The 60,508-nt window shown below is 42.1% G+C and overlaps 1 protein-coding gene across 3 annotated transcripts; it reads left to right on the top strand.

Moving 5' to 3' along the window:
- The first annotated feature begins 12,190 nt into the window (after nt 1-12,190).
- Nucleotides 12,191-58,554, top strand: LOC139003534 (guanylate-binding protein 1-like). Of its 3 annotated transcripts, XM_070405534.1 has the most exons (12): nt 12,191-12,773; nt 41,826-41,940; nt 45,876-46,084; nt 47,903-48,030; nt 48,944-49,053; nt 49,302-49,498; nt 50,674-50,916; nt 52,546-52,826; nt 53,866-54,078; nt 54,485-54,587; nt 54,827-55,020; nt 56,064-58,553. In XM_070405534.1, the coding sequence occupies exons 3-12, from the start codon at nt 45,895-45,897 to the stop codon at nt 56,175-56,177; spliced, it is 1,773 nt and encodes a 590-aa protein (XP_070261635.1). In that variant the 5' UTR covers nt 12,191-12,773; nt 41,826-41,940; nt 45,876-45,894; the 3' UTR covers nt 56,178-58,553. The 3 variants fall into 3 exon arrangements, with proteins under 3 accessions (XP_070261635.1, XP_070261636.1, XP_070261638.1); XM_070405535.1 differs by lacking the exon at nt 41,826-41,940; XM_070405537.1 differs by lacking the exons at nt 12,191-12,773; nt 41,826-41,940; nt 45,876-46,084 and adding an exon at nt 46,792-46,849 and having other exon boundaries at nt 56,064-58,554.
- The last annotated feature ends 1,954 nt before the right edge of the window (nt 58,555-60,508 follow it).

Raw genomic sequence — 60,508 nt, 5'->3', positions numbered from 1 at the left:
CACTGGATCCAGCCCCCAGACACATTGATGTCACCATAGGAATGCTCTGAATGCTGCACATCTGGATGGTGGGTAAAAGGATGAGGGCCAGTGATGAGTTCTGCTTCCTGATCAAATCTCCCCAACACACATGACCAACAACACAAATTGTAAACAGTTAACATGAGAATTGTGATATGAAATAATCCTACTTAGAAAAAGGAAGGATCAGCCAAAATCGGTTTGGCTCAGTGGGTAGAGAGTCAGCCTGCGGACTGAAAGGTCCCAGGTTCGATTCCGGTCAAGGGCATGTACCTGGGTTGCGGGCACATCCCCAGTAGGAGGTGTGCAGGAGGCAGCTGATCGATGTTTCTCTCTCGTTGATGTTTCTAACTCTCTATCTCTCTCCCTTCCTCTCTGTAAAAAATCAATAAAATATATTTAAAAATAAAAGAAAAGGAAGGATCAGAAGTGAGATGAAGAACAGCAAAAGAAGAGAAGAAGAAATCTTTAAGCTTTAGTCAGAAATAGGCATACCTTGGAATAAGTTTACACAAATTTTAAGAATAGGCTTCAGGGAAAGGCCTCTGCCGAACTTGAAAATTAAAAAGTAAGTGTTAAGTTATTGAAAAGATCAAAGTGATACCATTGTAATTAACTAGTTATTAATAATAGAAAAGGAGCAGAGGGAAGGCCAGATATTATAGGTATGTTCCCAGCAAAACATTCGGGGAAGGCTACTGAACAAAGGGAAAATGGACACATGTCCAGTGAAGTTAGGATGACATAGGAAAGGTATTTATCTGTCAGCCACACCTGGGAACAAAAGTCATTGGCCAGAATGGATGTGGTTGTTGCAAGGGTGCGAAGATTTGAGATACATAGCCCCCTAAACCAGCGGTTCTCAACCTGTGGGTCACGACCCCTTGGGGGTTGAACGACCCTTTCACAGGGGTCGCCTAAATACATCCTGCATATCAGTAGCAAAATTACAGTTATGAAGTAGCAACGAAAATAATTTTATTGTTGGGGTCTCCACAACATGAGGAACTATATTAAAGAGTCACGGCATTAGGAAGGTTGAGAACCACTGCCCTAAACAAAGGGGTTCTCTCTCTCTCATTCTCTCTTGGTTGCTCCTGGCACACTTGGCTCATGGCTTATGCTCGGCTTCCCGATATCTACTCACATGCCCCACGGCCATGTGAACCCACACACACAGTGGACTAATGGACTGCAGCTAGCCTGATGCTGTACTGGGCCCTGCTCCAACACGGTACAGAAACTCTGGACACTGGCATTGCTTCTAGCCTGATGTTGTACTGAAACCCCAGGTACACTTCTGACTGGACTAAGGGAAATGGGACTTCAGAAATACATGGATTTAATTCCCTGCACATAATAATCACTTGTTCTTTGCAAGTCTCAGAAAATTCCTTTTCTCTGTATATCTTAAGAACTCTACCTCCAGCAGTGCCCAGTGGGGAAGAGGAGCCCCCACTTGATCAGAAATCAAAAGATCTATACAAAAAATGTTTTCAGCAATTTTGGGGGGAAGGCAGTTCACAGCCATGCTTTTCATTGTGAGAATTGAGCCACTTTGTACATTTCTACATTCTTTTCACTAATTCCTCAGATGTGGCTATAGCCTGCCTCACTAGTGATCTCATCTCCTACTGCTTTTGTCTAGTGTTCACAGCATTTATTTATTATGGTAATTCTTCAGTGGTACAGAGGGCATAAGATGCAGGAACTCTTTAGAAATACAAAAAAAATAATAATAATAGAAGAGACTTTTCTTCTACTACAGAAAAAAGCTTAACAAAGCAGGAGGACTGACAAAACAGTGCCAGATGCCTTCCTTTTCATTCTGAAGTCTCAGGTTAAATGTTGCCAATTATGACTATACTAGAGGCCTGGTGCACAGGATTAATGCACTGGTGGGGGCATTGTCTGTGGGGATTGGCCACTGTGGGAGCGCTACTCATCCCAGTCAATGGAGCAGCACTCCCCCTGTGGGAGCACACTGACCACCAGGAGGCAGGTCCTGCATTGAGCATCTGCTTCCTGGTAGTCACTGCGTCACAGCGATCAGTCATTCCACCATTCGGTCTATTTGCATATTAGGCTTTTATTATATAGGACTAGAGGCCCGGTGCACAAAAATATGTGCACTCGGCGGGGGAGGGGGGTCCCTCAGCCCGGCCTGTGCCCTCTTGCAGTCTGGGACCCCTCGGGGGATGTGCACCTGCTGGCTTAGGCCCGCTCCCTGAGGGATTGACCCTAAGCTGGCAGTCAGACATTTCTCTGGCAGCGCGGGAGCCCTCGGGGGATGTCCACTTGCCAACGGGGAGCAGACCTAAGCTGCAGTCAGACATCCTTAGTGCTGCTGAGGAGGCAGGAGAGGCTCCCACCACCACGGCCGTATGGGCAGCCATCAGCCTGGCTTGTGGCTGAGCAGAGCTCCCCCTGTGTGAGCACACTGACCACCAGGGGGCAGCTCCTGCATTGAGCATCTGCCCCCTGGTGGTCAGTCTGTGTCATAGTGACCAGTCATTCCCAGTCATTCTGCTGTTAGGGTCAGTTTGCATATTACCCTTTTATTATATATGATAGAGGCCTGGTGCAAGGGTGGGAACCGGCTGGTTTTCCCTGAAGGGTGTCCCGGATCAGGGTAAGGGTCCCACTGGAGTGCCTGGCCAGCCTGGGTGAGGGGCTGATGGCTGTTTGCAGGCTGTCCACAGCCCCTTCAGGGTAAAGGTCCCCACTGGGATACCTGGCCAGTCTGGGTGAGGGACTGATGGCTCTTTCCAGGCTAGCCAAGCTTCCAATGGAGGCTGGCTGAAAGCAGGTATCTGGGATTTCTTTATCTTTTATAATTGAAACTTTGTTGCCTTGAGCAGAGCCCACAGCCAGCCCGGGCAGGTGGGAAGCTTTGCTTCCCCCATCACCGGGGCATCCAAGCCTCCTGCTTGCTCCAGCTCCATGGCTGCCAGCCACCATCTTTGGTTGGGTTAATTTGCATATTATTTGCTCTGATAGGCTGGTGGGCGTGTCTTGTGAGTGTAGCAAAGGTATGGTCAATTTGCATGTTTCTCTTTTATTAGATAAGTTTGGATATAACAAAGAGCAAGATCATGTAAACAATGTCTGCAGCCTGGGGATGTTCCTTTCAGTAAAACAAAGGGTCACTCATGGTGGATATAGGAGCTTCCATGGCAGGTTCTCTGGCCTTGAACTTATTATATCAGGGGCTAGATCCTCTCTGGAGTACAGAGAAGCAAGACAACACATGAAAGCCCTGGAACATGCACAGCTGGCATGAGCTATGGGGCCTACCATAAGTATGTCTTCTTCATACTAAGGTATTAGGAACAGATCAATTCTCCTAACCCATCACATAGTCTAAGCCCCCACTGACTTCATTATTTCAACTGACTCTTATGCCAATTAACAAGCTCTTTGTTATTAATTTAGAATATAATTCCCCCTGTACTAAATCACCAAGTGCAAGGTGTTATTCTAGATTTGGTCATTTCATATACCTATTCACGCACACACCCACTCTCCCCCAGAGGCTGCAACTAGAGTCAGCATGCAAACATACACAGCACAGTGTTTTTCTTGCATTATTTTAAATTTAACTACTTCCTGAATAAAATAATTTTCTCCAGCTCCATACTGCTATTCTCCTGAGCTTTGAATCCTTATTTGCTCTCCAGGATAAAACACTTTTATTGGACACTGCAACTTTATCAATTGCCCTTGCTTTCTGTCCACACCAAGCAGACTAGTAAAATTTCTTATTTCAAGCCTCCTTTCCTATCTGTTATACTTTAACCTAATAACTCAACTGTGAAAATTGGAACATTAATATATGAGACTTTACATATCATCATTGATTACCAAATACTTGCCTAAATAGATAGATGAACAATAAATGACAGTACACAATATGTAACAAAAAATGTTTCCAGATAAATAACTTTTGTGTTTTACTTTTTTTTTCATAAGCCATTTTTATTTTTATTTTGTTATCTTTAATTTCTTTATTGGTTAAGGTATTACAAATGTGTCCTCATCCCCCCATTAACCTCCAACCTTCCCCCCGCCCCCATGCTCTCATCCCCCTGTTGTCTGTTTCCAATTGGTTGGCTTATATGTATGCATACAAGTCCTTTGGTTGATCTCTTCCCTTAACCCCTACCCTCCCCCACTTTCCCTCCAGGAATTGACAGTCTGATCGCTGTTTCTTCACCTCTGAATCTGTCCCTGTTCATCAGTCTATGTTGTTCTCTATATTCCACAAATGAGTGAGATCATGTGGTATTTATCTTTCTCTGACTGGTTTATTTCACTTAGCATAATGCTGTCCAGTTCCATCCATACTGTTGCAAATGGTAAGAATTCCTTCCTTTTTACCACAGCATAGTATTCCATTGTGTAGATGTACCACAGGTTTTTAATCCACTCATCTGCTGATGGGCACTTAGGCTGTTTCCAGATCTTAGCTATGGTGAATTGTGCTGCTATGAACATAAGGGTGCATATATCCTTTCTGATTGGTGTTTCTGGTTTCTTGGGATATATTCCTAGAAATGGGATCACTGGGTCAAATGGGAGTTCCATTTTTAGGTTTTTGAGGAAACTCCATGCTGTTCTCCACAGTGGCTGCACCAGTCTGCATTCCCACCAGCAATGCAGAAGGGTTCCTTTTTCTCCACATCCTCTCCAACACCTGTTGTTTGCTGATTTGTTGATGATAGCCATTCTGACAGGTGTGAGATGATACCGCATTGTCGTTTTGATTTTCATTTCTCAGATGATTAGTGACTTTGAGCATGTTTTCATATGTCTTTTAGCCTTCTGTATGTCCTCTTTTGAAAAGTGTCTATTTAAGTCCTTTGACCATTTTTTGATTGGATTGTTTATCTTTCTTTAGTTAAGTTGTATGAGTTCCCTGTAAATGTTGGAGATTAAACTCTTATCAGTGATAACATTGGCAAATATGTTCTCCCATGCAGTGGGCTTTCTTGTTGTTTTATTGATGGTTTCCTTTGCTGTGCAAAAGGTTTTTATTTTGATGTAGCCCCATGTGTTTATTTTCACTTTAGTTTCCATTGTCCTAGGATCAGTATCATAGAAGAAATTCCTTCAGCATATGTTTGCAATTTCACTGCCTGAGGATTCCTCTAGTATTTTTATGGTTTCCCTTGTTAGGTTTAAGTCTTTTATCCATTTTCAGTTTATTTTTGTCTATGGTGTGAGTTGGTGGTCTAGTTTCATCTTTTTGCATGTATCCGTCTAATTTTCCCAACACCATTTATTGAAGAGACTGTCTTGACTCCATTGTATGCTCTTGCCTCCTTTGTCAAAGATTAATTGGGCATAGTGGTTTAGGTCGATTTTTGGGTTCTCTATTCTATTCCATTGATCTATTTGTCTGTTCTTGTGCCAGTACCACGCTGTTTTAAGAACAGTGGCTTTGTAATACAGCTTGATATCTGGTATTGAGATCCCACATACTTTCTTCTTCTTCCTCAAGATTGCTGCAGCTGTCGAGGTCTTTTTTTATTCCAGATGAATTTTTGGAACGTTCGTTCTAGATCTGTGAAATATGCTGTTGGTATTTTAATGGGAATTGAATTGAATCTATAGATTGCTTTGGGTAGTATGGACATTTTGATGATGTTGATTCTACCAATCCATGAACACGGTATGTTCTTCCATCTGTTTATGTCTTCCTCTGTCTCTTTTTTCAGTGTCCTGTAGTTTTTTGCATGTAAGTCTTTTACCTCCTTAGTTAAATTTATTCCTAGGTATCTTAAATTTTTTTGGTGTGATGGTAAATGGGATTGCTTTTTCAGTCTCACTTTCTGTAAGTTCACTATTGGTGTATAGAAATGCCACAGATTTCTTGGCATTATTTTTGTATCCTGCTACATTGCCGAATTCATTTATTAAGTCTAATGATTTTATGATGGAGTTTTTAGGGTTTTCTATGTACAGTATCATGTCATCTGCAAATAAGGACAGTTTTACTTCTTCTTTTCCAATTTGGATGCATTTTGTTTCGTCTTCTTCTCTGATCACAATGGCTACTACATCCAGTGCTTTGTTGAACAGGAGTGGTGAGAAGGGGCATCCCTGTCTTGTTCCTGTTCTTAAGGGAAATGGTTTTAGTATATGACCATTGAGTATGATGTTGGCTGTGGGTTTGTCATATATGGCTTTTATTATGTTGAGGTATGATCCTTCTATTCCTACCTTACTGAGAGTTTTTATCAAGGAAGGGTGTTGGATATTGTCAAATGCTTTTTCTGCATCAATTGATATGACTATAGGATTTTTATCTCTCAATTTGTTTATGTGATGTATCACGTTTATTGATTTCCAGATATTGCACCATTCTTGCATCCCCGGGATAAATCCTACTTGGTCACAGTGTATGATCTCTCTGATGTATAGCTGGATCTGATTTGCAAGAATTTTGTTGAGTATTTTGGCATCTATGTTCATGAGGGATATTGGCCTATAATTCTCTTTCATTGTGTTGCCTTTATCTGGTTTTGGTATTAAGATGATGCTGGCTTCATAGAATGAGCATGGAAGTGTTCCTTCCTCTTGAATTTTTTGGCATAGTCTGAGGAGGATAGGTTTTATTTCTTCTTTGAATGTTTGGTAAAACTCCCCTCTGAAGCTGTCTGGCCACGAGCTTTTTTTCCTGGGAGATTTTGATGACTGCTTCAATTTCTTCCATTGTTATTGGCCTATTGAGATTTTTAGAATCTTCCGGATTGAGTTTTGGAAGATTGTATTTTTCTAGGAATATGTCCATTTTCTCCAGGTTGTCTAGTTTGTTGGAGTAGAGTTGTTCATAGTATTTTTTAACAAGTCTTTGAATTTCTGTGAGTTCTGTTGTTATTTAGCCTCTTTTATTTCTGATTTTGTTTATTTGAGTCCTCTCTCTTTGCTTCTTGGTGAGCCTGACTAGAGGCTCATCTATCTTGTTTATCCTTTCAAAGAACCAGCTCTTGGTTTCACTGATCTTTTGTATTGTTTTTTTGGTCTCTATGTCATTTATTTTTCTATGATCTTTATTATCTCCTTCATTCTGCTCACTCTGGGCTTTTCTTATTGCTCTCTTTCTAATTCTTTGAGTTGTAGAGTTAGATGATTTACTATCATTTTTTCTTGTTTTTTGAGGTAGGCCTGCAGAACTATAAACTTCCCTCTCAGGACTGCTTTCATTGTGTCCCATAGATTTTGAATTGTTGTCCTTTTATTCTCATTAGTTTCCAGGGTGTTTTTAATTTCTTATTTGATCTCATTGGTAACCCAATCATTATTTAGTAGCATGCTATTCAGCTTCCAAGTGTTTGAGTTTTTTGGATTGTTTTTATTGTAGTTTATTTTGGATTGTTTTTATTGTAGTTTATTATGCCATTGTGGTCTGAGAAGATGCTTGGTATGATTTCAATCTTCTTGAATTTGGGGAGACTTTGCTTTTGACCTAGTATGTGGTCTATTTTAGAAAATTTTCCATGTGGACTTGAAAAGAACGTATATTCCATGGCTTTGGGGTGAAATGTTCTGAAGATGTCAATTAAGTCCATCTGATCTAGTGAGTCATTTAGGATTGCTGTTTCTTTGCTGATTTTTTTGTAGAGGATTTTTTTGTAGAGGATTTATCCAGTGATATCATTGGTGTGTTTAAGTCCCCTACTATGATTGTATTGTTGTCAATCTCTCCCTTGATATCTTCCAGGAGTATTTTATGTATTTGAGTGCTCCTGCATTTGGTGCATATTATGTTCATCAGGGTTATATTCTCTTGTTGTATAGATCCCTTTAGTATTATGAAGATGTCCCAGAGCCATCTCTTGTTATGGCCTTCACTTTGAGGTCTATTTTGTCAAATATAAATATTGCCACCCCAGCTTTTTTTTCATTTCCATTTGCCTGAAAGATATTTTTACATCCCTTCACTTTCAGTCTGTGTGAGTCCCTTGTTCTGAGGTGGGCTTCTTGTAGACAGCATATATATGGGTCATGTCTTTTTATCCATTCAGCCACTCGATGTCTTTTGATTGGAGCATTTAGTCTGTTTACGTTTAAAGTTATTATTGAAAGGTACTTGTTTGTAGTCATTTCTATTTTTGTGCCTGTGTTCTTTCTTACCTTTTTATTTCTTCTTTTTACAGCATTCCCTTTAGCATTTCTTGCATTGTTGGCTTGATAATGATAAACTCCCTTAGCCTTTTTTTGTCTGCAAAGCTCCTGATTTCCCCTTCAATTTTGACTGATAGTCTTGCTGGATAGAGTATTCTTGGATTCAGTCCTTTTCTTTGCAACACTTTGTATACCTCCTTCCATTCCCTTCTAGTTTGATGTGTTTCTGTTGAGAAATCATTTGATAATCTGATGGGGGATCCTTTGTAGGTAACTCTGTGTCTCTCTCTTGCAGCCTTTAAGATTCTCTCTTTGTCATGTACATTTGCCATCGTTATTATGACGTGTCTTGGTGTGGGTCTTTTGGGGTTCATTTTGCTTGGGACTCTGTGTACTTGTGTAACTTTTTTCTTCCCCATATCTGGGAAGTTTTCTGTCATTATTTCTTCAAATAGATTTTCTAATACTTGCTGCTCTCTGTGTCCTTCTGGCAGCCCTATTATGCATATGTTACTTTGTTTCATGTTGTCCCAAAGCTCCCTTGGGCTCTCCTCCTGCTTTTTAATTTTTTTCTCCAGTTGCTGTTCAGATTGAGCTTGTTTCTCTACCTTATCTTCTAACTCACTAATTCGGTCCTCTGCTTCTTCTAGTCTACTGTTGAAACCTTCCATGGTATTTTTGATTGTAGCTATATCACTTTTCATTTCTTCCTGATTCTTGCATAGGTTGTTGATTTTCTCATCCATCCGGTGAATGAATTGTACAACCATTACTCTGAATTCTTTTTCTGTCATGTTGCATGCTTCAATTTCATTAATTTCCTTTCTTGGCGACTCCTCATTTTCTTTCCTCTGCGGATTGTGTCGTCTCCCCATTCTGACTATCTCCAGAAGGTTCAAACGTCAAATTGCATGGGCCTGGGCCATGTGCAGTGGGAGCTTCACACCACCCTAGTGTCACTGAAGAGCTCTGACACTAAGATGTGTGGTTGTTGTGGGTTGGTGGGAACCAGGCTCACTCAGAGTCAGCGTTATCAGCTCTCAGTGTGGCCTTGTGCGCACACTTAGAATCAGGGACCCTGCCTGCACCATGCTGAAACAGAGACCCCCTGGAGTGTGTTGAAAATCAGAGCCCCCTAGTGTGTGCCAGGATTCAGAGTTCCCCAAGAATCCAGTAGCCTCGCATTGAGAATCAAGGTCCCTGTGTTCACATACACCAAGAATTGTATTCACTGGCTCTTACTGTGAATGCACTAAGGTGATAAGAATGTAGCCCGTGCTGTGGGGAACAAGTTCCCAGTGTTCGCATGCTTCCAGGCCAAGACTCCTGCAGCCTGTGCTGTGGGGAACAAGCTCCCAATGTTTGTGCGCTTCCAGGCAAAGGTTCCTGTAGCCCGTGCTGCCGGGAGCAAGCTCCCAGTGTTCGGGAGCAAGCTCCCAGTGTTCGCGTGCTTCCAGGCTAAGACTCCTGTAGCAGCACTGAGGCCCAGGTGAGGGGTGGGTCTATCAGTTACTATGAAGCTGTCCACAAGCCTGTGGGGAGGGGGATAGGCTCTGTTACTCACAGAGATCTGCCACCGAGATGTCTGGATTCTTGGTGTCCGTGGGTCTGTAGCTATGGTCACACGTCTCTGTCCCCAGTGACTGCAGGGTCCTGGTTTGCGTCTGAGACCAGACTGTGTGGTGCTGAGGCCAGGATCCTAGTCTCAAGCAGCTCTGTTTCTCAAGATGGCATGGTCTCTGTGCCCGCACTGGCCGCCCAGGAGTGTCTGCGCAGGGAGCAGGGCTCCGCCGTCTAAGACTGCCTGGTTTAGCAGCCCCTTAGAAGACCTGCAGAATCTAACTGTCCCTAGCTCATACACACACACCACACACGTCCACACACTCCTCTATCAATCTCTCGCGCTCTCACACCCTCTCCCTCCCTACTTTCCTGCCGGTCTCCATCTTCTCTCCAACTTTTGTGTTTTAAAAGATGAACTACTTTACTTAGTGTATTTGTTTTTCTATTATTTTAAAATACTTCACAATTATTTAAAAGGTTCATAATACACAGTCATTCTACCAGACATGTAGTAGAAAATAAAAAATAAATAAGATCAATGAATTAGAAATGCTGTTAATATCAGAGTACATAATGTTCAAGACTCTGATCTGTTTGTTGTTCACATAAATAGACCAATTTTATGCCTATCACAAATTGAATTATTCTCAAGATACATGTCCAAATCTATCTATAGACAATAGCTTTCTTCATCTGCAAAGGTGTTCAGAGTGTAGGCAGGAAATTTATGTTTTTGTGTTCTTGGTGAATTAAAGGTCTTATCAACAAAGAAATTCCTCTCCATAGCAATGTAAAAAAGAAAGAAATCTCTTTTATTACTGAGTAAACAATGCTGAGTATGTCCCTACAGCTAGACTGAAAGTGTCTAGAAAGTTAGATAAAATTTCACATTATTTACATATTGAAACAGGAATTTTTAGGGGTGAAAAAGACAGGTTTTAGGACATTTTAGAAATTAAGGGGACTATGGAAGAAACACAGGGCTGCAGAGCAGCAGAAGGTATATTTCCATAGAATGAGGGAGCTGGAAACAGCAAAAGGTCCATATTTACAAAATAAAGAGAAAGAAGCCCTTCATCCCAAAGGAGAAGAAGAAACCCCAAAGGGAATAGAAAAACAAGGAAGGGGGAATGGGGGGGAACCTCACAGGTCTTATCTGAGGTTGGACCTTTGAGCTCAGGAGTTACTATAGTAACCAGTCCAAGGGAATAGTGACCAATCAGAGGGGATATCAAGGCACAAAGATCTACAACCTTTATAAGCTGTAGGGAAAGGAACTCAGTGGGACTCTTCCCCATCCCCTCCTGGGAGTCTGTACTTGTTCTTTAATAAATGTCCACCGTGGCTATACCACCTTCTGTCTGTGGATTTATTATTCAACTCTGGGACATCCTGTCCAGTCCAAAATTTCTGCTTAAGCCCTAGCTGGTTTGGCTCAGTGGATAGAGTGTTGGCCTGCAGACTGAAGGGTCCCAGGTTTGATTCAGGTAAAGGGCACATCCCCTGTAGGGGGCGTGCAAGAGGCAGCTGATAGATGTTTCTCTCTCATCCATGTTTCTAACTCTCTATCCTCCCTTCCTCTCTGTAAAAAAATCAATAAAATGTCTTTTTTTAAGAATTCTGCTTCAATATCAAAGCAGATGAGATCCTTTTACACTGCACACCTTTTAGGAGGTAGATGATATGTTTTCTTAGGATCAAGAATATCCATAACATGCCTGTACAGCACAATTTCCTGTTACATCCTGAACTTTCTGTCACTTTCTTCACAGAGTTCACTCTTGCTCACTTGGAAACTGAGATAGCGGTTGTTTGGTTAGTTGCCTTCATCTGAAAGAAAAATCAAACTTCTTTCATCCCCTGAGAAGAAATGGTTACAGCCAGGATAGAACTGAGTGTAAGCTCCCGGGGGTCCGGGAGCCTGGACCTCTAGCTTGGTGGGAGCTCCCATTTCATGAAGAATGGAGCCCAGAGAGCGCTCCTGCCCAACGCTCAGGGACAAGCCCCGGGGCCGCCAGCTCCACATTGGGGCCACCCCCTCCCGCTTCAGCGCCAAGACCTGGGGAAGTGGGGGGAAGTGGCGGGGAGATGGAGGATTCCGCGGACTGAGTGGGAGCGGCGGGATCCCCGCCAGCAGGCGGCCATCGCGGGGCTGGAATCGCTGGGCGGGAGCATCTTCCCCGACCAGGGCGGGAGGAATACATGGAGGACGTCACTGTCATCTGGTGGAGCCCGAGCCGACCGCTGAAGACAAGCCCTCGCTAGGCAGTCGCCCTCGCAGCCATCGCCCCGCAGCCGGCTCTTCCTGGCTGCGAGGTCTCCGGGACCGGACCGGTGGCAGCAGCCCGAGAGGCTGGCGATCCGCCCGGAAGGCTGGGGCCGCGCCGGCTCTGGTGGCTGCTGCCGCCTCCGCTCCCCGGTGGCATTTTTTGCGCGTGCGACGGGCATGGCGGGTGGGAGAAGGCACTGTTTGCCAGGAGCGCTTGTGGGATTTCATGGAGAAGCAGAAGGGACTCCCCTCGTCCCAGCCGCAAAGGTTTGCGCTGCCACCCCCAAGGGTGTCCTCGCCTGGCACCTTGCCCGGTGGGAAAACTGGGTGAGTCCCCTGGCTTGTGTGGGCGCCGCCTCTTCTGCAGGCAGTGGGGGCTTTTATGGCACCAGCCCCGCGCGGCCCCGAGCGAAGTGGACATGGGTGGACGTGAAGGCTCCTGGTCTGATAGCACTTTCCGGGGTGGAGGTCCCGCAAACAAAGCGGCCTTGGGAAAGGGCTGCTGTCTCCCCGGACCTGCTCCTCGCTGGTTTCCACCCTCTGGGATCCTACGGAAGCATTCACTTTTGGTAGCAGCCAGGGAAAACGTGTGTGAAACCTGACTCCGGATTTTGGCCAAAAGATCAACGGAAGACCAGTCGCTATCTGGGCCACGCCATGGACGCGGGAGATGGCTAAAGTTAGAGTACGTGCTCCTGTAGGATCTGCCCTTACTTCGCTCATGAAGGACTTGTCCCTGTCAGCTGCCTCCTCTCAGGTGTCAGTTCTCCAGATTGACCCCAGGTCGCTGGTAAGTTGGAGTAAACTGTGGGCTGTTCTAGGAAGGCTAAAATGTAACCATCCAGTCGCTTCAAAGGAATTCGGTTTTGCTGACCATAAAATGCTCTTAGGATCTTTATGCTTGGACTGCTAATGAAAAACAAAAGCGCGGAATGCATGGTTACATAGTCAACTGTCCCCACGTTAAATTCTGCCAGGGCTTTGGAAAAGTGCCGTACACTTTTGGGGGGTAGTTGGCCTTAGCTGTATGCTGTCAGATAGGTCTCAACAGTCCCTACTTAAAAGTCCTTGTAAGTTGTAATAGCCTGTCAAAGTAGCAGGAGATAACGGGAATTTACTGTTGTGCTAAAAGGAAATAGAGACCCTAATATCTAAAAGTTCAATCTAGTTGTAGTTTTAATTGAGTTTTAAATGTTTTCTAAAGCAACCAGTGTCTCTTGTATGATTATTATATCATACAGAGTCATAGTTGCTTTAACATTGCTGTGAATGAGTGGTGTGAATCTTTTTTAGGAAAAATACTTACCTCATTTAAAAAAATCCTTTTGTTTTTTGTAGCATAATTTTTTTTTTTTTTTTAGCAGAGGGCAGAGACATAGAGACGAGTGTAAAGATTGCTCAAATACAGAACATTTTTAAGAAGGTATGGCCATAGAATTGTAGATTAGCTTTTTTCAGTCTGTTTTCTATTTACTTGGCTTTCTGCCAAGAATAATTTGATTGACTCATAGAACAACCAGTTCGACTGTTGGAGGCATTTCCCATCCAATCCCAGAGGCTCCTGTTATTTGTTTTTATGTAGGCAGAGCAGTGCTAAAAGCACTGCAGTGTATTCCAAAAATATATCATTATGTTGTCTGCAGTGCAACTAGGAGTGGACAGCAAGACAAGATAGAGTAAGATTAGACACAAAGAATTATTTGAGTCCTGTTTATATAGCAGTACACTTGAAGCAACATGAATTTGCCATGTTTTTGAACTGAAAGGTTAAAGTATAAACCCAGTTACTTGAACATTTTTTAATAAAGCAGGAACCATTCTGTTAAATGTGACTGTGTATTTTTATTGATGCACATTTACGTTTTGAATCAAGCTTTCAGAGCCTTATGTACCAGATAAATGTTAGTTTGCTTCATTCCACAACTAAACCTTGTACTCCATCCCCAAAACTTGAATAAAAAAATAATATGCTGAAAAAAAAAGAATGGAGCCCAGAGACTTGGAGACAGCTCTGGGTTGTAAAGCTGCCAATGGTATTATTTAGCCCCTGTAGAGTTTTATTGACATTCATTATTTTAGAGGTAAAACTCTTGCCCACTTGTTCCAAAGAAGCCCTCTATAAAGGAAATAGGAAATGGGCTTTTATCAGCTTATACATATAAACAATTCACCTTAATTTACCCTTACATTATACACAATTCACACAAAAATTCAACTGTGCCAGAATCACTTTTTGTTAGTGTTTAGCCAGTGACGTGGGCTGTGAAAGAATTCACAACTAAAAGAAGAGGCGCAGAGAGGAAATTTATTTTACTTTCCAGAAAGGGAAAGGCCTGGTGTATTGCTAATCAATACACGAGCAAGAAACAAAAGGTGGCTTTCCTTTTAAAGGGTAATGGCTGTTATTGGTAGGTGACAAGGAAGGGAGGAGAAGTGGAACAGACGTCAGGGGGGTTGTAGTTTGTTTATTTTTAACTTTTTTTTAGAGAGAGACAGAGAGGAACATCAATGTGAGAGAGACACATCGATTGGTTGCCTCCTGCATGAGCCCTGACCAGGCCCAGGCCGGGGAAGAGCCTTTAATCTAGGTACATGCCTTGGACCAGAATCAAACCCGGGGCTCTTCAGTCAGCAAGCCAATGCTCTATTCACTAAGCCAAAGCAGACAAGGCTAGTTTGTTTGTTTTTCAAGAGACAGTCCAGGCAGATGTCCTAGGGAAGTGTCTTATCAGTATTTTTCCTAAGCCTATAAAACATGCTTAGAGCAAAAATTATGAAGAGTTCAAAAGAGGCTTGCTTGAAGGAGAGGAGGAAAGGGAACTTTCTTCTAACTAGAGACGCCTTGGTGAGAATTATCCCTGAGTTCTGAAAACAACAGGAAGGAGGGGTATGCAAGAATGTAGCTTTGAGAGTAACTTATCTTGTCCTGCAGTTTGAACAGAGGGGCTGTTTGCATCAGAGGAACTAATAATCTTGGAGTTTAATTGCCAGGTACTTCTCATAGCTTAGAGAAAGTTACAGCAAAATAAGAAGAGGCATTTTTCTTACCCTTACACTTTTGATTCCCTGACATAAACAATATACGTTACTGGTCAGGAGAATAAGCAGCTGATTATCCTAGCATTAATCCTATTTCAAAGTAGCCCTGCCCTACTTTCACTTTTAATCTTACATATATTAACCCTAAGTAATGTTTCAAAGTGCCCTGTAGTCATCTCAAGGCTCACCTGGGGAAGGATCCACTTCCCACAGTCACTAATGTGGTTGTTCACAAGGTTCATTTCATTATGGGCAGTTGGAAGGAAGGTCTGAATTCTCTGAAGACCATCCTGTAACTTGCTTCATCCATGTAAGCAAGCCAAGAAAAGTGTGGGAGGGGGGAAGGGTGAGAGAGAGAGAAGGAAAGGAGAGGGAGAGGGAGAGGAGGAAAGGGAAAGGAAGTTGGGGGAAGAGAAAAAAAGAGAGAGCAAGAGAGTGTGTTATCAAGATGGAAATCATTTGCATAACTAGAACACTACCTAGTCATAGAAGTAATGTATCATAATGTTGATGTTTAGTAGAAGCAGTTCACTAGCTGTTCACACTCAAGGCAGCTGCTCAAGGGTATGAATAATCGGAGACAGGGATCATTGAAAACCAGTGTCAGAAATTGCCTACTACAGCTTTGTTGTGGGAGAATGAAGGAGTTGAAATCTGGAACGTGCTATGACTAAGCTTCTGGGAGTATTTGTAAAATCTTCTTCCTTAACTTATGTCATGGCACAGGGACATGTGTACTTTTTAAAAATTATCTATTGTGATATTATAATTTGGTTCTTTTTCATTGTGTATGTAAAACTTTGATTAACTTTTTTAAAACAAAAATCACTAAGACTAGATAAGACCTAAGAGGCTAAGTGTGAACATAGTTGGCAAGTTAGGAGTCTAGCATAGAATTCCAGGTGAATGGCCCTAACCGATTTGGCTCAGCGGATAGAGCATCAGCCTACGGACTGAAGGGTCCAGGTTTGATTCCGGTCAAGGGCATGTACCTTGGTTGCAGGCACGTCCCCACTAGGGAGTGTGCAGGAGGCAGCTGATTGATGTTTCTCTCTCATCAATGTTTCTAATTATCTCTCTCCCTTCCTCTCTGTAAAAAAATCAATAAAATATATTTTTTTTAAAAAGAATTCCAGGTGAATGATGATATGGTCTTGGAGAAGAGATGTTGAGATTACATATAACTCTAGATGTATGCCACATTTAGAGTTTACAGAACTTACTGTTGAAATGAATTTCAAACATTCCAGAGAAAAATTTGAATCAAGAATGAATTAACTACTTCTTATTCACCAAGATGGAGGAGACTGTGGGAGGATTAGATTCAGGACTACAGGATATCATCAAAAGTTTTAGTTTGGCTATGTCAAGCTTGAGATACTTATAGAACAAGATGTGGAGATATCAATGTCCCAAATAGCTTCTCAAAGAGCAAGTATTTAAAAGTGGAATAAGGAAATCTCTCTGACCAGAATCCTACTGGGATTAATTTAGAGTTTGTTGTACTTTTTTTTTGAATAATTCCCAGTTGCCATGATCCACCATGTAGGCTATATTTAGTACAATTTTATCTTCTGGTCTTATGGTTTATAGGGTTGAAAATAGGTGAATATATTCTTTCAACTGTTGGAAAGCCCTTTCCTGCTCCTCTAGCCATAAAAAGTTTACTGCTTTACGTGTGACCTTGTATATAGGCTTTGCCACATCTGCTAGGTAAGGAATGTGTTGCTTCCAGTATATGAATAGTCCCATAAGCTATTGTGCTTCTTTTTTGTTTGTTGGGCTTTTTAAATTGTCTAACTTATTATTTTTCTGGAATAGTTCTGCCTTCAGAGCTCCAATTTATGTCTAAAAATGTGGCTTGTGTATCAGGTTGTTGTATTTTCTTCGGATTAATGGTCCATCCCTGGCTTTGTAGGTGTGTGACTAATTTGTCTAGGTCTGCTTGTAGAGTGTTAATGTTATCGTGGTATAGAAATATATTATCAATATACTGTATGATTTTTGATGAATATTGTTCTGGGTCAATGTATGAAGAGAGTAAATTATGTACTATTGTTGGTGAATTTTTATAACCTTGTGGTAATCTTTTAAACTGATACTGTTTTCCTTGCCATGTGAATGTAGTGATGTGTCTGGAGTCTTCACTAATTGGTATAGCAAAGAACATGTCTGAGAGGTCAATGACTGCCATGTATTTAGGAAGGTCTTTCTGTATTAATTACTTCAAGAGCATTGGGTAGAACTCCATCTATGTCTGGTGAGACTTTATTTATGTTTTTATAATCTACTAGAGGCCCGGTGCACAAAAATTTGTGCACTGGGGGGGAAAGGGGGGGTCCCTCAGCCTGGCCTGTACTCTCTTGCAGTCTGGGACCCCTCAGGAGATAATGACCTGCTGGCTTAGGCCTGCTCCTGGGTGGTAGAGGGCAGGCCCAATCCCTAGGTGCAGCCCCTGGTCGGGCTCAGAGCAGGGCTGTCTGGGGAGTTGGGGCGCCGCCCCCTGTCATGCACAGAGTAGGGCGGATTGGGAGGTTGTGATGCCACCCTCAGTCGCGCTCAGGGTGGGGCCAATAGGGGAGTTAGGGCACTGCCCCCTGTCACATTCAAGGCAGGGTCAATGGGGAGGTTGCGGCGCCATCCCCTGTCACACACAGAGCAGGGCGAATCAGGGGCTTGGGGCACCACCCTCTATCACCCACAGAGCAGGGCCGATCAGCGGGTTGGGGCACCGCCACTGTCACACTCAGGGCAGGGCCGATGGGGAGGTTATGGCTCTACCCCGTCACACACACAGCAGGGCCCGTGGGGTGGGGGGGTTTGGGGCGCCGCACCCTGTCACACACAGAGCAGGGCGGATAGGGAGGTATTGTTCCCTTTGTTTTTTATTTTGAAAATTCCGTCCTTTGTTCTGGAAATTTCTAGATTCCGTTATTTGGCTTTGAAATGAAAAGTTCGGGTTCTGTTTATCTTTGTTGACCTTGGTGTTTTGGAATGAATATTTTTTGTCTTGTATTGGGTCCTCATGTAAAGTGATTTTTGACCTAATATCTTCTGGGGTAGTTGCACCCGAAATTAAATTTTGAATTTGTATTTTATATCCTTCAGGTGCATTTTTTATTAATGTTCTTATAATTCCTTCTATCTGGTTTTTTTCTCATGGATTTTCTACTGGTCGATTATATATGCTTGATAGGAGGACTAATTTTCTTAGCTGTCTTTGTAATTTAGCCAATGTGTGCCATTTTTCTGAGAATTGTGTAGATGTCATATCTATTGCTGGAAATGTCTTTCTTCAGGCCCTGAAAATCCAGTGCCATAATGATGCTAATACGTTTCTGTTATTTTCTAAATGGGTTTTCATGCTTTTTCTTAATTTTTCTAATTCTATGGCATCTAATACTTGGGCTAATTCCTCTGCACTTATCATCGTGGTGTGGCCACCTTTCTCAAAGATATCTACTAGCCATTCTACATCTGTCTTATCTCCCTTAATTAGGGTTTTTCTTAGATCTTGTAACGCTTGTCTATTGAAAGAGGTAAATTCTACTATCTTTTCTGGTACATCTGTTCCTGACTTAATAATCTTTTTTACAACTGCTGGTTGCACTGAATATTTTTGTACTACCCTCTGCGCTAATTGTTTCCTTTGTCATTGTCTTCTTGTAAGTTGTGTATAGTTAGTTGCAAGATTGGAATGACTTCCTCTGGTGGTGCTCTTTCTACTACTGGAATCAAATTTGTTGGGTCATTCATTACCTTGCTATTTAATCTTGGGGTGTGATGTACCTTGCATTTGTTTTTTAAGGTATCTTCTAGCGCTCTCCATTTACTTTCTGCCGGAATATTAGCCAATTCATCTTAGTTATCCTTCTCCAAAAGTGCCTTAGTTTCTCAATTTTTGCTTTCCTTCCTATAAGTTGTACCTGGTCCTGATTTTCCAAAAGGATAGATAGTGTGTGGTTTAGGCCTTTGTTGTAGAGAAAATGTTATGTTAGTGTAGAAAAGAAAAATGTGAATTCTGTACAGAGTGTTAGTAAGCTTTTTCCCGAAATTTCTTTGGCTCTGTCCTTTATTCATAATATTTTAACTTCATCCAAATATTTAAATTTATTTTAAATTTTGTTTAAGTTGGATAGAGGTCCCTTCAACCGTACCATACCGAATTTCACCTTAGTTATGCCCTCGGTTCCCCTCACGTGGACAACTGGTTGTATAATCCTCCAACTCAGACCCCTTGAGACAGGTTGACTGTTACGACCTTTGCGGGAATCAGGCGACCCCGGGCTTGCCAAGCAGGTTGCTGGAAGATGGTCCACCCTTGCTGCTTGACATAGTCGCTGCAGGGAAGAAATATCTGCATAGCTTATGTTTCAAGGGACCTGGCGTATATGGCCTATCTTTGCTCCCCTTCTTAGCACCATGTGTTTTTTACCAGGGTCACCTCTCCGAGAAAGGTGTTTCCCCAGGTGGGGATTTTTCCCTGGAGTTAGGGATTAACAGGACTAAGGAAGGGAATAAATCAGTAAAACTCCTTAACTAAGTGCCAGGCGGGTAGTTAATCACTTTAACTAAGGACAATGACGATTAAGCTACATAATCTTTACTTAGGATAATCTCCTTCAGTTACTTCCATGTAGCTTAACAGAACAGTACAGTAGTGACCTTGGAATGGAGATAACTAGCCCTAACCTTTGGAATAGAATGGATAGGATTAAACTCAACAGAACTAGATTAACAAATGCCCTAAACTTTGGAATAGAATGGATAGGATTAAGATCAAATGGTATAAATACAGATGTAACAGGAGAATAAAGAGAGAACCTGGTTATGCTGATCAACTGAATGCTGTCTCCCTGTCATTCCTTCTTTGCCCACTCCATCCACATCTTTGGGAACCCCTGGACCTCCTAGGGCTGGACCCCAACAGCAGGTGGACGGTTTATGTCCTTAAGTGAGCTGGGAGCGTTCGTTCGGTTAGGTTTTGGTTTCCCTTAGAGTCCCTTTTTCCTTCCTGTAGGTCAAATTGAAAGTGCTTACCTGCTGTGCTCAGGTTAAATTTAATCCTGTCTGCCGACTACACCAAATGTCCCAAATAAGCTTCTATTTCTTATATATTTAAGGCCCGTCACCTATGTCGAGGTGTGGGGGGTTCCCAAATAGGTGCTGCTCCTAAGTGGGACATGCACAGGTGGTCTGGACCATCCGCTTGAGGCTTGTGCCAATACCTTCTGGTCAGACACTTTCACAGAGACAGCACCGAGATCTGAGCCGAGCCGGAGAAATTACACACAAACAGGTTAGATGCAAGCACACAGGGGGTTTATTTACCAGTTTCTATTGGGTCTCAGATGCTGGGAAGGATCCACACATGGCAGCCGCTGATAACAAACACCAGCGAGGACCACGTCTACAGAGGGGTATATAACCAAACAGTCTGATCAGCTCAGCAGCTCATAGCTTTCCTGTGGCCAGAGCGTGAGGATCTGTGTGTGTTCACGTCTCGGTTCCCAGCACGAAACTCTGACCAATTAACTGTCAATCGACGAAGGAGCCAGCAGCCAACCGTCTACCCCTTTGTGTGTGTCAGCGAGCATCGCCGGGTGGATCCTTCCCAGCATCTGAGACCCATCAGAAACTGTTAAATAAAAGCCCTGTGTGCTTGCATCTAACCTGTTTGTCTGTGTGTAACTTCTCCGGCTTGGCTCACTTCTTGGTGCTGTCTCTGTGAAAGTGTCTGACCAGAAGGTATTGGCAGAAGCCTCAAGCCAATGGTCCAGACCAACTGTGCATGTCCCACTTAGGAGCAGCACCTATATGGGAACCCCCTGCACCTCGACATAGGTGACGGGCCTTAAATATATAAGAAATAGAAGCTTATTTGGGACATATCAAGCATGGAATTGAATTTAAAAGCTTGAAATACTGGAGGAAACTTAGAGCTGGAAATATAAATTCCAGAGTCATTTTTATAGATTTACTCAATCCATGTACTGGAGGGCTGAATTAAATGAGAAAAAAAAAAAGGCTCAAAACAGAAGAGTCACAATATTTGGATATTAAGAAGTAGGGCAGCCCGGTTGGTGTGGTCACAGTTTGATTCCCGGTTGGAGCATGTGCCGGGGTTGTGGGCTTGATCCCCAGTGTGGGGCATGTAGGAGGCAGCTGATTGATGATTCTCTTTCATCATTGATGTGTCTATCTCTCTCCGTCTCCTTTCCTGTCTGAAATCAAATTTTAAAAAAAGAAAGAAATAAGGCAAATCCAGAAAAGAATACTGAAAAAGAATGTCTAGTGAGATATAGAAAAACAGAGTGTATAAGAGAAAAGCAGCCAGACAAAAACGATGCACAAAGAAGGAAGTGAATATTACTCAGATGTTGCTGAAACATAAAATAAGGCAAGGACGTGGAAACTGAACATTTGATGTGGCAATGTGGAGGAGGTCTGGAGAGGGACTAGTTGTGTGGAATGCTTGATGCTGAGATTATGGGAGAGTTGTCATTACTGGTAAAGAAAATGTTCAGGCTGAGATGAAATGATAGGAGGAGAAAAGACTGTACAATATGAGGAAGTCAAGGAACTGATAGGTCAAAGTATCAGATGATTGTGTACTGCATTTAAAGGCCCAAGTATCCTATCTAATAATAGACAAACATGGTAATTAACTATACCTCTGCTACGCTTCCCATTGGCTAATCAGCAGGATATGCAAATTAATTGCCAACCAAGATGGCGGCCGGCAGCCACACAGCTGAAGCGAACATGAGGTTTGCTTGCTCCAGTGATGGAGGAAGCCAAGGTTCCCCGCCTGCCGCAGCCCAGCTCTGAGCTCCGGATGCAACAATATTGCAATTATAGAAGCTAAACAAACCCCAGATTCCTGCTTTTAGCCGGCAGTGGGCTCAAAGCTGGAGCCGGCTCTTAGCTCTAGTGACAGCTATAGAAGGTAAATAAATCCCAGAATTAAAAAAAAAAAAAAAAAGAGGCTAGGAGCTTCAGTCGCCCACCAGCCTGAAAACGGCCCTCAGCCCCTCACTCAGACTGGCCAGGCACCCCAGTGGGGACCCCCACCCTGAAGGGGGTGTGACCAACTGCAAACAGCCATCAGCCCCTCACCCAGGCTGGCCAGGCACCCACGCGGGACCCCCACCCTGATCTGGGACACACTTCAGGGAAAACCAGCCTGCTGGGGTCCAATCCCAGCAGGTCCAGGGGTCCCCAAAGGTGTGGACGAAGTTGGCAAAGAAGGAATGACATGGAGACAGCATTCAGTTGATCAGCAGCCTAGCCAGGATCTCTAGCCAGGATCTCCAGCCAAGTTCTGGTCAGGATCTCCAGAGAAGTTCTGGTTGGGATCTCCAGCCAAGTTCTGATTAGGATCTCCAGCCGGGTTCAGTCACCAGGTTCTAGTCAGGTTCTCTTGCCATGTTCTATCCAGGTTCTGTAGCCAGGTTCTGTCTCTAGGTTCTGTGTCCTGTTGTCTTGTTACATCTGTATTTATACCAGTTGATTCCAATCCTATCAATCTCTATTCCAAAGGTTAGGGCGTTTCTTATCTCCATTCCAGGGAGTAAAGATTATGTAGCTTAAGTGTGATTGTTTGTTGTTAAAGTGATTAACTACCCGCCTGGCACTTAGTTAAGGGGTTTTATCCCCTCCCTAACGTCAGGGAAAAATCCCTACCTGGGGAAACAACCTTTCTCGGAGAGGTGAGCAAACATATTAAGAACAGTATGCCATATATGCCAGGTCCCTTGAAACAGCAAGGATGGACCGGCTCCCGGCACCAGCCGGCTCCCACCCGTGCACCAGGCCTCTATCCTATATAGTAAAAGGGTAATATGCAAACTGACCCTAACAGCAGAAAGGCTGGGAATGACTGGTCACTATGACACACACTGACCACCAGGGGGAAGATGCTCAATGCAGGAGCTGCCCCCTGCTGGTCAGTGCGCTCCCACAGGGGGAGCTCTGCTCAGCCACAAGCCAGGCTTATGGCTGCCAATATAGCAGTGGTGGTGGGAGCCTCTCCTGCCTCCTCAGCAGCGCTAAGGATGTCTGACTGCAGTTTAGGTCTGCTCCCCGCTGGCAAGTGGACATCCCCCGAGGGCTGCCGGGCTGCCAGAGGGATGTCTGATTGCCATCTTAGGCCCAATCCCCCAGGGAGCAGGCCTAAGCCAGCAAGTGGTCACCCCTGAGGGGTCCCAGACTGTGAGAGGGCACAGGCCGGGCTGAGGGACCCCGTACCCCCGAGTGCACAATTTTTGTGCACTGGGCCTCTAGTTTACTATAATAGTAGAGGTGAAGAGAGAATAGTCAGGTCCTTAAATCTTCAGTGAATGAAGAAATTGGAAGATGCCGGATGCCTGAAATGAAGAGTGATTTGTAGTACAGTCCTATGACATGTTCTTTCAAAACACTTTATGTGCTTTGTTATTGTTTGTTGTTTTGTGTTGTTTTAGGGACAGAGATTGAGAGGTTAAAGAAGGAAGGTTAATTATTAGGAAGCCACAGTGAAGAGTAAAGAGAGCATTTAATCTATCTCACTTCCAGCAGTGTAGAGAAAAAACATTTGAGGGCAGTGCTGGCATACCAAGAACATAAACCCATACTGCTACTATGGGCTTCAAAGATCTCTACACTTTATTCCACGACCTTCTCAGTGGTGTATTAATACCCAATGAATAATGATTTGTGAGAGTTACTTGAGATAATGTATATAAAAGTCTTATCACATTGTTATGGTCATCAATAGAATGTAAAAATCAGTGAAAGGAGTTTTTAGGGCTGAAATAGGCAGGTTTAAGAAATTTAAAAAATCCAGGGATCCATGGAAGAAGCACAGGGCTACAGAGCTACAAAAGGGTATATTTCCATAATATAAGGGAGCTGGGAGTGGCAGCAGTTACATTTCCATAAGACAAGGGAGCTGGGAGTGGCAAAAGGTACACATTTACAGAATAAAGGGAAGGAAGTCCCTCATTCAAAGAGGGAGGAAGAAAGCCCAGAGGGAGTGGGAGAACAATAAGGGGAAAGAAGGAGGGCACCTCACATACTTCACATGAGGCTTGAGCTCAGGAGTTGCTATAGTCACCAAATCAAAGAGGAATAGTGACCAACCAGAGGGTATATCCAGGCACAAAAACTGCAGCCTTTAAAAACCTTTGAAAAAGGTACTCAGTGGGACTCTTCCCGCTCCCCATGTGGGAGACTGTGCTTGTTTCTCAATAAATTTCCACCTTTCCTATACCATCTTCTGGCCATGGTTTCATTCTTTGACTCCAATGGGACAAAGATCCCGGGAAACCATCCTGCCCAGGGGAACACCGCATGTTCCAGTCCAATTTTCCCATTTCATCTGTACCTCTTTTAATTAATAATTAAATAACAAAGACATTTTCTCAACTTAATATTTAAATATATCCTCCTCCTGGTATTGCTTTAAGAATACAATATTTTAAATGTATAATCCTTTATGTTATTATTATTAATTCTTAGCTTTTTTCTGTTTTCATCATTCATACAAACTTGTAAAATGTATAGTTAGGATTATTCTATATACAGTGCTCTCACTATAGAGCTTTACTTCTCTGTTAAATAAAAATAGTTTAAATAAATATTGTTAGACCCATGGCTTTTTACGTACCGTATTCTAATCAAATGACTTGTCTGTTATTGTCCAACACTCATGACAAAAACAGACATGTCATTTATCTGTTTGAACATGGCTGTGTTGTAAGGTCTGGGGCTGGGAAAATAGGGTCTTTCCTGATCCCACCCGCTGAGTTGGAAGAAAACAACCCAGAACTGCCGAGCCACATCCTGCTGGACAATAGCTGCCATCCTGGGACCCACCAGAGCATCCTGTTGTGCTGATGGCCAATAAATTACCACCGGAGACTTCTCAAGATAGCCAGGGTGCAGCTGCACCAACTTCCCGCTCATCAATTACCTGCCACAAGCTACCTCAGATAAACCTGATTGGTCCAACAGCAGCATAAAAAATCTCTGCCAGGCATAGGCGGGTGTGACTCCCCCGGCCTGCACCCCCAGACCTTGGGACCTCACCCAAAAGCTTCCAATAAACGCGATATTTCACTCTTACCCTGCTTGTCTTGATCAATTTATTGGCTTTGGTCAGATTAAATCTCACATCTCAGATTAAACCTTACATTAAACCTCACATGTGTGAACAGTCTGGGGGCACATAGCAGTGCCCACTTTAAAAATGTTGAAATCATCTTCTGTTAGAATTTTATCCTCATACGATATTGGGTGATAAGTCAGGAAAACAGTCACAACCAAGCATAGCAGAGAGAATGTGTTTTATTCAGTAACGTAAATAACAAAGAGATGCTAGCTTATAAAGATTTGGAAAAAGGGAGATTGAGGGAGGATAAAGAAGTCATTACTAGTGAAAAAAAAAAAAAAAAAAGAAGTCATTACTAATCACTGCAGCCAGAAGAATTGCTGAGAGAAGAAAAGCTGTGGTTTGTGGAGAAGTCTGAATATAGTGTTTTCTGTTGTAAAACTGAGCCTGGAGAGATTTGACTTATATATCTAAAAATAAAGTTGAAATCTGCTGAATCACCAAATCTGACCCCACAGTGAATGAAGCCACACTGCCAAGGAATAACTGTACTGTCTCTACTTCCATTTTCCAAGTCTCCTGCCGATGTCTTTCTTGCATCTACTAGGGTTCAGGGATCTGGAGAAGGGGCTGTGACGTAAATTAATAAATTAGATATGAAATATAAATTTGGGAGGCTTTTTAGGGGAGCCAGGGGAGGCTTATCTTTAGTAACTAAGCTCTCTGAATCTCAGAACCCAGGGCTTTTTATTCACACATTTTGCCCTATAGCAAAGCAGATATACATATCAAAGGTAAGGTTTGGTAAAGAGTGAGGATGGGGGAACTGCCTTCAGCTGTCTGGCAACAGGCAATAATATATGCAGATCTTCAGCCCTAAGGTTCATCAACTTGTTGTAACATACCCCGCGAATCACAGAAGGACGCCTCAAGAAGTCGAATTAAAGAGTCACATTTATTGCAATCCGGGACTATGAGGGGTCATTCCCAAATCTCATAGTGGTAAGATGGTGGCAAAACCAGACTTATATAGGCAAAGATCACAAAAATATTGATTACATCTCAAGGTTTGGAATGAGGAACCTGGTTTGCAAAAAAGCAGTTTACAGAAGCAGAATTAAGCATGTTAATTACAATTTTGGGTCTCTGGGTCACTGAATTGACAGAAACACCTTATCTAGAGCCCTCGGGTCTTGAGACCACTGAGTCAACTGGAACGCATTATCTGTGTCCACTAAAACAATTTAGGATAATTGTGCTGTCCTGTTTCCCAGGTATAGAAGAATGTGCTTTCTAACACCAGTGAGATAACAATCAATGGGATAGTCATTCAATCAAATGGGATGATGTATACAATTCAGAAAATCAAAATAACTTTTCTATTGTTAAGCCAAACAGCAGGGTTAGAGTTAAACTACAGTTTCTACCTGAAGTATGGTTGCTACCATACTTCAAACCTTTTGATGAACTTCTTGCATTTTATTATGCCCTGCTGGAATTTGCTTCCAGCAGTCTCCTTTGATACTTTTATGTAAAATATGTTAAAAAAAAAAAAAAAAGAACTTCTACAAGTTAATAAAATACAAATAACCCAAGTTAAAAATGAGCACAGGATCTGAATAGAGATTATTCCAAAGAAAATATATAAATGCCAATAAGAACATATAAGATGTTCAAAATCACTACTCAAGGATGAAAGGGGCAATTTATATCAAACCACAATGAAATACCATTTCATCCCCACTAAGATAGATATAAACAAAACAGCAGGTAATGAAAAGGGTAGCTAGCTAGCTTAATTAGGCAGATAGGAAGGGAGAGGATCCAGAGAGGATAGAGGCATCTTGGCCTGAACAAATAAAGAAGCCATAAGTTAGATAGAAAGCAGCCCTGACATGGGGTAATAAAACATCTCTGTTGGGGTCCAACCCCAGCAGGTCCAGGGGTCCCCAAAGGTGTGGATGGAGTCGGCGAAGAAGGAATGACACGGAGACAGCGTTCAGTTGATCAGCAGCCTTCCCTTCAGTGACTGTGTCAAGCAGCAAGGATGGTCCAGCTTCCGGCACATCTCTGGCCAGGAAAAAAGAGGCTGTTTTACTCTTTAAGTAGAGAAGCCAGCAATTTAGACTCAAGGCTTGGCAAGATATTTTTGCTAGGTATTAAAGCAACCACTAGGCAGAGCAAAAGCAATTCCAACCTCAACTGACAAGATGATCTTACGAGTTAGCTCAGCGAGATAGACCACCGACTCAAAATCTAAATTTAAGAGCCTTTATTAAGCTGGCCAGCTGACTAAAGTGCGTCTCTCCCCCTCCGGGAGTCTCACAGCTGTAGTGCTGACCGTGGGTATAGCAAAGCCTTTTATCTGCAACACTACAAAGCATTTCCTGGCACTGGCAGGGTTTACACAAAGTTTACAAGTACGAATGGGGAGGTAAACGGAGTCACCTGGCTCGGTTGAATCATAATACATTGTTTTCTGAGACAATCTAGCAATTTTTCTCTGTCACAATCCCGGACTCTAATACAATTGGTAACCTTTCCATGCCTCCATCCCTCCCCCTAGCACATTCTGTAACCCTTCCATGCCTCAGTCCCTCACCCTAGCACAATGGATATGTGAAGGACAGAGAAATGCCACAGGATAATGAGGGAGAAAGACATATTTTCACAGAGGATAGAGGAATGTTGCAAAATAAGGGGGAAGAAAGAGGGGGCACCACTTGAGCTTTGGCCTTAGAAACTAATACTATGTAGCAGAGTAACCAATGAGAAAAGCAAGGAAGTCCTAGATTAAGGGAAAGGTCTCTAGAATACATAATACCTCAAGACAAGAGGTATTATGAGAGCAGTGGCCACCCTCTTTAGGGGACCCATAAATAGAAACTGAGAATTAGGAGTTTTAGAGATAGTATCTGCTTGCAATAAAGTTTCAGTAATTCTCCCCCTCCAACTTTTGTCCATGGTTTCATTCCTCAAATTCATATGGACAAAAACCCAGGAAAGAAATCACCCTTGCATCCTGCTCACCAAAAAAACCCAGATGAGTAATAACAAGTGTTGGCAACGGTGTGAAGAAATTAAAACCCTCCTACACTGTTGGTGGTGGGAATGTAAGATGGTACAGCAGCTTTGGAAAACAGTCTGGCAGTTCATTAAAAGTTTAAAACAAAAGAGTGCAAGAGTTGAAGTATGGTAGCAATCATCTCAGGTAGAAACTATAGTTTAATTTTAACCCTGCTGTTTGGCTTCTGTACTTATTTGCTTTGTTTAACAATAGAAAAGTTACTTTGATTTTCTGAACTTATGTATGCTGTCCCATTGATTGTGATCTCACTGGTTTTAGAAAGCACAATCTTTTGTACCTGGGAACCAGGACAGCACAATTATCCTAAATTGCCTCAGTGGCTCCAGCTAATGTGTTTCCATTGACTCCGTGGTCCCAAGACCCAAGGGCTCAAGATAATGTGTTTTTGTCAACTCAGAGGTCCCAAAACCAATGGCTCCAGGCAATGTGTTTCAGTTGATTCAGTGATCCGGAGACATAAAACTATAATTTAACTAACATGCTCAAATTCTGCTTCTGAAAACTGCTGTTTTGCAAACTGGGTTCCTCATTCCAAACCCTGAGATGTAATCAATACCTTTGTGATTTTTGCCTATATAAATCTGGTGTTGCAGCCATTTTAGGACTGTGAGATTTGGAGTGCATGGCCCCCTCATAGTCCCGGATTTGCAATAAATGTGACTCCTTAATTCTACTTCTTGAAGTGTCCTTGTGTGATTCGCGGGGTACATTACAACAGAGTTACCAAAACCGAGCAATTCTATTTCTAGGTATATGCCCTTGAGAAATGAAGCCAGTCACAAAAGACCTACTGCTGCATAATTCTATTAATATTAAATGTCCAGATTAGACACATCCATGAAAACTGAAAGCCAATTAGGGTTGAGGGTTGAGGAGAAATACATACCTCTAGTGGATACTGAGGAGTATTTTTTAGAGGGGGAGGGGATGATGAAAATGTCTCCTTGATTATAGCAATGGTTATACAAATATATATAAAACCATTGAATTTGGGCCTTTTCAATTTGTGAATTGTGACTCTTGCCATCTTCTGAAGCCTCCTTTTTCCCCCTAAGACTATTCTTCTTTTTAATCTATCTCTAATTCCCAATTACTATGCACTTATTATGTACAGCAGTATAGGTGACCAGGTAACTAGTCCATTATTCCAAACCAAGTTTCTGTCCTACCTTTGTATAACTCAACACCCGTTAACATATTCTGCTCAACCAAGCTCATCTTCTAGGTGTCATCACTATAGTAAACCTTCCTAAATTAGCACACCCCTGCATGCACACTGCAAAGCTCATCCATGAAGTCCATGGTGGATTCAATCAGAATCTATGGTGAACTGAGCAAAAGGAATGAGATTGGTGCTGTATGTAAATTTTATTCACCCATGAAAACACCTTGCAGTACTGTGTCTATCCTAATAGAAACAATGTACCTACTTAATCAGGTACATTACTTTTCCTCCAAAGCCAAGGGATTAAGAGATGATTTCTTTTCGATACAATGGTATAACTAAGAAACTATCTTTCTTACCTTCATTCCTTTTTTTTCTTCAAATTATTCTGTCTACATGCATTTGATAATGAGACTTTAAATTATGGCAGGCTAGATATGGGGGAAACCTTCCCCCTAAAAAACACCTATAAATGTCAAAAGAAATATTACTAACATTTTGAAGTATATTGGTGTGTTTGCAAGAACATAAAGTTGAAGGAATCAAATATAGAAAATGAGAAGAAATCATGGTAGTACCTGGAAGCTGAAGCTGTGACCACTCTGAAGCGTGTGCCCATCTTTGACTCTTAATGACCATAAGAAGAGCAGAGGAGGAAGTCTTGGTGCTGAGATCGGTAGGTTTTACTAATTGGAAATTTAGAATGAATTGGAAATCCTCCCAGGAAAGGATAGGCTGATAAGTATCTATTTACGACAGAGGAAAAATTACCTGATTGACCTGCGTTAGAATCTATATAATAAAAGCCTAAGCGACCCTTATGTAAGAATGACCAGAATGACTGGTCACTATGATGCACACTGACCACCAGGGGGCAGATGGTCAACATAGGAGCTGCCCCCTAGTGGTCAGTGTGCATCCACAGGGGGAGCGCTGCTCAGACCGAAGTTAGACTCACCTGCTGATGAGCACAGCAGCTGTGGCAGGAGCCTCTCCTGCTTCCACCGCAACACTAAGGAGCAGTGAGCCTGAAGGCAGTAAGGAGCAAGGGGTCCCGAACTGCAAGAGGGTGCAGACCAGGGTAAGGGGTAACTCCCCTACCCCAGTGCACAAATTTCATGCACTGGGCCTCTAGTTTAAAAATAAAACCTTTCCCTACTTGAGCATTGGATTGAACTTATCTACAAGACAGGTGTGGTTCAGAAACTACTTAAAATGGGCTGTCATTGATGGGGCCCCAGCGCACCTGACAGCAGCAAGTCCTTTTTGTAAGGCTGTGTTCAACTTGGACTCAGAGGATTCCCAAAGAATAGTTCAGAGAAACATGGGGCCAAAATTCAAACTCAAACAAGGGTGCAACCCCACACAAGCAAGAGGTAGAAAGTAACAAACAAATGGCAGAAAGACCCACAAGGATCAGACACTGTAATTTTGAGCTCAGGTTATAAAACAAAATGTTTACACTGTTTAATAATAGAAGAAAGAATATTTCAAGAGACAAGATGTCATAAAATACTATAAAGCAGATTTTGGTAAGAAAAATTTTTTAAGCAAAAAAGGCTTTTCTTTAATGGATAATATAATTAACCTTTACAATATAACAATAGCCTTCATTGTTATAGTTATCATGTTAATTGTTGACCATTAACTCTCACATACCCATCTAAGTAAAAGAAGTATGTGTCCATCATTTTACTTTTTGTCCAATCCCAGAGGTTTTCCCTCTTTACTTTCTTCTACCTCCCTAATATATCACCAGTGGATTTCATGTAACCCACTTAGGTCTCCTCCTTTGATTGTAATGTATAAAACAAGGTGAAAAGCTGCCATTCTCTGGAGCACTATCCCAATACATTGGAATTCTGCTTCCTGGCAATTATGAATAGTTTGGCTCAAATAAACTCACAGAAATTCTCTACAGGTTTGACTGTTTTTAAGTTAACAAAATCATATGCCTTTAATGCAGTTCAAAACAAACTGGAGGCCTTTGCTGGCGTGGCTCAACAGTTGAGTATAGACCTAAGAACCAGGAATTCGCAGTTCAATTCCCAGTCAGGGCACATACCCAGGATGCCAGCTCAATCCCTAGTAGGGGGCATGCAGGAGGCAGCTGATCAATGATTCTCTCTCATCACTGATGTTTCTATCTCTCTCTCCCTCTCCCTTCCTCTCTGAAACAAATGAAAATACATTTTAAAAAACAACTCACCTGTGGAGATCCATCATTAAATTACCAAAAATGTCTGTTTATTTTTTTTAAACTTGAATGCATGAGTATCTTTATATAAAAGTTGTTGACTGCACATTCTAGTGTCCTTGTTTTTTGTTTTGTTTTTGTATTAAGGGGCTACAATGAAGAGCCCACTAGGAATGCTGACAATGAAGGGAATAATTGGCTCTCTGGGAGATAAAGGATAAATCAATATTAGATAACAGATCAGCAGACTTTTGACAGACCAGATGTCTCCTGGTTGGAATATTTACATATTTAAAGAAAAAAGGGTCCACACAGGAGAGGCATCAGTTAACCATGAAGATGCAAGAAGAGAAGCCATATCCTGGGCAAATGATAACAATTATGAATTAAAAAGGGGACCCTAGTCTTTGGACTGGAAGTTATTGATGTCCTACTGGCAAGGCTGACCATTAGCTTTGGAGCCAAGGAGCCCTCAAGTCTTCTGATCTGAATGGAAAGTCCAACTCTATGTGTCATTGAACAACAGGTATTCTCACCTGTTGCCATTAAACATTCAGTTCATCTAACTCCCTTGTTTTGATTTCATGCTCACCAAGAAACCTGTTTCCTTTTCTGTTTTTGGTCCTTGTTGTTGTAATATTTGATAATAAATACATAAAACAAACTTTGATTATCTTTACTGCATGGCCACATAGTTCGGTCACTGGGAGCCAATGAGCCAACCCTGTTGACTCAAATCTTCACAGTTTGTGTGAAAGTTGTATTTCTTAGTGCATATAAATAAATTGATCTTTTTGGTATGTAAAAAAAAAAGCAAAAAAGGTTTTTCTTGAATGGATAATATAATGAACCTTGACAGTTAAGTCAGAAAATGACATAATTCTGGAAAAAGCAATTGTGCAGATAGTTCTGAATAAATTATCAAATATGTAGCATAACAAGATAAACACATGGTAACTAAGAAAAAAGCATTCCAGAAAAAGCAAAGAGAAAGAGGGAGGCATAGTATTCAAGGAAATGATAACTGGAATGTTCCAGAATTGGCAAATGATATGGTTATTAGGCTTAAAAAATTACTGAATCCTAAACAAAACAAATGAAAAGAAATTCATTCCTAGATACATCATAGTGAAACAAAGACAATATGATGTCAAAAGCAGCCAAAGACAAATGATACATTCTTTAAAAAGCAGGAATTCATAATTAATGATGTTTTCAACATACAAGGTCAGAATATTTTTGAAATGTTGGGAAAAAATAGCTATTAACCTAGATTTTATAACCAAAATAAAAGGTAATAATAATGCAGTAATATGCTAAACAAATAAAACCCTAAGTAGGGTTTTAAATAAGTAGAGCAATAATCCATACTCCAAAATGAAAGGAATTAGCTAAAAATGGTATCTACAAATCAGTTTGTATATGCCTGTTATCCTATATAACGAAGTGGTAATATGCAAATTAACCCTCATGCCCTCACAAGATGGCTGCCTAAGACCAGGCCGACAAGGGGGTTAGTGAGGGATGACCAAACAACTGAACATGCAGGCTACATGGGGCAACCAGGCCAGCCGGGAGGTTAGTGAGGGACGAATAAACTACTGAACAGCAGGCTGCTTGGGGTGAACAGGCTGGGGGGGAGGGGGGGCTGTGAGGGGTAACAAGTCTGACAGGGGGGGCAGTTGGGGGCAACCAGGCCAGTGGGAGGGGCAGTTAAGGGTGACCAATCTGGCTGGGGGGGGGGGGGGTGCAGTTGGGGGTGACCAGGCCAGCAGGGGGAGCAGTTGGAGGCGATTAGGCTGGCGGGGGGGGGAGGGGGACTTGGGGTGTCCAGGCCAGCAGAGGGGGCATTAAGGGGTGACCAGGACGGCAGGAGGGGTAGTTAGGCACAATCAAGCAGGCAGGCAGGTGAGCGATTAGGAGCCAATGGTCCAGGATTGTGAGAGGGATGTCTGACTGCTGGGGATCAAGCCTAAACCAGCAGTCGGACATCCTCTGAGGGGTCCCAGATTAGAGAGGGTGCAGGCTGGGCTGAGGGGACCACCCCCCCCTTCATGAATTTTGTGCACCAGGCCTCTAGTATCCAATATAATTCCATTTCTGGAAGAACTTTACGAAGTGCCCCTGATTTTTATTGAGAATTGGTTGGTAAGGGGTCCCAAAACAATGCACTGGAAAATAATGGACTCTTTATTACTAAAACAAAATATAAATAATAGTCATTTAAAGTGTGGTGCTGAGTTTACTAGGATAAATAGACCACAGAACAGAATAGACAGTTAAGAAATAAATTTAAATATGAATAAGAACAAAAGGTCATTTTTTAAAAAAAAAAACTAAATTTCAATCTATTTCCTATGACTGACATCAAAATAAATTTCTCTTGGGTAAAATTTCAAATGTTCCAATTTCAGGTCTTGAGACTTGCTACTTCAATAAGCCGGGCTCCTCCTTCCCTCTCTTGCTCATCCCTTTGCTTTTATTATTTGGGTGCAAGTCAGTCTCATCCAGCAGATTAAGTAGTTTTTAGGGCAATGGCCATGTGTAATTAATTTTCCTACAGCCCTGAGCACCTAGCACAGCGCTGTGCACACAGCACATACACACTCTATACCAATGATGGCAAACCTTTTGAGCTTGGAGTGTCAAAATTTTGAAAATCCCTAACATAACTCTGGTGCAGTGTCACATATAGAAATATTCATATTTTTTTTATATTTGCAGACATAGTAAAACAAAGTTTATATTTTTGATATTTATGTTATATATTTAAATGCCATTTAACAAAGAAAAATCAACCAAAAAATATGTATAAAATGAACAAAAACAGAAAAACAATGTACATTTAGGAAAAATAGTAATAAAAACAATGATAATAAATAGTATGAAAACTAGAAATTAGTGACTTTTTTGGTGCTGAAGTTTGTCTGCTAATTCTTTGATTTCAGGTTCATACTTGGTGCACTTCAAGGCCAATCAAGTGCCACTAACTTCATCTGTTAGTCGGTTTCTTTTGTTCATTTTAATATTATTTAATACTGAGAACAAAGTCTCACAAATATATGTTGATGAGAAAATTGTTAGCAAAGCCATTGCTAGATTTTTTTATGTCGCTAAAAGTGTCAGGTACTCTGTTCCAAGCACTCAAAATTTCTTGTTCGCAGTTGCACTCTTCTTCATTATTCAAACAATTTCGTTCCAGATTTTCAAGTTTCGACCTTAAGTCAACAAACACATGAGTCCAAATGCTACCTTGAGAATCTGCAAGTTGCATCTCTAAATCGTCAATTTGCATCCATTAGAAATCCTTTAATTCCAAAGTACTGTAAACAACTACATCCAGATACTTAATTATTTTAATGGTCTGTTCTAGGCTTCTAAAGTGGTTGAGTCTTTCACTGAACTGTTCAAATAACGAGTTTACTATATTCTGGTACCTAAGTATGGACTCCATTACACTCGTTGTAGTGGCCTTCTCAAAATACTTTTTTATCCGAGGAAAATACTTATAAGTTTTAGTTTCAATATCTCGCTTGAAAATTTTAAGTTTACTTTCAAAAGATTTGATGTATCCAAACATAACGTCAATACTTTTGCCAAAACCTTGTAATTGTAAGTTCAGTTCATTCATATGAACGGAGAGATCTGTAAAAAACATCAAATTGCTGACCCACTTATGATCATTGATCTGAGGAACGTTTGCCAGATCCTTCTTCTCAATAAATACCGTAATTTCTTCCAAGCACTCCACAAATCGCTCAAGTACTTTACCTCGACTCAGCCATCTCACATTATTGAACATCAGTAGTCCACTGTAGGTTGAATCAACTTCCTGTAAAAGTGCAGAAAATTCTCGCTTGTGAAGGGGTCGAGAAGTTATAAAATTCACAATTTTTGTTACAACTGACATTAAATCATTCAATTCTGAGAATCCTGATTTGGCACACACCTCCTGATGGATAATGCAATGAAAAGGTACAAGTGGATGTCTAATAGCTTCCATAAACAATTTCAGGAATCCCACATTTTTTCCCACCATATTTGGTGCCCCATCTGTCGTGACTGACACAATTTTAGAGATATCAATGTTTAGGTCACTGAATGTTTTTATAACAACCTTACATATTTCGTTTCCTGATGTACTTATTGGCACTGATTCTAACTTTATCAACTCTTCTCTCATTGTGAAACCATATCTAGCAATAATGGCCAACCGAGCATTTGATGTGACATCAGTAGTTTCATCAAGAGAAATCAAAAAATATTTACAACTATTTAAGACTTTTTTAATTGATGTTGTACGTTTTTGTTGAGATGTCTTATTCTGTCTTTCATAGTATTTCTACTGAGTGGTAACTCAGAAATTCTTTTAATAATATCATCTTTATTTTTCATATCGTGAAATAGAGCTGGTGCACATCTTAGAAATGTTTCCTTAATAAATTCTCCATCACTGAGGGATTTTCCATGCTGAGCTATGGAGTGAGCAATACAGTAACTTGCTGATGTTAAATTTGTAGAGCATCTTACAAATTTAATGATGGAATTTGATTGACTTTTATAGAGGCGTAGCTGCCTAGAAATGTATTCCTTCCTTTCATCGATACTTTTTTTCAAGAGCTGACAATGATTAGTTTCAAAATGTCTTTACATTCCACATTCTGCTTACTACTGTTTCATTACACAGTATGCACAATGATCTGTTGTTACTGTCGACAATCCCGTACATCTCGGTCCATATGTCTTGAAAGGGTCAGCTACTGCTACTTCCACTTCCTTTATCATTCAATCTTGCTTTTTATTTTTTTGATTCTCCATCACAAGGCTGCAAAAATAAATAAATATAAATCACGGCGTTTTTTATAAAAGGTTGATAGGTTTCTTACCTATTAACTTTTTGCAGTGTTGTTCCACTGACTCCTGGTGCAAAACAATTCAAAGATAGTATGTATAACCAACAAATATATGGTGCTGTAATCAATTATCCGACATGCAGAATGTCTCGTCGAGCACTGTTGCACCGTATATCTTTTTCTTCTAACCCTCCCACTCCTGTCTCCTAAGGAACATGGCGATCAAGTGCGTCCCTTTGCCGAATGCACCCGAATGCACGGGAAGCTTACCCGAGGCACATGTTGACAATAACGAGGCTGTTTCCAGAATTGGGCATTTTGTCACTCGAGTAAAAATAAAATGTCATGAGTAAAGATTAATCTCTTTATAGTGCAATTCTTAAACTTGTTATATTAATGTCAATATTGGAACAATGTATCTTGGATGTTTTCACTATGTATCTTTGCTACGCAACACCGATGTACATGTTTACATCTGGCTTTAGAATTGCATTATTGATCATGAGTAACGTGAGTAATAACATTACTCGAGTGATGCCCAACTCTGGTTGTTGTGAGAGACAAATATTTGAATAATGCAATTTTTTGTCTCTGTCGATGCGTGTCACCCAAAATGAGTTCGCGTGTCACCTCTGACACGCGTGTCATAGGTTCGCCATCACTGCTCTATACACATGTGGTGCTGATTATTGGTCCTGCCTCCATTGTATATGAGACACAGTGACCCCAGGTGAAGCAATGACTTCCTGCTGCTGAGTGCCCTACAACATCCTGCATGGAGGGCTTCATGTGAAGAGCAGCTTAGTGTGAAAACAGCCGACACCTGAAATTCAGAGTCTGTCTGGGCAGCCTTTGAAATCCCTAAGCACATAAATACACATGAATTTTTAATGTAATAATGCTAATGTGCAAATTAATTAGATCTGTGACTATCTTTTAGAATAATACAAGTATTCTAGAGACTGCAACTCCAAGTACACTGGAAAGAGAGGAAATATACCTTTCTCTACCCAGCATTTAAAAGAAAAAGTCCCTGGAATGTTTTTCAAACAGCCTCACATGAAAACAAAAGACACAAAAACTGCATAGACTTCATTGTGCTAAACAGGAAAGAGCTGTTTTCTTGACATCTAGTCCATTTCTAACTAAGAGCTGCTTCCTGCTTCCACTTACAAAGGATGTGTGTTCAATACAAATACATTCCATTTGTCCTTAATGGACACAAGACATTCCTCACTTGTGAGAAAAACATGAGCCAGAGACTTTGAATTGATAAAAGGGCTGATCAGACTGTCACAGGCAGTGAGGATAAAGAGATACAAATAGCACCAGTATTTCAGTCCATATTTGCAAACACAGAGCCATGGATAAACCTAATTTGACCTTGCCTTTTTATTTTTCTCAAGAAAAAAAAGGATTTTAAGTATAATAATATTACCAAAACTGTACTAACATAGTATGATATCACAGAAGCTGTAGGAAATATTAAAAATCTGCAAATAACAGGATTGCTTCTATTATATTCGAAAAAAATTTTTTTCCTCTGGCTCTATTTTTGCTCATCAGTTTATGTTGGTCAATATCTTCCACAAATAAGTAAGATCATGTGATATTTATCTTTCTCCAACTGGCTTATTTCGCTTAGCATGATCTCTCCAGGCCCATCCAACTATTGCAAATGGTAAGATCCCCGGCCAGGCCAAAGGACCCCACCTGTGCACGAATACCTGGACTGAGCCTCTAGTAAATTCATAATTCTTTACCCCTTTTGGCCCCATGTGTTCCTCCTTCAGCAACCCTATCACTAGCAACAAACCACTAGCCCTGGCCACCGTGGCTCAGTTGGTCAGGTATTATCCTGTGTAGCAAAAGGTTGCAGGTTCAATTCCAGATCAGTACACTTGCCCAGGATGTGCGCTTGATCCGTGGTCTGGGGCATGTGGAAGGTTGTTTTGCTTTACATCGATGTTTCTTTCTTTCTCCGTCTCCCTTCCTCTCTCTCTAAAAATCAAAAACAAACAAGCAAGCAAACAAAAACATTAAATATCCTTAAACTGTGTTTATTGCTGTGTAAAATGCAAATAATATCTACATTATATACATGTGCTGAAGAATAAATTGAATTTAGTTAATAACACCCATAAAGAGTTTAGTACCACAGCATTGTTTGGTGACTGTGACAACAGGGACCCAGCACATGTGGGGTTTGGACCTACACACTGCACAGCAGAAGGACATGGCAAACCATTGCTGTGTTTTTCTATTCTTTTTTCCCCTCTCTTCCTTTTTCACTTTACTGAGCTGAATAAAATGAATGCTTTTATGCAAGTATTCAAGAAGAAACTGACTACACATCAAAACAAGACATGCTGATAACAATCGGTGACTAGAATGCACAAGTAGGAAATCAAATGTCAGAATCAAATGTCATTGGTAAATTTAGCCTGGGGGTCAGATGCAAAGCAGGAAAATAGCTCATGAAGTTCTGAGACAAACAACTTGTCCATCAGAAACACACTCTTCACACAACCAAAAAGACAAGCATCTACAAGGACATCAGCAGATGGCTAATGTAGAAGAAAAAGGATTATGTAATTGGAAGTAGAAGACGTATTTCCTTAAAAAATTACACTTCCAGGTAATTTTTTAAAGAAATATACAGTGGATTATTGAGACATTCTGTCTCTAACTAACTCTCAAGTAGTTCAGATAGAGAAAGAAACTTTGTGGTAAAATAACATTAAGGGAATTTTGTATTTTTGGCCAAGTCCGTAAGGAATGGGTATTTATTCTTCTTTCAAGGTTTGGTAGAAATCACCAGTGAAGCCATTTGGGCCTGAGCTTTTCTTGGTGGTAGTTTTCAACGTCTTTACTTGTTATAAATCTATTCAGATGAGCTATTTCTTCTTGAGAGAGATTCAGTGGTTTATGTCTTTCCAGGAATTTGTCTATTTTTTAACGCAATTTGTTGGCATACCGTTGTTCATGGTATTGCCTCATAATCTTTCTTATTTCTGTAACATCAATAGTACTGTCCTCTTTTTCATTCCTGATTTTAGTAATTTGAGTCTCCTGTCTTTCTTTATGGCCAATTTAACTAAAAGCGTGCCAAAATTGCTGGTGTTTTCAAAGAACCAGCTTTTACTTTCACTGATTTTTTTCTGTATTTTCCCATTATCTATTTCATTAATATCATTTACATAAATATCTATTTTTTTCCTTTTGCTTGCTTTGGATTTAGTTTGTTCTTATTTTACAGTGAAATGATATTAAGGTGAAAGGATATTAATTGAGATCTGTTGCTTTCTTAGTGGTGCTCCAGGGCATATACATATGTATGCGTATGTATATGTATATGTATATGTATGTGTGTGTGTATATATATGTATATATATATGTATATATATAAATATGCACTTCACTCTGTTCTCTGAATCTATGACTCCATTTCTATTTTGTTTGTTAGTTTATTTTGTTCATTAGATTCCACAAGAAAAATCACATGGTATTTGTCTTTCTCTGAGTGGCTTATTTCACTTAGCATAATGCTCTCAGGTCCTCAGAGCGGAGGGGGTGGAGAGATTGAGTGAAAAAGGTGAAATTAAGAAAAAACTCATATATACAGACAACAGTATTATGATAACTAGAGGTAAAGAGGTGTGGAAAGGTAGAAGGGGATAAAAGGGGGCTAAATGGTGATGGCAGGAGACTTGACTTTGGGTGGTAAACATACAATACAATATACAGATGATGTATTGCAGAATTGTACACTTGAAACCTATATAATCTTATTTACCAATGTCACCCCAATAAATTCAATAAAATTAAAAGGAAGTAGAATATACCTCAAATTTATGCTAAATTAATTTCAGTGAGATACAGAACTATTACTCCTGTAACTCTATTCCTTCATACCCCCTTTAGTGTTATTTTTACATATATATTACAAATTATATCTACATATGTAACAACCCCAACAATGTATTTTGAAAGTTATTAACTTATATAATTTTATGTCTTGAAACAAGCTGAAGGAGAAAGAATAAATGTATAGGGCTTGTTATATTAACTTTCTGACTTACAATTTCTGGTTCTCTTTATTCCTATGAATTCACCTTACTATCAGGTGTCATATTGAGAAATATATTACATTTAAGTATGTCATGGGCCCTGCAATACAATTATTGTATACAATTGCTTTTTAAACCAGTTAAGAGGAGAAAGGAAAATAAACCTGCATTTATACTGTCTTTTATAATTACACAATTCCCTTAGTGCTGCTCTTTGTTTTTCTACACGGATTTGTGTTACCATCTGAAGTCACTTGTTCCCTCCCTAAAAACCTCCTTTTGTGTTGTTTGTAAAGTCAATTTGCTAGAAATAAAATTTCCTCAAGTCCCCGCACTGTTTCAATAAAATCAGTTCTTTGAGGGAGAACTTCAGAGATCTCTGTGACGATGCACTGCCTCTCTCCCTGGACAAATATCTCTGAGCCACTGCTCCTCCCCTGGGCAGGGGTGGTAGCCTGTGGTCTTCCCCACTTGCCTCTCCCAGCTGGGAAACTCCTTCCCACAAGTAAGCCAAAGGGAGGGTGATCAGGCCAGGCAATCTCAGCCTGCTGTGCATCAGCCAGAGCCTTCACTCTGTCAGTGGGGCTGGGTGCTGGTTGGGAGCCCCAGCCTCCAGTGTGTGCAACTCAGTGTTGGAGGGGATGAGAAATACTGGTGCCTGCCTCTCCCAGTGACATACCTTACCCTGCTTGAAAGGGGGAAGAGGGAGCCACATCTTGTGGACCACACCCACCAGACAGCAGCAATGGAGCTTTTGTCAAACTGAACTGTAAGATTAGAGTCACTAAAGGAATTAGGCAGACACAGCAAGCAAGCAGGAGGGAAGTTTATTAGAGAGAATGGGGGGATGGAACCACAACCAGGGAAGGTTAGCACGCAGTCTCCGCTATCCTCAGGTTGAATTTTATGTGCAAAACTGCAAGGGGCAGAGGCTGGGGGATGTAAGTGTTCTAGTCTGATTAGCTGGAGTCCATTGTCCTTCAACCCTATTAGTGCTGGTCCTTGAGGCTGTGGGCTGTAAGCTGCCTTTGTTTTTTTTTTTTTAGCCTGCTGTCTTGCCCTGGGTGTGACTCCGTCTTGTTGAGCCAGATAGGGTGACCGCATGTTGTTCCATGAAATGAGGCTGGGGCCACTTTCTCCTTTGGGATTTCTAGTTAGTCCGCCTGAGCCAAATGTCCTCTGCTGGCCTGTCATGAACAAGATAGGAAATCCTGTAAAATCCATGTACCCTCCTGTTTACAAAGCTTTCAAAAATTCCTTTCATGCTTGTTGAGTCACTGCTTTTTACTCAGTGCTTTCAGTTTCACATTACTCTAAATCCGTCATTTCTAATACAGTACTTTAGGAGGTCAGGACAGCCACGTCACATCGGAGTTTAAATAAAAGCCCAACCATCCAGTGAAAGGCAGAGAAGTAACAAACCACTCCAACCTACACTGAGGGGGGAAAAAGGTAAGAACTTTATTTTCTCATCAAAGCAGCTTTCTCTCCACCTCTAAAGGACTGTACTCTGAGAAATGGAGTCCAGGATAAGGTTGGAGCAGAGTGGGAGGGATTTATAAGGGTCAGTTCATTTTCCAAAGAACATGAGCATGAGGATAGGTTGCAGCAGAGCCCACGTGGGACAGGCAGTGAGGTGCAATCCCCGTGATATCAGTTGGCAGCACATCCCTAAGTGTCACTACTGTGCTTGGAGGAATTAGGCAGCAGCAGACATGGGGCTAAGCTCAGAGTTCGAAATGCATTACAATTGTCTTCTTTTTGCCAACATTTTGTTGGCTGCAGACACAGTTAAATTTACCATTGTCTTGATGGAACTTGCTCAATTCTGGTCTGACTGCAGCTGACAATCTGAAAGGGCTACAGATATGTTATTTTCATGAGAAAGAAGCATAGAAAATGAGATGCAGCATAAATAGCCACCTGACACTGTTAAAAAAGGAAGAAAGAAAACCCTGAAACTCAGAGTGAAAAATGAAGATTCACAAAAACACCATACATTTTAGTCATATAAATGAGCTGTGTTTCAAAGTGGATTACTCACTTAAAAGTAACTCAGATTCTGGTTTCCAGATGTGAGGAAGGATAGAGGCTGGGTGAAAATGGGGAAGGGATTAAGAAACACAAATTGGCAGTTACAAAACAGTCACAGGGATGTAAAGTAAAGCCTAGGGAATATAGTCAATAATCCTATCTAATAAAGAGGGAATATGCAAATTGACCATCATGCCATCACAAAGATTGGGGGTGCCCACAGCGGAGGCGAGGTTTCTGTAACACAAGATGGCTGTACCCACAGTGGAGCCTGCATTCCCATAACAGACCAGAGGCTGCACCTGTCCGTCTGGTGAAGCATGACAGGGGACCTCAGGCCACACCCCCCAACCCAGGGTCAGGCTGCGTGACCTGAGGCCATACCCCCCACCTGGAAGGGCTTGACAGGGGACATCAGGTTGCGGCCGCCACACTGTGGAGCTTGACGGGGGACCTCAGGCCATGCCCATCACCAGGGGCTTCACGGGGGACCTCAGGCTGTGCCCCCCTCTCTGGCACTGGGCCAAGGGACCTCAGGCCATGCCCCCCACCCCGGCACCAGGCCAAGGGAGCTGAGGGTGTGCTGGAGGACCTGAGGCTGTTCCTCCTGCCCAGCAGGGCTTTATGGGGGACTTGAGGCTGCGCCCCCATGCTACAGGGCTTGATGGGGGCCCTGAGGCTGAATTCCCCACCTGACTAGGCTTGACGGGGGACCTGAGGCTGCACCTCCCCGCCTAGCATCGGGCCAGGGGACCTGAGGCTGCGCCCCCCGCTTACCTTTGACAAGGGTGGGGTTAGCCGGGTCTGGAACTTGCCCAATGGGTGTGGGGCTGGATGGGTCTTTTTCTCGTGCAATTTTGAGGTGCCGCAGATTAGCGGGGACTTGGCTCTGGGTCTGGTGGCACTCTGATAGGAGGAAGATTTTTATATACATTTTACTAATTTTCTTTCAACTCTGACAGTTCTATTATAGATAAACGGTAAATAGCAATATTAAAATATTTCCCCTAATTAATCCCCTTTTTTTATGTACACAAGTTTCATGCACTGGGCCACTAGTCCACATAATGAAAGCCTAAGCAACCATTACAGCAGAACAACCAGAACAACTGGTCACTATGTTGTGCTCTGACCACCAGGGGGCAAAGGTTCAATGCAGGAGATGCCCTCTGGTGGTCAGTGTGCTCCCCCAGCCAACCTCCCACAACTTACCAACCTCCTGTTCCCCTCTCCCGGCTGGGCGGCCAACCTCCTACAGCCCCTCCACCCCCACATCCAGCCAACCTCCCCTCATCACTCCCCCAACCAGCAAACCTCCTGCAGTTCCCCAATCTGGCCAACCTTCCGGGCTCCTAACTGGACCGGCCAGTCCCAGTTGGCCTCAATCGGGACTGGGCCAGACTCTCCGATTGGTCCCAATTGCCTGCCAGACTAAAGGACCCCACCCATGCATAAATTCGTGCGCCAGGCCTCAGGTACTGTTACAATTATGTAGGCTGACATGTAGACCCATAGAAGGGATCCTTTTAAGGTATACAAATGTCTAACCACTATGTAGTACACTGAAACTCATATAATATTAATTGTCAACTGTATTTTTAAATTAACAATTTTTTTAAATAAAATAAAATAAAAAATAGTTCCAATCAAACAGATCCAATTTCTTAGGGCCAACTTCTTTCTTACCCCTTACAAGTAGAATTTGGCCCCACTACTGTACTACAAAGTTTTCTCTTTAAGAAACCTGCATTGCTAAAGCCACCATTTTGTTTACCTGACCTCTCTGTGCTCTCAATCAGGTTTGTTCTTGCTTTCTAAAAACTGCTTCTGAATTCCTTGGCTTGGCATGAACTTTACTCATCAACTGCTTCTCTGACAACCCTCCCTCTCTCTCCTTTCAGCTCTTCCTCTCCCTCTCTCTCCCCAGTTTTCACCCCTCCTGTCTTCTTCCTGCTTCTTCTTCTCCTCAACCTAATGGAAAAACAGAACAAAACAGAAAACCTACAAGTGTATGCCTGGAAATATATTTTCACCGAACAACCTAGGCTCCCCTCATCTGCCTCCTGATCTTTTAATCCATATTTCATAGTATTTTGTTCCCTTACACCACACACATGTATACACAAACATGGTTTTTGGCAACATTCAGTATTTACAATTGTGCAGTCTTACCCCCTTTTAGTTGAGGCTAATTTTTTGTGAAGCTAATGAAGTTGAAGTATAGGGCCCCTTGCTTGCACAAGCCCATATCAACGCTTTGGGCAGGTCTCTAGTCCTGTTTGTCATACAGTCATACATTTTTATAAAATTTTCAAATGTAAGTTATATTGGTTCTGCTTCCAGAATAACAGTACAAACAGTTCTGTGAACCCTCACTTCTGCAAAATAAGCACAACTAGTAGAAAAACACACATTTAAAATCTGTGAAAAATACCCTGCCTGTTTTTGCACAGCAGTTAGAGTGTCGACCCTTGGATTGAAGGGTGGATTGAATGATTGCAGTGGGGGAATGTGCAGGAGGTCCAATCCGAGTATCTGTTTCACATGGATGTTTCTCTCTCTCTGCCTCACCCCCCCACACACACCACCACCACCACTCTCCCTAAATAACGATGGAAAATATCCTCCAGTGAGAATTAACAACAAAAAAACAACTATGAAAATTATCCAAAGAGCATACATCTAATTATGAAACATTTATTCCCAAAAGTTGGTATTCATAGTAGAATTAATTAACAAATAAATATTAAATTTCTTACACATGGCTGGATGTAAACTACTCTCTAAACCCTATTCGATTTTATATTCAATGTCCAGCGAATAAATCTTTTTATATATTTTCATTGATTTTTAGAGAGAGGGAAGGAGATGGGGAGATGGTAACATCAATAATGAGAGAGAAACATTGATTGGCTGCCTCCTATGAACCAATCTCCTACTGGGGACAAGCCTGCAATCCAGGCATGTACCCTCATCTGGAATTGAGCCCTGATCTCATGGTTCATAGGCCCTCGCTCAACCACAGAGTCACACCAACCGGGTTCTAATCTGAAAATTTTAATGAGAATCTAAAAAGAAGTTTTCTATGGTAAATTAAAAATTTTGTTCATGAAAGTGGTTAAATGTTGATGTCATTGTCATACCAATATTTTTTTAATGGACTCCTTCAATTGCATTTCTATAACTTGCTAAAAGATTATAAGTCTTCCCCTCATCCATCTCACTGTTGACACAGAACTTTTGGCCACGTTGGGGAATTTTATGACTCTACCTTCTGGATCAAAATAACCTGGTGAAAGTTCTTGATCTACTTAGACTGGAAATTCTAATCTATCCCATCCCCTTGCTTGCAGATAAGGTGATACCCTGGACATGGCCTCAGACATCCACATGCCAGGCCCGGTGTGCCTCATTGAGAACACTAACACACAACTAGTGGTTAATCCAGAAGCTTTGAAGATCCTGTCTGCCATTACACAGCCTGTTGTGGTGGTGGCCATTGTGGGTCTCTACCGCACAGGCAAATCCTACCTGATGAACAAGCTGGCTGGGCAGCAAAAAGGTGAGGGGCACCAGCTAAGCTCTGCCAGATCCCTTCTGTCTCCCCACTCTCTCAGCTTTGAGTATGGTGCTACAGGAAGAGCAAGGTAGAGATGGAGAGGAATATTTTTTAAAATATATTTTATTGATTTTTTACAGAGAGGAATAGAGAGAAACATCAATGAGAGAGAAGCATCCATCAGCTGCCTCCTGCACACTCCCCCATTTAGGATGTGCCAGCAACCAAGGCACACGCCCCCGACCAGAATCAAACCTGGGACCATTGAGTCCGTCCGCAGGCTGACGCTCTATCCACTGAGCCAAACCAGTCAGGGCATGGGGAGGAATTTTGAAAGCGAGCTTTTAATCTACCGTCATGCTCTTTCCTTACTGTGGTCTCAAAGAATCAACTCACTGTCTCTTCCCACTTTCCTTAATTTCCCTTTTAAAAGCATAATTTATATACTTTTCCTAGAATTCTATGTTTAATTTTTTAAAGAATCAGCATATCATTTCCCACAGCAACTCTACCATTTTCCAGGATTCTAATTTCTCCATTCTTGCCAATACCTGTTATTTTGTTGTGTGTGTGGTGGTTTTTGTTGTTGTTTGTTTGTTTTTATTGACTTCAGACAAGGAGAGAGAGAGAGAGAGAGAGAGAGAGAGAGAGAGAGAGATTAATAATGTGAGAGAATCATTGATTGTCTGCCTCCTGCACACCCCACACTGGGGATCAAACTCGCCACAACCCAGGCTGGGAATTGAACCGTGACCTCCTGGTTCATAGGTCAGTACTCAACCGCCAGCCACACTGGCCAGGCTGTTATTTTGATTTTTTGATAGTGATCATCCTAATGGGTGTGAAATAGTATGTCATTTTGTTTTGATTTGAATTTACTGGATAGCTAGTGCTGCCAATTATCTTGTTATGTGTTTATTGGTTATTTGCATATTTTCTTTACAAAAATGTCTGTTCCAGTCCTTGGCTCAATTTTTAGTAGAAATTGAGTGTTTTGTATTCTGGGGTTGCATTGCAGGACTTCTTTATATATTCTAGATATCGGTCCCTTAACTGAGAAATATTTTTTCCCATTCCATAGGATTCCTATGAAACTCTGTTGATAGTATCCTTTGACCCACAAAAGTTTTAATTTTGAATCCAACTTATCTATTTTTCATTCGTTGTTTATGGTTTTGGTATCATATCCAAGAAATCATTCCAAAGTCAATATTATGAAGCTTTCCCCCTATGTTTTCTTCTATGAATTTTATAGTTTTAGCTTTTTCATGTATGTCTTTGAACTCATTTGAGTAACTTTGTAGAAGGAAAGCTTTCTATCTTGCACCATTGTGATGCCAGCTGAAGGATTTTCATATATGGCTTTTATTACGTTGAGTTAGTTTACTTCTAGTCCTAATTTGTTAATGTGTTTATAATAAAAGGTGTTGAATGATTTTATGTATTGGATATTGGAATTTCCCTGTTTCTCTGTAAAATGAGTACTGATTGTAGTTGGTTTTTTTAAATGTATTTTTATTGATTTCATAGAGGAAGGCAGAGAAAGAGAGAGTTAGAAACATCAGTAATTAGAGGGAATCATTGATTGGCTGCCTCCTGCACCTCCCACACTTGGGATGGAGCCCATAACCAGGGCATGTGCCCTGTCCCGTAGTCAAACCATGATCTCCTGGTTCTTATGTCGATGCTCAACCTCTGAGCCACACAAGACAAGCTACTGTCTGTGGTCTCCCCTAACCTTGATTATATTCATTTTTATCTCCATTTTAAGACACATCTGCTATGAAAACTCCACTCCCTCTTTCTCCTCTCCCCCTAAAGGCTTTTCTATGGGTTCTACGGTTCAGTCTCACACCAAAGGCATCTGGATGTGGTGTGTGCCTCACCCTAAGAAACCAAACTACACCCTAGTTCTGCTTGACACTGAGGGGTTGGGAGATGTAGAGAAGGTAAGTGTTGAAGATTCAATTTGGAGACAATCCCTTCATTTCTGGCTATTGTCTACACTATTTATTACTTTTTATTTTCCTTTTTAAAAATTTTATTATTATTATTTTAATTTTTATTAAAATAAGAGCTGGCAGTAAACCTTAAGTGTTTTTTTCATTTCTGTTTATGTGCTAAGAGACCAAGTTTTGCAATCAGGGATCATGAAAATATAAGGCAGAATCCAAGAAGACCATAGTGCTCATTAGATAGTATTCTAATTATTAACAAGAGGCTATAAGCTAAGCCGGTTAACACAGATGCATAAAGGTACCACAAACAAAATCAATCATGAGTCCTATCCTGCAGAGCACTTTAGTTAAGGATCAATATTCAGAATTCCTAAACTGAAGTTTAAATTTAAGCTCTGTTATTAACACAGTGGCCTTAGCAAATTATTTCACTTCTTTTAACCTCAGCTTTCTGAACTTTAAAACCAATGCAAATGTCCCTCATAGTGTTGTTTTGACTATTTAATAAGAACAGAAAGTGTTAGGTGAATAATAATGACTAGATAAAATAGCTATAAGTATTATTACTCTTACATAAGTCTATTTTGCTGCAAAAACATAGAGAAAATTAAATTACATTTAAGGATTTAGAATGTCCACCAATCTGGACTGTTTGTTTTGCAATTATCTGCGAATGGTCATAAGAGGACCTAGTGAGAATCAGTGTAACCAAAAATACTAATCAGAAGACTATTCAAAGTCCAAGTCCTACTAACAACTATTTTCATTTGGATTTGTTTCCTCTTATAAGATATTAATCTAAAAAAAGCCACTCGACTAAATGAGCATCTGTTTACTACTGCTGATCTGGAAAGTGCCATGAGAATAAAACATAATCCTGGCCCAAATGTGTTCTGATTTCCAGGGTGACAACCAAAATGACTCCTGGATCTTTGCCCTGGCAATACTGCTGAGCAGCACCTTTGTGTACAACAGCATGGGGACCATAAACCAGCAGGCCATGGACCAGCTGCAGTATCCTTTTTGTGGTCCAGAACAGCATCAAAATCAGAGGGGAGACTAGTACCTAAATACCAGCTCCCTGAATGTGAATCCTGGCGAATCAAGCACAAAAAGAGAAAGTATGAAAAATAATTCAAGGGCAGGAAGAATTAACACTTGTGTTAGAAGCAAAGACAAAACAAAGGTTTGGAATATGTGGGATTAATATGGCATGAGGGGCACTGTACTTTTACACCATTTTTCCTTAGTTTGCTACTCAGCTATGTGACAGAGCTGACAGATAAAATAAGGGCAAAATCTTCTCCTGATGCAAATGAGGTTGAGGATTCAGCTGACTTTGTGAGCTTCTTTCCAGATTTTGTGTGGACAGTGAGAGATTTTTCCCTAGAATTGGAAGTAGATGGGCAACCCATCTCAGCAGACGAGTACCTGCAGAATTCACTCAAACTCAAGCAAGGTAAAGGGGACTGAGAACTGATTATTGGGAATCACAAGCCATTAGAAAACATCATCTTTTATTTTTCTACTAGTGGCCTGAAGCACGAAATTAATGCACAGAGGAGGGGTGGAGGGGTGTCCCTCAGCCCAGCCTGCACCCTCTCTAATCTAGGATCCCTCAGGGGATGTCCAACTGCCAGTTTAGGCCCTATTGGATGGGGCCTAAACTGGCAGTCAGACATCCCTCTCGCAATCCGAGACTGCTGGCTCCTAACTGCTCACCTGCCTGCCTACTGATTGCACCTAGCCACTGTACATACCAGCCTGTTCGCCCCCAACTGCACCCCCACACTGGCCTACTTGCCCCCCACTGCCCCCCTCTGCTGGCCTACTCGCCTCCAACTGCCCTTCCCTGCCAGCCTTATGGCCCCCAACTATCCTCCCCTGCCAGCCTGATGGCCCCCAACTGCCCTCCCCTGCCGGTCACATGGCCACCAATACCCTCCTGGCCAGCCTCATGGCCCCTAGCTGCCTTCCCCTACTGGCCTCATGGCCCCCAGCTGCCCTCCCCTGATGGCCTCATGGCCCTCAACTGCCCTTCCTGGCCGGTCTCCTGGAAGGTCTCCCAGTCTAATTAGCATATTATCCTTTTATTACTATAGATTTAGTGTTTTTACATGTATAGTTTTCTGCTTCTTCTCAGCTGTCTAGTTCTAAGAATTAATGCTTGTTTAATATCTAAGTTCATAGATTTTATTTTCAATTATCTTCTCCCCTCTTCTAAGAATAAGTTTCTTTTTCTTTCACTTTTCCCTGCACTGTGATCTGATTGATTTTTATCTCCCAGGTTAGGGCTTGTGATGCTGTAATTAGCCAAAGAATATGGAGTAGAATGGGCATTTATTTAAAGAAAATAGATTAAAGCTTAACAATGTGCTAGGCCATGGGTTTGCAAACTATGGTCCACAGGCAAATGATGGCCAATGCAGCCTGCCAGCTATCTTACAAATAGGTTTTACTGAGTGAATACTATGTAGATTGTTCATGGATGCTTTCATGCTATAATAGCAGAATTGAATACTTGGAAAAGAAACCACCTGACCTGCAAAGCCTAATATATTTACCATTTGACCATTTACAGAAAAAGTTTCCAAGCCCCTATATTAAGCAATGCCCTTTTTTATCTTTCTCCAGGTACAAGTCCCAAAGATAAAAATTTTAACCTACCCCGACTTTGTATCCGAAAGTTCTTCCCAAAGAAGAAATGTTTTATCTTTCATCAGCCCACTGATTGGAGGAAGCTACGCCTACTGGAGACAATGCATGATGATCAGCTGGACCCCGAATTCATGCAACAAGCTGCTGACTTCTGTTCCTACATCTTTAGCAATTCCAAAGTCAAAACTCTTTCAGGAGGCATCCAGGTCAATGGACCCCGTGAGTCCACTTCCCAATCATTACTCTCACTCTTAAGACTAAAAGAAGGTGGAATAGCATCCACCTAGTTTCAGCTTTGAAAAGTGCAATCAACTATTACTGTGGTATATTCCAGATGACACAACATTTCTAAGAGATTTTATTAATCAGGTTTTGTGGGTGAGAAAAGATAGAAAAGGACAAATAAAAAAGCTCTATTGGTTAAAATTGCCCTAATAAGCTGGACCTGTACTATCCTACATAATAAAAGCCTAGGTACATCATGCTCTTGAGTGACATCATCACAAGATGGCCACCATAAGATAGTTGCCACAAGATGGCCGGCAGTAGAGGGTAGTGGGTGTGACCAGGACTGCAGAGGAGGGCTGTTGGGAGGGGGGTGTAGACCAGGCCTGCAGGGGAGGGCAGTTAGGGGCGACCAGGGTGACAGGGGAGGGTAGTTGGGAGCAAGATCAAGCCAGTAGGGGAGGGCAGTTGGGGGCAACCAGGCCAGTAGGAAAGTGCTGTTGGGTGTGACCAGGCCTGCAGGGGAGTGAAGTAGGGGGCAATCAGGCGAGCAAGGGAGCAGTTAAGCATCGATCAGGCCAACATGGAAGAGGTTACGGGGCAATCAGGCTGGCAGGCAGGCAGGCAAGCAGTTAGGAGCCAGCAGTCCTGGATTGTAAGAAGGATGTCCAACTGCTGGTTCAGTCCCTATCCCACAATTTTGGAAAGGGTGCAGACCGGGTTGAGGGACACCCCACCACCCCCTAATGTGCACAAATTTCATGCACTAGGCTTCTAGTACCATATAACAGCTACTAGGCAAATGTAGTAGCTACATTTAACTAAAATTACATGTAGATTAATTAGAATTTAAAAAAATTAACAATTCTGATTACATGGCTAGTGGCTCCAATATTGGATAGCACATATAGCACACGACCATCATCACAGAAAGTTCTTTCGGACAGTGTTCTGCTAGAATAAATTAAATGGAGGACTCCTTTTAAAATTCATTTCTAATTTTTTTAATTCTCACCCAAGGTTGTTTTTCCATAAATTTGAGAGAGAGAGAGAGAGAGAAATCGATGTGAGAGAGAAACATTAATCAGTTGCCTCCTGCATGCACCCCAGCTGGGGATTGAACCCACAACCTAGGTGTATGCCCTCACCAGGAATCAAACTCACAACTTTTTGGAGCATGGGATGATGCTCCAACCAACAGAGCCACCTGGCCAGACCAGAGGACTTCTTTTTAATTATTTCACAAATATTGATTTTATAAATGCTTACCACGGACAAGAACTGATGATAGAGACATAAATGAGAGGTACATTTCCTATCCTAAAGGTGCTTAGGGGTAAAGTACATGCACTCAATAAACACAGGTCTATGGTGTCTAGAACAGTGGTTCTCACCCTTTGATATGTATACATATGACTCAAGGATCTCGCCAGAGAAGAATTTAATTCAGTTGATCTGGAGCAGAGGTTGAGAGTCTGCATTTCTAGAAAATTTCTAGGTGATGCTAAGGACAAAGATGCTGTGAGCCAAATGAGTGTTGAGAGATACCATCAGATTTATAGTGGATGGACTGTTTCCTCACCCAACCTACAACAAACATTATCTTTTGTTCTCTATTTGCAGGGCTGGAGACTCTGGTGCTGACCTATGTCAATACCATCAGTAGTGGGGACCTGCCCTGCATGGAGAATGCAGTCCTAACATTGGCCCAAATAGAGAACTCGACTGCAGTGCAAAAGGCCATGACTCACTATGACCAGCAGATGACCGAGAAGGTTCAGCTGCCTACAGAAACCCTCCAAGAGCTCCTGGACCTGCACATGGCCAGTGAGAAAGAGGCCGTTGAAATCTTCATGAAGAATTCCTTCAAGGATGTTGACCATTTATTTCAAAAGGAATTAGCGGTAATTTTTTTCTTATGTTTATATGGATTAGGGTCTCAGAAAGCAAAGTACTACCAGAAAATAAAATGGATATTTATCATGAAAGTAAGAATTCTTACTAGACTTCAAAATGATAAAACCACTTTTTATCATTATTATAGTAAGAAGAACCAATTTTATTATGATTGACTTAAAGTCTGAACATTTTTTTCCTGTCATGCATAAACTAATACTCTTTCTCATAATTTTTTTTAAAATATATTTTATTGATTTTTTACAGAGAGGAAGGGAGAGAGATAGATAGTTAGAAACATCGATGGGAGAGAAACATCGACCAGCTGCCTCCTGCACATCTCCCACGGGGGATGTGCCCGCAACCCAGGTACATGCCCTTGACCGGAATCGAACCCGGGACCTTTCAGTCCGCAGGCCGACGCTCTATCCACTGAGCCAAACCGGTTTTGGCTCTTTCTCATAATTTAATAAAATAAATGCAGGCAACAATCAAAGCTTTTCATCAAGTTACATGCTTGCTGTTATCAGACCAATTTCATATTATAGCCAAAAGCAAAGAAAGATGTAGTCTTAGTGATCTTGAGCAGGCTTACATTGAGCCACATTTCTTCCATATGCAATCGCTGGTCCAATGTGAAAAGCAGAAGTTTCTTTCTAAAGGTGTAGTTGGGGAACTAGAGAACCTAGTCCTGACCTATGTCAATGCCATCAGCAGTGGCGACCTGCCCTGCATGGAGAACGCTCTTTTGGCCTCGGCCCAGATAGAGAACTCGGCTGCAGTGCAAAAGGCCATGGCCCACTATGACCAGCAGGTGGGTAGCATCAATGCTAACATAAAGCCAGCAATCTCTGCCATGAACTTCACCTCCAAGGAGAAAGGGTCTTCAATAGAAAGACAGGATCAGGAGGAAGGATGTGGTCCTGCTGAGGTGCCTGTAAGTTTTTACAGGGTCACAGACTGGTTTTTGAGAAGCCTTTCCAAAAATGCCAAGGTCAAGCTAACATTTTCTCTGTACTCTTTCTATGTCCTATTTTCACATTAAAGGACCAGCTAGCAATAAGGCGAGATCACTTTTGTAATGAGAATATGAAGGCATCATCAGATCGCTGCTCAGCTTTACTTAAGGATATCTTCCATTCTTTAGAAGAAGATATAAAGCAGGGGGTTTATTCTATACCAGGAGGATATCATCTCTTAATGCAGACTATGAACGAGCTGAAGAAAAAGTATTTTCAAGAACCCAGGAAGGGAATACAGGTAACCAGCATTTATCTGTCTCTGTTTCTCCCCTCAACCCCTCACTTCCCTTTCTCCCAGTCTCCCTCCACCTTCTTTCCTTGGATATGCTCTCTCCAGGATGGCTTCATTCCTCACCCCATATGGGACCACAGCACCAACAGCTCCAAAAGTAGAGCCCTCACTCAGAGAACAGGGACTCTCAATCTATATTTATATTTATATCAGTCTCTTACAAAGGTTTCTGCTTCATAGGGTGCCAGGCGTGGCTAACCTGGAGCATGTGCCCACCCTGTGACAAGGGCCCCTTGACCAGCACAAGGACCAGGGCCAAGCAAATAATTCCTATAGGCAAAGATAGTGGGCAAACAGGAATAAGCGCTTCTTGCGATTTCCTGTTATTAATGCCATTTTCTCTGGGTCCTAGAGTGAAGAAGTTCTTCACGCATACCTGAGCTCCAAGGAGTCTGTGATTGATGCAATTCTACATACAGACCAGACTCTCACAGAAATGGAAAAGGAGATTGAAGGTGAGGAGCACGTCAAGGGACTAGATAGCCTCAACAGCTTTTAAAAGTTTAAATATTTTGGCTTAGAGAATCTGGGGTCCTTAAACAAGAGCCAGATGAGCAAAGATGACTATTATTAGCCAAAGTCAGTCTCAGTGGGGCAAATGCAGTCAACAGCAACAATGAGAGGAAAGTTCACAAAGAAGAAAAAGCAAGGTAGTCAGCCACATGAATTTGTCTTCTTCCTTTCCTCCTGGCAGTGCAACGTGTGGTAGCTGAATCTGCAGAGGCTGCAGCAAAAATGTTGGAGGAAATGCAAAAGGAGAATCAGAAGATGATGGAGGAGAAAGAAAAGAGTTTCCAGGAACATCTGAAACAATTGACTGAGAAGATGGAGAAGGAGAGGGCCCAATTAATGGCAGAGCAAGAGAGGGTTCTGGCTCTTAAACTCCAGGTACATAATGGCATCACCTTGAGGTTTCTCTTTTTCTGTTTTCTGTCCACACTCCCTGACCTCTTTGTGTGTCTGTTAGAACCCGAAACCTGAAAGGACCTTGCTTGCCCGCTTGTACCTTTTGATCCCTGTCTATCTGCCTGACTTGGAGCCTGCCTATGTCTGGTTATTAAAAATATATATATATTCCTTTATCTCACATCCAGTACTTCATCAGTACGTTCTTCAATCAATGGTAGCTATTATCTTCCAGGCATTGCAAATATGTCTTATCTGTATCTCTTGCTTAATATTATATGAAGTAAGAATTGCTGTGTATCTATAGCTTAGGAGAAGAAACAGAGGTTCAGAAAAGATGAGGTTTTATAGGGTCACACAGATCGGTAAGTTATCTGAACAACCCTCAAATTTAGAGGAATCTACAATCACTTCTAAGAGAACCTTTATGAGCAGAAAGACTCCTTGCCTCTCACACCTGTGTCTGCCACTTCTGACTGTTTGCTATGCCCTTCGTCTAGTTTGTGTAGTGAGTTATGTGCAGAAATCCTGTGTGGACAGTTAGGGGCCTTGATGTCCTTACTTATACCCTGCTATTCTTGCCACCAAGTTGTGGAGGCTTAAATCAAATTCCCTGATCTAAGATTCAGGCACTTCCTTAGATTTTGAAAATTTTTTATATCTGTCATGTGTATGTATATAAAAGTCTGTGTATAGGGCTGTGTGTGTGTGTGTGTGTGTGTGTGTATAAAAGAATCTATAAGATTTGAAAACAAACATATGACTAAGGTTGCCCACATGTGTTGTAATGGGACTTGTAATTTAAGTTTATCACTATATAAGAAGGTATAAGCCAAAATCTCTCTCAGTTTTAGGAAGCTCAAGAAAAGCAGTCATAGAGCTAGGATGCCCAACAGAAAGTATAATGAATATTTATGGTAGAGAAAATTCCAAGCAGAAATTGAATACTAAGAATGTGGAAACTAGCTAGAAGTAGAGATTTGCTTACTGCTGTACTTTATTTACTCTTATTTGTCCCTTTTTAGGAACAGACCATGTTACTAAAGGAAGGATTTCAAGATGAGAGCAGACAACTTCAGAGAGAAATAAAGGATCTCAAGTATAAAATGGAAAGAAGGAACAGTTGTATCTTAATCTAAAGACCTTAGGCAAAGAGCTTCCTTGGTCACTCTACCCAAGGCATAACTAAAACAGTTTTAGAATCTGGAAAAATGTCACAACTTGAGAAAAAGTGACCTTCTTTAAGCTGATAAAAGAAATCTACAAAAAACCCTTCACCTAACATACTTAATGATAAAAAACAGAAAGCTTTGCCCCTAACACAGGAATAAAGCAAGGATGAGCAGTCTCCCCACTCCTGTTAAACAGTATAATGAAAGGCTTCCTACAATATGGCAAAAGAGAGAAAGAAGGAAGGAAGGAAGGAAGGAAGGAAGGAAGGAAGGAAGGAAGGAAGGAAGGAAGGAAGGAAGGAAGGAAGGAGAAAGAAAGAAAGAAAGAAAGAAAGAAAGAAAGAAAGAAAGAAAGAAAGAAAGAAAGAAAGAAAGAAAGAAAGAAAGGAAAAAGAAGAAAGAAAGAAAGAAAGAAAGAAAGAAAGAAAGAAAGAAAGAAAGAAAGAAAGAAAGAAAGAAAGGATAAAACTGCCTTTATTCTCACACACTATGATTATCCACATAGAAAAATCCTAGTGAATCTGCAACAAAAGCAAAAAACAGCAACAACAATGACTCTTGGGACAACTTTTAAGTTTAAAAATGTTGTAAGATTCAAGGTCAATTCACAAAAATCCACTTTCAACTGTATTTTTATATAAAAGCAATGGACTATTGGAAACCAAAAATTACAAAACAATACGACTTACAATAGCTGTTTTTTTAAAAAATGGAATACTTCTGTAGAAATATAACTAAACATGCACACAATCTTCTATGCTGAAAAACATTCTAAGACCAAGAGATTATGGGATCGATCATGATGTATGAATTTCCTTAGATTCCTACTCCACTGTTGTTTTTGTGATGTTCCTTTTACACATTGTAGAGAAGGTTCAAGACCCTTATTATTAGAGCTATGCCTGACAAAAGCATATGCCTAGTATTTGTTAAGTTTCCCTGAGCACTAAAAATATGTTAATTGTGGGGGGCAGAGGTGGTATGGAGGGGGTCAATGGGGAAAAAGGGGGATAGCTGTAATACTATCTACACTAATAAAAGAGAAACATGGTGCTGAAACCAGTTTGGCACAGTGGATAGAGCGTCGGCCTGCGGACTGAAAGGTCCCAGGTTCGATTCCGGTCAAGGGCATGTACCTGGGTTGCGGGCACATCCCCAGTAGGAGGTGTGCAGGAGGCAGCTGATCGATGTTTCTCTCTCGTCGATGTTTCTGGCTCTCTGTCCCTCTCCCTTCCTCTCTGTAAAAAATCAATAAAATATATTTAAAAAAAGAGAGAGAGAAACATGGTAATTAGCGTACGACCGCTACCCTTCCCATTGGCTAATCAGCATATCCTTATGCAAATTAACTGTCAGCCAAGATGGCGGCTGGCAGCCATGCACTTAAGCGAGCAGGGAGGCTTGCTTGCTCCAGTGACGGCGAACTCCAACGTTCCCTGCCTGCCGCTGCCAGCCTCTCAGCTGCAACTCTAAGCAACTATGTACTATGTTGCAAATAAGAAGCTAAACAAAACCCCAGAAACCGGCTTTCATTCAGCTGGGCTTCAGCCAGCTGGACCGCAACATTGTATCGATGTATTCAGCAGCAAGGTCTCAGAGCTAAAGCTGGCCCAGAATAAAAAAAAGAAAAAGAAAAAAAGGAGCAGTTGGGAGCTTCAGTCACCCGCTTCCGGAAAACAGCCCTCAGCCCCTCACCCAGACTGGCCAGGCACCCCAGTGGGGACCCCCACCCTGATCCAGGACACCCTTCAGGGAAAACCAGCCAGCCCCCACCCATGCACCAGGCTTCTATTCTATATAGTAAAAGGGTAATAAGCATCCCGGCACCGGGATCAGCAGAGCAGCGAGGCTCCAGGCACCGGGATCAGCGTGACAGGAGGCAGTGCCCAAACCCCCTGATCAGCCCTGCTCTGTGCCTGATAGGGGGGAGCTCCCCAACCCCCTGATCGCCCTGCAGCTCTGTGTGTGACAGGGGGCGGGGCCACAACCTCCCTATCTGCCCTGCTCTGTTCGTGACAGGGGAAGGCGCCCCAACACCCTGATCAGCCCTGCTCTGTGCCTGATAGGGGGAGCTCCCCAATCCCCTGATTGCCCTGCGGCTCTATGTTTAACAGGGTGCAGTGAACCAACCCCCTGATCAGCCCTGCTCTGTGTGTGACAGGGTGCGGTGCCCCAACCCCCCCCCCCCCCACGGGCCCTGCTCTGTGTGTGACAGGGTAGATCCATACCCTCTCCATTTGCCCTGCCCTGAGTGTGACAGTGGCGGTGCCCCAACCCCCAGTTCAGCCCTGCTCTGTGGGTGATAGAGAGTGGCGCCCCAACCCCCCTCCACGGGCCTTGCTCTGTGTGTGACAGGGTAGAGCCATAACCTCCCCATTGGCCCTGCCCTGAGTGTGACAGGGTACAGTACCCTAACCCCCTGATCCGCCCTACTCTGTGAGTGACAGGGGGGAGCTCCTCAACCCCCTGATGGGCCCTGCTCTGTGCGTGACAGGGGGGAGCTCCCCAACCCCCTGATCAACCCTGCTCTGTGTGTGACAGGGTACGGAACCCCAACCCCCCTGATTGGCCCTGCTCTGTGCGTGACAGGGGGCAGCGCCACAACCTCCCCATTGACCCTGCCTTGAGTGTTACAGGGGGCGGTGCCCCAACCCCCCAATCAGCCCTACCCTGAGCGTGACTGAGGGTGGCATCGCAACCTCCCAATCTGCCCTGCTCTGTGCATGACGGGGGGGGGGGGGGGTACCCCAACTACCCAATCGGCCCTGCTCTGAGCCTGACCTGGGGCTGCACCTAGGGATTGGGCCTGCCCTCTGCCACCAGGGAGCAGGCCTAAGCCAGCAGGTCGTTATCTCCCGAGGGGTCCCAGACTGCGAGAGGGCACAGGGTGGGCTGGGGGACCCCCCCCAGTGCACAAATTTTTGTGCACCAGGCCTCTAGTTCTATATAATAAAAACCTAATCTGCAAATCGACCGGAATGACCAGTTGGTGGGGGGCAGGACCAGCGAGCAGAGGGAAGAGGGAGGGGACAGTGATTGTGGGGAGGAGAGTGGGGGGCAGCAGCAGAGGGGCAATGGGGAGGGCAGGGCTGGCCACTCCCAGCACCTTCCCCTGATTGGCCCGTGCGGGAGGACAGTCTATGGCTAAGGCCCGTTCCCTGGGGGAGCAGACCTAATCCATCAGTTGGATATCCCCGAGGGCTCCTGGTCTGCAAGAGGGCACAGGCCGGGCTGAGGACCCCCTGAGTGCACGAATTTTCATGCATCGGGCCTCTAGTTAATAATAAAGATAAATTAAATATGTATATCCATTGTGTGTTAGGCTTTTATCCAAAAAGAAAGAGGAAAATATATGGCTCAGAGCTCAGTGCCACATAATATGCCTACTATACACACACACACACACACCCTACCCTTCCCACTCACCGTGAGTTCTTTGACAGCAAGATTTCATAGAACACAAGACAGGGAAACTTACTCAGAGTTTTTTTCTCCCAAACTATGTTCAAAATAGAGTCCCTAGGGAGTTAGATGAGGCTTCATGAAAAGCAGCCATTGCTCAGGCTACAGGGATCATTCATTCAAAAAACTTTGGTTGAGTACTTATCACATTTTGCCAAGGAGTTGGAATATAGTTGTAGTCCTTCTCTTCAGGAGCTCATAGTCTAATGGTGAAGACAGAGATTAAATAATACAGAAAACTAAATGCCCAAGAAATTGAGTGGAGAGGATTTCTGATTTAGGAAGGAGTTTCTCTAATCCCTCTACCCCAACATATCTGAGATGGCTCCTTAGTATGTCTTAACATATTTCCCTTATCAGTCAATTAGTGGAAAAAAGAAATCCAAGTTGGGAGGGAGAGATAGAAACAGACAGTGTCTATCACCTGGCCCAAAAAACCTATTTAATTAACAGTGTGTCATGCTCACAGTATCTCTCTTGGAGTTGATTGGTAAAGAAATGAAGAAATGAAGAAAGCAATGGGTTCCATCTAGTGGCCAATATTATTATTACTCTTCACAGTATTTTATCACTACCTTTTATCACCAGAGTTTATTGTTTGTCTCCCCACTAGAATACAAGCAGGCAGGAACATTACCTATTTTGTATATCACAGTCTCAGCCATCTAGAATGGCTCCTGGAACCCACAATAAAAATTTGTAAACACACGAATAAACAACTTAATGAATAATTTATCATCCCAGCACCATTCCAAATGCTTTTTCCTGAAAGTTTAACATTTGATTGTTTAATATATTGAATATTACAGGAATTGGATAGTTATCAAAATTCTTGT

This window comes from Myotis yumanensis, unplaced genomic scaffold (genome assembly GCF_028538775.1).
Source record: "Myotis yumanensis isolate MYYU_CA2020_CCGP unplaced genomic scaffold, mMyoYum1.0.hap1 SCAF_2, whole genome shotgun sequence".
Lineage (NCBI taxonomy): Eukaryota > Metazoa > Chordata > Mammalia > Chiroptera > Vespertilionidae > Myotis > Myotis yumanensis.
This window is presented reverse-complemented; position numbering and strand designations above follow the sequence as displayed.

What these genes read in the sequence shown, in the direction of transcription:
- LOC139003534 (XM_070405535.1), top strand. Translation starts at nt 45,895, where the DNA reads ATGGCCTCAGACATCCACATGCCAGGCCCGGTGTGCCTCATTGAGAAC. An exon ending in TTCACTCAAACTCAAGCAAG is followed by an intron (nt 49,499 to 50,673) that starts GTAAAGGGGACT and finishes ATCTTTCTCCAG; the next exon opens with GTACAAGTCCCAAAGATAAA. An exon ending in AACCCAGGAAGGGAATACAG is followed by an intron (nt 54,079 to 54,484) that starts GTAACCAGCATT and finishes TCTGGGTCCTAG; the next exon opens with AGTGAAGAAGTTCTTCACGC.